The sequence below is a fragment of the Hetaerina americana genome, unplaced genomic scaffold (assembly GCF_022747635.1).
Source record: "Hetaerina americana unplaced genomic scaffold, ioHetAmer1.1.p SCAF_4, whole genome shotgun sequence".
Taxonomy (NCBI): domain Eukaryota; kingdom Metazoa; phylum Arthropoda; class Insecta; order Odonata; family Calopterygidae; genus Hetaerina; species Hetaerina americana.
Window position 1 is genome coordinate 92267408 of NW_027286985.1, and position 72089 is coordinate 92339496.

A 72089-nucleotide genomic window follows, 5' to 3' on the forward strand; every position below is an offset into this window, starting at 1 on the left:
ATAATACACTCCAATAATAATTCTATAAGTTAAACTACTTCAATATGCGTAATTATGGATATTTAATATTGTGTTCCAGCGAAAACAACTTTTTCTCACCAGGGTATCCTACACATTCTGATTGGGGCAGCTGAAATGACTTCACTTTCCTGCACATTTCCTGTGAACATTTTTCTTGAGTCGTTTTTGGAAAAATGAGATTAAACGGAACATTTTTTTTTATTTTTATCTCCATTTGACCACGTTTTGGAATCTTGAATATTAGCTCTCCTGCTACCAAATCTCTTTCGGGTGCATTTCTTGGGTCGAGAATTGGTTGTAAAAAATATGTGCACAGCCTAATAAGATTAAATACGTAAGTTCCGAGTTTCGGAAGGTTTCAACTTCGCTATAAATGTGTCAGCAAAACATTCCCGTTGACACGAAAGAATAATAAGTTGCTTTGCGGAGCCCATTAAAACGCGCTGTCCAACAAAATTTGCATGAATTTAGGAGCAGTATCCGAGTAAACTTTGAAAGTTCAAAACTTGGAGACATTACAAATGTATATTATGTCTGATCTTTACTTTTAAAACACGGGATTTTGTATTGTATTGTCAAGGTTTGACTGAGTTATTTCATTCCTTACACTCAAAAATTCAAAGTTTCACATAGACTGTCACATTATTTCGTCCCATCTAAAATGAACAAAATAAATGGCAATTTTACGAGTATACTTTACATTTTCACGTTCAACAAAAACCAGACTCTAAACTCGGGCCGTTAAAATTACCCTAGAATAATAGTGACTCACTAGTAGTCCCATTCCATACGACATCATTAAAACAAAGGAATAACTTCCTCAGAATTACTACTCAGACCAATGGAGATTTACCATTTTTCCTTGGATATTTGCAGGGTTTCGTTCGTTGACAATCAATCAAATTGCTAAAAATTGAAGAAAGACACCATCGCCATCAAAGTAACAACAATAATAGCCAAGAGGATTTATAAAAAAACTGATTCTTTTAGGTAGCCTTATGTCGCGCACATTTTCCGAAAACGTGTAAACACCGACGTGCCACACGCCAGATCTAGCAACGAGGTGCGCGGTCTATTTCGGAAGATTAAATTCAACCAATATGATAGTTGTAGAAAATAACAGGGTAAAAAAACCAATATAACATATTAGGGAAAAATATTTTGCGTGACTTTTAAAAACACAAGAAAGTAGCATGACACAGGACACCAAATTCGAGACAACTATCGCAACCAGTAACGAAGTGGCGGGAGATTCTAGACGCCGCTCATAAAAATCCTCCCGGGCAGAAAACACTGACTCAGCTGATATCCCAATTTTTTCACCAGATCAACTACCACATCCAATTAGCACTTCACTTGGATCATTCCATTCCCGGCATCCGAGGCGGGGAAAAAGGCGGTAACAAATGATGATCATAACACCGAGCGAAGTTGCAACTAACCTCTTTTCGATGTTGAAGCGGTCCCAGCCCACGCTCCAAAGAGAGACAGAACCAGTCCACAGTATATCCACAGCATTTTTTACGTGTTAACTGCATCTTTCACGGCCATAATGCTATTCAGGATACCAATTTTCAATCTGATCACACCGTTTCCCCACCGGCTTCAAGCCCCTTCACTATCGACCACTGCTGGCGAGGGTTCCCAAGGTTCAGACTTTATGTTCAATAAAATTTCTACAGTTCCACCATCTGGCGGTATTTTGAGGAAGTTCAGTAACTGTATGAGAACTTCTTGTTCCAAGTTATCAACGCCATTTTGTTTCCAATTTTGATTATACAAATGCTAATAACTAAAAATATTTGTAAATGTATTCGTTACACCCTCTCCTGACCTTTTGATACGGTGATAGGAGAATTTTGAATTGATTTTCATGACATTTTTTTCTTTATTATTTGATTTTGGCATTTAAACTCTGCATAAGAAATGTTTACTAAAAATATAATTGAAAATATTTTTATAACATCAATTATTGCCTTTGAGTACAATATAAACCACAGGGGCTGCAAATAAATGAAGTTTCATATTATCATTTGTCATTTGTCAATTTGCTACATTTATTTATCATACATCAAAACATGGCGGTAGAAACAATATACACATCATGTGCTTGTAATTGGTCACGACATTCCATAGATTGGGGAAGTAATAACTTGATTTGCTTCGGAGCGTGTAATTCTGTAGCTTTATGCAATCCAGAGGTTAGTACCAAAGTAACCTAAGCAACATATATTTCCTGAAAATGTTGTCTTGCCTTTCGAAATAACTTATGATTACTTTCTCTATTAGAACTGATATATTGTGTTAACTTACAGAAAAATACATCTGGGTCCATAACTCACACGTTATGCCATCATAGTAAACCTGTGAACTCTGTTAGATGGATAAAAACAGAAAACAATGTTGAAGAATTTGAATTTGTATCTACGTCTTGTGATTGTACGGCTAGTTTTTGGAGAAAAGAAAGTGATGATACATATAAACATGTATCTTCGTTGAATGGTTAGTAGTTTCCTTTCATAATAGACCTATGTTTAAAGATTTTATCCATGGGCAAAGATTAAGCGAAAGGAGTGGACTATGTCTTATTGCTCAATGGCTATGTTATTTTTAACTATTCAGTGTCAGGTTAAGTATATGTTAAATAATATTCAGAAGTTTACCTTTTAAAATTCAATGTTTAAAAAATTTACTTAATTTTTAGGTCATAAAAAGGATGTAATAATAGCCGATGGTCTAAGGTTGTCGAATTCATACGAAAATGTATCTGTCATTATCGCCTCTGCCTCAATTGATTCCACAATCAAAGTTTGGCATTTTAACGAAGGAGGTAGGCCGAAATATTCCGTAGCGGAACTTTTTTTTCTTGTGTGCCCATTAAAACTAACTGTCATTTCATTTCAGATGAGTTCACCTGCTTCCAAACTTTGGACCTGAAGGATGAATTGTGTTTTGAGATTCGCGTCTGCCGTTTGCCTAAAACATCCATCCCTCTTATTATTTGTGCAAATACTGACTGTAAAATATATCTCTTCGTGAAAAACCAAGATGAATATGCAAAGTTGAACACGCTACAAGGCCATGAGGAATTCGTTCGCACAATAGACACCACATACATTGGTATTATTTATTTTTCTTTCAAAATTCATGTTTTAAAATATCATTGTTAATCTAAAATGAAAAGAACCCTCCTCCATTCATATCTTCTTGGAAACACTAATCATGTGGGACATGTATTTCTCCATTATTTGACAGTAGTTATTTAAATTGTAAGTATGAGATAATCTAACCCTTACATTGCATATGTTATCACTATGTACGGCATTAAAATTATTTTAAATAATAATGTTATTAATAGGTATTGAAATAGTGTGCTCCTTTTAGCTAATTTTGTTGTGCTTCTAATTTATCATAGATTTCTTGTTTTAAGGTAATTGAATGAATGGAACTACAAGCTATATATATATATCTCTCTTTTTGCATCTCCATAGGTATATGAGGTGGGCAATTCAGTTTAACGTAGTAAATAATGATATGGCACATTGAAGCAGCCATTAATGTTTCATTGACATGCATTTGCCTTCAGCAGGTTTAGTTTTTAAGTGTAATTATTGTAGAATTAAGTTGTTCCTTAAGAGTCATCTCTTTTATGTTACGACTCTTTGATGAAGATTCCCATTTCACTCCTACAAAATTCATTTTTTATTAAACTTAGTTGTGTTCCTATTAGTTTATACCTTTTGATAGTTTCATTGAGAAACCATTGATGCCATCTCGTCATTCTTGGCATTGCTATAGTGCTTGCCTCTATTGTAGACCAACTGGAAAGTTGCCAGAAGCCAAAGCCATATATTCATAATGAAATTCTGTAATAATGTTTCAGATTCAAATGAATTGCTAATAGCCAGTGGGGACCAAGGTGGGCAGATAAGAATTTGGCGATTGAGCCCTCAAGGAAATAAAGCTGCAGGTAGTCGTGAACAGAGTGAGGACTACAAACCGGAAGAAATGACTTTCTGCGTGAATAGAGGTGACTCTGATCTCCATTTTGCAATTGCAATTGAATCTGTGATTCTTGCCCATGATGGTATGATCAATGGTTTGAAATGGCACCCTAAGTTGGCAACAGGTATGCACTTATTTTTCAATGTTTGCTTGTTTATTGTCTAGCCTTAAAATTGCACTTGAAGGTATACCATAATTAATTAGGTCAATTTTTAGTTTAAATGTGTTTATAGAAATTCATTATGTAAGTTTAACTTGTCAGTTAAGAAAAATATTATGCATGATGGTTAACTTACCCTTACCATTCCTATTAAACTTGGGTGTGCCTTGCATGACATTAATTTTCAAAATATTTTCAAGGATAATTAGCCATTGTATTTGCTACATTTAACTGACTGCAAATTCCATTGTTGAAAGAGGAAAGAAAAAGGTGATTATTATGAATAAATTAAGAATTTTTCATATGGAAATCATTCCACATTGTACCTGTTTTTGAGAGAGAGAGCGATATTTATTGAATTCAGAAGTTACAAAATACTTATCAGTTAGCAATGAAGAAACATAATAGTGTTTCTGTTTCTTCTTTGTTAATCTTTAGAAGACATTCCAAAATTTTAGGACAGAAAATGTACATATGTTCTGCATAATATTAGAGTAAGCATTTACTAAATGCTAGATATAATCATATTTATTGAAAAAATTAATTATGGTTCCCAAGTTATTGTGTCACAAAAGAATTTCTGTGATTATTGAGCTGAAACTGATACTGGCTGTTAATCTAGCTGAACAGAAATGTACAAATTTTAATTGGTACTATTAGAGTGGAGGAAGGGCTCAGAATATTGTGAAAATCACCTTTTGAAAATCGCACTTAAAAGATTTAGATTTTATAGTAAAGCCTTGGGATTTAAAATCAAATTAAACGAATTATTTTACAAACTCAAGAAAGAAACTGTACGAGGTGCCGTGGCTGTAACTTTTGAAGAAGTCATCTGATAATGTATATTATGATGCAACAATTTCAGAGTGTAAAAATCGTTGCACAATTAAAAAATATGGGAAATGTTAATAAGCACGCAGCATATTGATAAAAGAAAGGAATACCGTGTACAAATTGGTGTTAAGTAAATAGACCAATACATGTATGTATTGGTCAATTTAAACTTTTCATACTGTCCGTGTCCAGGGATTGAAAACTATTATATTTCCCTGTCCATAAGATGCATGAGACGCACTGAGATTTTGTAGGTTAGAATTTACAAAATACTTAGATCAGACAGAAAAGGATCAAAGTATTTCAGTGTTAATACTTAATATGAATGAAATGGCATTGCTTCATTAAAAAAATAGCTACTAAATGGTCTTAATTTGAGAGATAGTCAAGGCAGATGCTTACCGAAACTCCATTGTAATACACAAGAAAGAGTCAAAATACTTAGCATTTCCACAGGATAGAATTGATTGCTGTCAACTAGCTTTGCTACTGTAGCATTATCTGGGCTTCCCCAGGTATAGTCCATGATGCTACAGTGTAGCGAAACTAGTTGATGATAAAAATTCTATCATTTGGAAACACAAAGTATTTTTATTCTTCCTTGTGCATTACTATGTAAATGCATACTCATCGTAGAATCCCAAAAATTTGCTATCACTACTGCTATATAATTACTCAGTTATTTTACTGGGGCTATCAATTCCCTCTTATACTGTCATCTTACATAGAACACATCTAGTGCATTTCTAATATTTAAAAAAGGCATTATCATATTCTTACTTTTAACTTTTTGAAGACTTTTTCAATTAATCACAAACACGAGAAATTGACGGCCATTTCATTCTACTCATCAGTGTGACATCATAAGTTGATGCCGTATAACCTTTCTTTCGTATTCAAGTGCAATTTTTTGTGCTATTGTAGATCTGGTTCATGTGAATAGACCTTTCCTCTTAATGAATCCCTTACACTATGACATCCCAGAAAAATCAGCAATAGAAATAACTGTCACTCATTTTTTCACTCAAAATAAAATCATTTTTGTTGGAACTGTAATCCTGTTCATTCTGTTATTAATTGTCCTGTTCTTAATGTATGCTCCAATCTTTGGCCATTTATGAGTACATGAGCATAGTATTTTTTATTATCTACAGTTACTAAAGGTACCTTCTGCTTCCTCTGTTTTTGTATCATCTGCTCAGTCACGGGTGAGCCAAAAAAACCTTTCAGCTGCCATTTCCATGTTCTGAAGTATATTTCACAACTTTAAAGTTTAAATTCATTACTGCATGACAATCTTCTGGCTTCAGATGTCATGAGGTTATTCTAATACAATATTTGAGAAGAGGGGCAGCATCCTGGTAAGCCCAATAGATGTTTCGCAGCAGCACCTCATGTGAGTCGAAACTATATGTGTAACTTTGTATGCATTCATGATTTATTTGAGAATATTTTTAGGAAGCACTTTCAAGTAAAAATCAAAAATCTATTGCTTACTACTGGCTCAAAATAGTGATATTATCAACATTTGTAATAAGGTCAACTATTTTCTATGCCTGATTTGGGTCAAAAATGCTTAATAATAAGTATTTTTCTACTTGTGTTAAAGGTGGCAGTTATACCCATAATACCCTTGGCCCATGAGAAACAGACCAATTTTAGAGCTCATTTTGGAGTTAAAAAATTGCATTGTATGGGTTGGGAAATATGATTATTATTTTATTGCTAATAATTGCACAATTGTTTTTCTAATTAAAACAACTTCAAATTAATATCTAAAAAACTATATCCAAAGTAATATTTTCGTGAAATATGGCATTGTTCTTGAAATCCCTGCAGCACTTTTCAGTGGTACTGGTAAAATGTGGTGGCCTTCTGAGGGTTAATGCTTCCATCTATCCCACTCTCTCTTTCTTAAACAATCTGTTAAGGCCTTTGAAACTCAACTTTTGTATCATTTCACTTTTTAAACACACACCATTCAATAACATTGAAGGAATATGTCAACATAACTACACCTTTGCAATTAACATGATGACCATTAAGTCATTAATTGCTTATGATTTTCTTGAACAGATTTTGTCTATGTATCTTCAGTGCAAAAGAATTTATTTCTGTATAGGCATATTGAAATTAGGTATTGCATCCATTGCAAATTTAACCTTTTATCAATGACTTATTGTATTTACTCTTTATTTTTATGTCAGTCGTATGAAGCTTGTTAAAACTTGAGGGAAAGTGATAGAATTTAGTTTTTTCAGTATATTTTTTCACAATGCTAGAGCATTCTTAATAAAGTGTTTGCAATTTTCTTCTCTTAATTTTTGCCCTTCAAAAAACATGGTTGAAGTGATGAGTGTGCAGCTATTTGTTTTCACAGTTTAATCTTAAAATTGTTCATCTTTCTCTGCATGATTAAGACACTCCATTTTCCCACATGAGCCTCTCAATGATGGATGGTTAGCAGTAACTCAGCCCAATCCTAACCAATCATTTAATATGCCTTTTCTCCTGTAAAGTGCTACATTTTGATTTCTGTAGCATATACCCTCAGTTCTCTTGTTTTGATAATGCATGTTGGGCAACCAATATGCAGACCTTTAACAAACTGATTTGGCTCTTTTTCCTGAGAGTCTTATGTACTCATGACAAGCTTTAAATTTAGATTCACAATTGCCATATATTCTATCTAATACTCTCATACCCTCTGCAACCCCTTTAAGATTCCTCTTTTCATAATTTTTTTTATTAATTTTCTTTAGTATTTTGAATATTATTTGTGGCAAAAATCCTCCACAAAAGTTATTCCCATGTACAAATTCTCTTTTTATTAAGTCCCTGTTCAAACCACAAATATTAATATTTATTGATTGATTGAAAATTGAATCTCCTCTTATTTGTGTATCCTCATCATAAGTACAAATTTTGCGTAAAAACTATGGGTTACAAGTTTTTCCTGATATGTACGTGAAGTGCTGAATTCAGGCTTGGTTAATTGTGGGCATGATCGCATTGGCATTGATAAGATGACAGTGCATACCATATTCACTGAAAATTTGTTGATGCAAAAGATCTGTGCTAAACTCGTCTCAAAGGTCTTGATGGACGACTAAGAGCAGAGTGTCTGCTTGCGACGATGTGCTGCAACAATATCGTAATGATTCTCCAACCTCCTTACTGTCCCACCTGGGCTCCCGTGGACTATTCTCTATTCCCAAAAGTGAAATCCTCCCTTAAGGACACCAATATGCTAAGTGCTGTCAAAGATGCTTACATTCATATCCTTAAGGACCTTCCGGAATCTGCCTACCAGGGAGCCTTCGAGTCGTGGAAAAGTCACTGGCAAAAGTGTGTCAACACTTAAGGGATGTACTTTGAAGAATTTTGAGCCATTATAGCAATATCTGAAATAAATTTTTTTTTTCGAAAATGTTTCCAATACTTTTATAAAAACCATATGGTAAATTTCTTTTGTTAGAGAATGGCTTAAAATTATTCAAGGAGTTGTGCAATGATGGTTAGAACATGAATGTTATGGCCTGTTCAAAGAAAAATGTATATAGGAAATATTAGGATAAGTATTATTCATTCTTTGTCCCTGTATGATGTTTGTTGAGGATTCTGGCCCTGAGGGATCAAGTAGCCAGCCTCAGTGTGAGCAAAAAGTCTTGCAGATGGCTGGAAGCCCTGGTGGAAATTTGTAATGAAGGGCACCCATGAGATTTTACTCATAAGCATATTAAAGTAGAGATTGTCACTGTGATAATGTAAGTGCCCTAAGATATGTTGTTTTCCTATATTAGCTATTTGCTTGTTTTATCCAGATATGGGTGGCCTTCATCAACCACTGAAACTCCTCTCCTGTTCCATGGACAAATCAATGGTTTTATGGGAACCTGAGCCTCAATCAGGAGTCTGGCTGGAAAGTGTCAGGGTTGGAGAGATAGGTGGGAACAGCATGGGATTTTACGGATGCAAGTTTGGACCTAAGGGAACCAGTATATTGGCCTACAGTAAACAGGGCTCCTTTCACCTTTGGGGCTTAAACAAAGTAAGTCCAGAAAGAAATATATGATTATTCGCTCTGTGATATTATGTTCTAACATATGTAATCCCTAAGGATCGTGGGAAATTTTATGTAGACATGAATATAAATATGATAAGATGAATGATAAAAATGAGTTACTTCTAATGGAACTGATATGTTAATTCCATTGCAACTATTCCAGAGTGTCAATATCATTGGCCTTGGTCGGGAAAGTGAATGATTTTCGTACCCTGAAATTGTTGCATTGTAATGCACATTTAGTGGAAAATAAAAGTTACTGTCACGGCATCTCCCTCAGTTTCTTGGAATTTGATAATGTTAAAATGAAATTGATGTGACGCACCTCATTCAAAGCATTGTCTATAGCCAGCAGAACGAGGAAACCCATTTACATTGGGGTGTTTCACCCACTGTCAGTTTCCATAATTTATGCTGAATGCTTGCAAGTGAGTATGTGAAATGTCACAGTTTAATGTGTTGTGTTTCCTATATTTATTCTGGCTCATACAGTTTTCAATTTATATTTACTTTTTCATGCAGAATTTTGATCACAGAGAATGCAATAGTTATCATGAAAATATTTTCCTTTCATTATTTGAAAATTCCATTAACATTTGTTGGATAATACATGTATAAATTATTATATGTGGCTAGATTTCCTGATCTATAGTTTCTCAATGGCAGACTTTGTTAAAACCTATCATAACCCCCTCAATATTTTCCATTAACATTCCTGGAAGAATAAACTCATTTTTCACTTCTCCTGACCCATTTCCTCCTCATGGGCAGGGCAATTGGCAGTTATGTGATGCCCTCTTATATGCACTCCTGACCTTTTAGTTAGACACACCCCTGCGGAGAAGAGGCCTCTGAGATTTTCCTCTGCTGCAATAAACCAACTTTGGGTTCTACCTTTATTATTGGATGGTGGGCTTTCCCTCATTTCCCCTGGCACTCATGCATAAGTTATTTAAATGTCACTTGCTAATTTGATTCTGAACTTCAGAGCCAGTGGTGTGAATTGCAAAAGCATCTGCTAGTAGAGGCTTCTCTCTCAGGATCGTTTGTTGTTGTGAATTCGTGAAAAACATAGGGATCTATCCAAAATGGTTTTAGTGGTTCATAGTGGTCATGGTGAGGAATGTATTATTATTTAACTGTGTTGCTGCTGGCTCAAGGAATATTTCCCGTAACATGGCGTTGAGAGCTTGACTTCTCATTCAAGGTATTCAATCTATGCATTTAAAGGCAGGTTTTGGATTAGACCTGGCCACTCTTTGATTCTAAGTATCATGAGAGCTTCCTCTTTCCTTCCCCTTCATTATTTCCTTCTTCATAATTTTGGCCTGCCTTCATGCTCTAATCTGCAAAGCCTCCTCCTTTCCTCCCTCTTCCCTGCAAAGCCAACATTCTCCCTTTCATCATGGCCTATAACATACCACTACATCTCAATATTTCCTCCTTCCATTTCTTTACTCATTTTTATTGGATCCCTTGATACCTTCCTCTCTTTTCCCACCAAATTAAAAACCTTGGCTTTTGTCTTTGTCTCTGCAAAACTTATTTTCTCCACTCTATACCACACTTGTGGTTCAAAAGCTTCTAATCTGCACTCATCCTCTTGCCTCAGAGACAAGGTCATTATCCATATAGCATTTTAAAATCCATATTTAAGTATTTACTAGTGTTTTCTTCTCATCTTTACTCAGTATACCTGCCCTCAATCCCTTCTAATTGCAAATGCCTATTTCAGGAATGCAATTTTTCACCAAATTTCCCCATAACTAGGCTCATTTTCCTAATGAGCACTGCCCAAATTCATGGCTTTGCTGCACCTGCTTAGTCTACTCCGTCCTATACTAATGTTAAACTTAGTTTTCCTACTCCTCCAGACTCTCAATACATTTTTTTCCCGTTATTAATCCTCATCCCATACCTCTCGGTTCATTCCAGTATTCACTCAATTATTCATAAAATCTCTTGGCTACTTAAACCATGACTATTCCCACAGGAATAGAGATACATCCAATTATTGAGCTTGTGAATAAATATGTTATTGTACCAATGAACAATTTTATAAACTATCCAAAGGTATGGCCATGGGTTCCCTGCTCTTTTTAATCCAAGCAGGCGTTTTTATGGGCAATTTTTAATGAAATTGTGTTAATGTGATCACCCACTTATGAAAAATATTTTCTGTTGGCTTAAATATGTGAATGATATCTTTTTTTACCTGTTCAGTCTCTGGTGAACAACTCAACAGATTTGTGAACATAGGCGACAGTATTTACAAATCTATCCAATTCATGAAGGAGACCAAATACAGAGGAACACTGAACTTCCTCAAATTTCCAGCTCCAATACAAACTGAAAATTAGAATTTTCTATCTTGGGATGAACATACAGGGTTTGTCCGGAAAATAAGTGTACTGAGCTCAGGAAAAAAAATTTATTACACTTTTACATATCTTAAGCTAATATTCCTCAAAATAGGACCCTTGTGAGTCGATACACTTGTTCCAGCGGCGTTCCCATTCCTGGAACGCTCCCGCGAAGGCATCATCGGGAACCTCTCGAAGGCACGTCGTCACGGCCTCTTTGACGGCGTCCAAAGTCCCGTATCGCGTTCCTTTCAAACACCTCTTTATCTTCGGGAACAGAAAGAAGTCCGGTGGTGCCAAGTCCGGGCTGTAGGGCGGGTGCGGCAGCGTTGCCACGCCGTGCTTGGCCAAGAAGTCCGACACGACAAGCGCGGTGTGAGACGGCGCATTGTCGTGATGCAGCCGCCAGATGTTTTTGATCGCTGGCCGGACGCGGGCGACTCGTTTTCGAAGCCTGTCGAGCACTTGGACGTAAAATGCAGCATTTACAGTTTGTCGTTCAGGTACAAATTCGTAGTGGACGACTCCCCTTTTGTCAAAAAAGACAATGAGCATCGCCTTGATCCGAGATTTGCTCATGCGAGCTTTCTTTTGACGGGGTGATGATGGGGTGTGCCACTCCGCACTTTGTCTCTTCGACTCCGGGTCGTACTCAAAGATCCACGTCTCGTCACCCGAAACAACGTCCTCTAAAAAATGTGGATCATTTTTGCAGTGATCTGCAAGTTGTGTCGCGATTTCCAAACGATTGAGTCTTTGATCATCACTGAGCACTTTCGGCACCAACTTTGCACAAATTTTTCGCATCTGTAATTGCTCCCTAATAATCTCGTGCACTATTGTTTTTGGCACATTACACTGCTCTGCTATCATCCGAACACTAAGACGACGATCAGAGTTCAGTACATCGCGAACTTTTCGCACATTTTCGTCGGTGAGTGTCGTTGATGGGCGTCCAGGCCGTGGTTCGTCGTCGACCTCTTCTCTGCCCTCCACGAACATCTTGTGCCACCGAAAGATCATGTTTCTGGACATGGCTGACTCCCCGTAAGCCTGGTTAATCATACCGACAGTTTCGGTAGACGATTTCCCAAGCTTTACCGCAAATTTGATGGAATAACACTGCTCCAAAAACTTCGGCATCGCGTTCCGTGACGTGGGTCGAGCGTGGAGGTTCGCGTTAACAGAGCTCCTCACTACACCACAGCTCAGAGCCGACTGCCTTTTTCAGCGTCGCTTGCCAACATACCCCCCTCCAATCGCAGCCCGTCAGAGCGGTGCTGGGCGCGCCTGGAGCGGCGGGAAAAAATCAGTACACTTATTTTCCGGACGAACCCTGTATGCACTAACAGTACCAACCGCAGTAATTCAAGGCATCATCTGTCACAAAAAATGGCTGATTTTCACTTAATATTACACAGTTTGCTAATCATCCCCCTGTCACAATCCAAATCCAAAGTTGTTAGGCAATCATTTCAAATGGTGGCAATGAACATTAGGGAAAGTTCATCTAGGGAAGTCAGACCACGAACATGAGGACCACATAAAGAGGGATGTGATCAATGAAAACTGAGTAAGGATAGTTGTTGATAGTCTCTGAAAACTATTAAATCAGGTGGTGGTCTTCTAAAGCTTCTGCGTATGTAAATGCTTGTGTTTTATTCATTAACACTTCTTACTTCCTCATACTATTTAATGAGATTAAAAAAATGCCTATACTTTTTAACCCTGTTCTATGCTACACTGGCCTTGTTTCTTCTCTTCCTGTTGTCACCATCCTGTCTGCCTCTATATTTTTCTCCCATCCATTCTTTGTCTCTTCCTCAAAGTTCTCCTGAAATTTCATCTGTTGTCACCACCGTTATATTGTATGGGCAATAGGAGGATTGATTCTAGCAGCTCTTCAAACTGTCCGGTTCCAATCCATCCTCTCTGATACTTTCCCTCTACGTTTTCTTTAATTATGGTCTTTAGTAAACTATTGTGTGTCAGGATATGCCCATTAATTGCTATAAATTTTGCTGCCTATATAGCATGAATCATACACTTTTTCCACCGTATTTCAGTATTGTAAACTTACGATTGTACTTTTTATGCCTTTTCCATCATTCATTTTCATAGTTGAAGGTTTTCATTAGATCAGTGAATGCAATATGTGAGTTCAGTTGATCTTTCTGTATCCTCTTATCTATGATGAATCTGAGAATAAGCATAGCTTCTTTTCTTCCTCTACTACATTTACATCCAAATTGATCCTTTCTTAAATACACTCCTGTATTCCCCTCCATTCTTCAGTATATATATCTTGCCATAATCTTTTTTGTGTGGGTCTTCAGGATGATTGTTCTGAAGTTTTCACTATTTTATGGCTTCTTATATTCAATACTTTCATTTGTCTACCTACCTCTCTGTCGAGCTTAAATTATGCATCCTAATCCACATATAACTGTCCTTAAATCATTCATTATTTTTCTCAAAGACATGTTACAGAACTACACAACACTAATATCTTTAACAAAGTCTTAGCTAGTATTTTATTCTCATCTTAAATTACAATTATTAGTCATTAATTTATTTATTTCTGAAAGTACTCCTTTTTCTCAGCCATTTCTATTGTTTTCCTTGTTACATGTCTTACCCATTGTCATCCACTGAACTCCAAATACGTGGCATGTGTTATCTGCTCACAATTTTGTCATCCTTCTTGGATAGTTTAAATTAGCTTTCCTATTTCTCAAGGGTATCATGACATTCACTCCCGTGAATTTCTCTTCTTACGGCACCTCTCAAAATCATGTGATAATGCACCATCACATACTGCAGCCATGTTGTTAGCACAATGTCTAAATATAGCTTAATCATCAACAAAATCAACTTGATCAGCACCTGCCTATTTTAATTTTTCCCTTACCTCCAAGTACATATTATTGCGGATGGCATCATCAGTTGGCCCTTGTGTCTCTGGTATGCGAAAAGAAGTTGGCTTTGGCATTATTGCATTGGAGCACACTTCTATCAGTGGAAGAATGTAGCCTTGTATTTGGCCACCTTTACCTTTGGGTGGGTGATGTGACAGTATAGTGGCTTGAGTGCTTGCATAATGACTAGAGGATCCAGGTTTGATTCCTGGTGATGTCTATGATGTTCACTAACTCCATATGCTCAGTGGCCTCTTGGAATCATTCTCTTTCGCGAAGAGTCACCCCAAGGGTTTAGAAAACATGAGGCATCACCTAAAGAAAGCCCGCTGTGTTATAAAATCCCCTGCATAACATCAACAATATTGAAATGCCCCACGAGAGAGGGAGGCATATCATATAAGCCATATAGGGTATGACTTATAAAATGTGAATGCCATGCTGGAAACTGCATCAGTTATTTTAGTCTTATAATATTGGTAAAGAAGTGATTATACCTTTTAGTTATTAAAGTAGGATATTTGCCCTGTAGCAAATGATATCCTATGATGATTGTCTATCAGTAATATTCAGTATTGAACATGAGATATTTGGCCTATAGTGTGTCCTTTTCATCATCTTGTTCAGTTCAATATTCTCCTTTGTGTTTTCTTATTGCATTTTTACCAGGATACAGGCAGCTGGGAACCTAAAGTAGCTGTTGGTGGACATTTTAACAGTGTGGTGGATATCCAGTGGGAACCATTTGGTGAATTTCTTTTGTCAGTGAGTTGTGACCAGACAACAAGGCTGCATGCACAGTGGAGGAGGGAAGGAGGCAAGGTAAGCAATACACACCTATATGTATTCATTTGGTTTTGTGAAATATCCCAGCCGTTAAGAGTTTTCTTCATGGCTGCTATACACCATCAGGGTATTGATTTTGAATGCATGTACTATTTGTTTGCACAAAATTGTTGTACCATACACAAAACACTACGCAATTGAAATTTTTAATCCAACCCTATATTTCTAAATATATACATGTTCTAACCTTTACTTTATAATATCAGCCATCACCCAAGTGTGTGGTTTGTCTTCCATTGTACATCCCAATGTAGTATAGGTATTTGGCAGTATAAAATAAAATACAAGCAGCATTGCAAAATTCTGTTAGATAGCATCAAGAAAGCATAGATAATGCATAATAGTTCAGTGAGAGAAATCTGAAAGTCAAATCAAAGCTATGGAGAACTAAGTTAAATATGAATTAAACAACGGAGAATTAATGCCTAGCAACGTTCTGGAAGTTCTTCAGAATGGAGTCAAAATATCTAACCCAAATAAAATAACTAATGTTTTCAATGATAATGTCTGACATCAATTTATATCATCTGATTTATGGCAGTGAAATAATTCACTACCATAAATCAGATGGAAAATAACAGTAAGAATCCCACGTACTTAAATTTGTTTAATTCTAATATCAACTCTCAGTCGTTTTTCTTAAATCCAATTTATTGAAAAGAAATCCTCAGTATTATTCTGAGCTTAAAGAATGATTTTTTTATTTGGCTTTGATGGCATACCAGATCGTGTTAAAATACCCTGCCAAATCAATTTTAATTCCCCTTTGGGATATTTTTCGACCAATCTTTTGCCAATGGAAAATTCCCCAACCTATTCAAAACAGCTAGGGTTACATCGTTATTCAAAAAACGCGACTAAAATGACAGAGAGAAATACAAACCTTCATCCCTCTTACCTTCTTTTTCAAAGGCTCTAGAAAAGGCATTGCCTAATAGACCAGCCTTTTTCTTTCAAAAAATTGCTTTGCTATCTAAACATCAATTTGGTTTTAGGAAAAATAAATCTGTCATTGATGCTTTATTTATCTGTTCTAGTGGTATTTTAGAGACCGAGGATAGAAAGAATTTTGCCTTTGCTTATTTATCAGGCTAACCAGTGGTTTTACTCATATCTGAAAGACAGAAAACAAATGGTGGAAATGAGTGTGACTATATCTGATCCCCTTCCTTTAAATTGTGGTATATCCCAAAGCTCATTCTTGGACCTGTTCTGTTTTTACAATTTATAAGTGATCTACCTAAATATTCCCCAGAAACAGAACCTGTCATATTTGCAGATGATGAACAATAAAGTGAAAGATAACAGCTGTGAACTATTTCAGCATTGAGTTAATCAAACCCAAGATGATTTATTACAATTATTAAAATGAAAGAAATTAATTCTTATTGTTGATAAGACAATCTTCTTAGATTCAATCCTTATAAGAAAAAATTGCACCAACAAGTATAACGTTATATTAATTTCCAATAAGGGAAGAACATCATGCTAAAGTTTTTGGTTTTTGGATTGATACTAATTTATCATAACATATGTGTAACAAAAGTTGCAAGAAAATTAATCTCGCTATGCTATGTGTTTTTTAGCTAAGTCTGTCCCTGGATGTTCTTCAGGCTACCTGTTATGGGTATATCACTCAAGGATAACGTTTAGAATTTTTTACTAATTTATCATAACATATGTGTAACAAAAGTTGCAAGAAAATTAATCTCGCTATGCTATGTGTTTTTTAGCTAAGTCTGTCCCTGGATGTTCTTCAGGCTACCTGTTATGGGTATATCACTCAAGGATAACGTTTAGAATTTTTTTACTTTGGTGATCCTCGCATGATATGAAAAAATATTTCAGATACCGAAAAGAATTGGAAAAATAATAAAACAGGTTCTATTAAGAATTCACATTAAACTGATATGTGCCAAATTAGACATTTTGGCAGTGCTATGCATTTATATAATGGAAACTGTGACTTTCATCCCCAAAAATATATATGTAATTCCTTCGTAAAAAGTTCATATTTCAATAATTACAATCCAAGATCAAATTAACTCATTAATGTAAACAGCTAGAACACACAACATGTCAAAAAGTCTTGACTGCATGACTCATCAAGGATTCAAACTCTTCAACCATCTGAAAATAAATGTCTGCAATTTAGGAAATCCAAACTATGTGTAAAAGATATTGTACAGAAAGCTTGTTCTATAATATTATTGAATATATGAATATACTTTGTTTTTTCTTCGAATCAGTGTGTTGTATTGTATTTTATTAATTCTACATATTGTATTTCATGTGTACTAAAATGGTTCTATATTCTATTGTGTACCTTTTTTGTCTCTCCTGCTTGACCACTCCATACATATGTATTTTGCCTATGGATAAATAAATTTACTTCTGCTTTCCCTCTTTCCTTGTAAATATTGGATTTCTATTGACTCTGGATGATTGTCAATTTTGTGATCACCCTCCATTCATATGTATAAAAATAGTGTTAACTCTAATTTTTCTTCAAAATTTACTCTCCAATGGGTACAATGAGCAACGCTGTCTTTGGCATATTTGAGTTGAATATCCTAAATGGGAAGTATATATTATATTAGATATTAATCTATCTCATTTCTTTACAACAATTGCAGGTTAGCTGGCATGAAATAGCTCGGCCTCAAATTCACGGTCATGACATGTCCTGCATTGCTGTTTTATCACGTTACAAATTTGCCTCTGGCTCGGAAGAAAAAGTGGGAAGAGTATTTGAAGCACCTAAAAATTTCATTGAAAACTTTCACCGAATATGTAAAGTGAAAGAGGATAGCTATGAAGGTAGGTGAAGCATCATTTCAGTTAAAGGAAATTGACTTCTAATGGTGTTATTTACATGCATATAGATTGATAGTCGTCTTTATTTTTGGGCGAGATTGAGACTATGGAGTCTTTTCTACCACTTAACCCCTGAAACAAAATCTAATATAGAAACAAAGCCACCTTAGTTGATTGTAGTGAAAATGCAGGATTGAATTTTATGTCTATTGTTCACTGTGTTGAGCATATGAAATGGCTTTAACACAAAATAACCTCGCATAATGGACTTGATTTTTCTATTTTCCTACTAATCTTTTTTCTCTGTGTGATTTTTTTAGTTATTTATCTGGGGATCAAAAATGTTGTCAATGAGACCAAAATTTCTTATTTCTTTAATACTATGGGCATCTCTTTATAGTACTTCTAAAATTTTGTAGTTCCATTGTTTTATTCTGTTTCATTTTGCTCAACTTAGCCCTCTCAATCATCCTCTCTCATAGCCAAGAACCAATATTAAAATCACTGCAAGTGGTTACAAAGTTTTCACCTGTCATTTCAAAGTCAGTCACCCTGGATGCATTACTCTCCATAGTTGGAAAAGTGAGCTTATTAATGTCTGTATTAAACTGTCACTATTTTCTTTGCTAATTTATTCCCTTTGTAAAATAAAGCCATCTCTTTAGAAAAATTTTGTGACACTTTCACTTTTCATACTTTTTGTTGCTCTTAACAAAATTATGACGTTAGGAACTGTTAAAGATTAGCCATTTCCCTCATTTTGTCTGTGCAGCAGTTGAAAGAGACTGTATCAAAAACTTTCTGCAATGAATTGTCATGTAATTAATAACCCATGATAATAATCCATGGGTTCAAGAATCTGTTTGAATTGATTGATTCTGGAAGTGATACTAGTGGCATTCGCTAGGAACCACATAAGCTTCTATTTGATGACCTTTTTAATTTGTAAAATTTATCGTTAAAATTCATTCAGCCATCTTTAATTGACAACTCAAAAAATGTCATCCTTGCATACTTAATGCATTGATATAGACAATCAGGAAAATCAGTGCAAACACCATGTTAAAATAGACATGGAAAAGTGGGCAGGGAAATATAATCTTGTAAACTAAATAAAATTTGTAAAATCAAATCCCTGCTGTCATCAACGTGTCTTATATCATGTACACATCCCTCCGCCTGGTATTTTTGTGATCTTTGGTATATGATCTTTGGGCTAATATAATGTATTATTTTTATTGTAGCAGTGACCTCAATGACCATAATTATAGCATAAAGCTAATTTATAACTGGAAAAAGAAATTTTGAATCTGTTGTTGATAGTGACATAAAAATAATAATTTTGTCATTATGACTAGCTATTAAGGTGATGATAATAGCAGTAAGATGAAGTATATGGATTGTTCATTACACTCCTTCTTTCCTTTTTTCTTTTCCAATATCAGAAGTATAAACATTTATCTGCCAATTAAGAAATATTCCTCATTCTACTCCTACAAGAACATCAGTGGCCTTCTTAACCTACATCATTCACCTGTGCGATGGTTTGCCATATGGACATCCCCTGCAATTTTCTGTTATCATATTTTTCTCATTTTCTAGTCCCTTTCATTCTTCCCTCTTCTCTCAATGTCCACTTTTATCACATCTAACACTGGGAGTGTCTCTTAGTTGCCTGACTTGCAGTTCAACTCACTCATTCTCATAATAAAGAACGGATAGTAGGAATTTTCCACCAAATGTGTTTAATTCTACAACCTGGTTTCGATGTTTTACATCATCTTCATGTGACAAAATATATTCAAGTGCAGTCTTATATACATTTTTGCATCCCAGGAGGAGAGGTGGATGTGGTAGGAAAGAAGGGGCGGGGGGATAGGGGAGGATTGGACAACCAACCAATAGGGTGCGAAATGCAAAGTTTTAAACATGTTGGAAAAAGGCAAACCTGGTCGAACAATTAAACTTTTCAAGCAGAAAATTGCTACTATCCATTCCATATCATGTTCGAATTCCTTTACATCATGCCTGAAACTTCTCAATTTGACCTCTCATTCCCATAGGTAGTCTATTTTAATTCATTCTTTTAATCTGTGCCATATTTAATCATCTCTTATTGTCACATTTTGTCGTTGCATATCCTGTGATGGACAAATTTCATTTTCACCCGTTCATCACTTTCCCTATTTGTCCAATTTTATTTATTTATTTTTAATCTTGTTATTTTACAATGATAAAATGTAAGGTATGTCACACAAAAACAAAAAAATATATTCATGCATATTATGAGAAATGGTTATGATTAAATAACAGCTTGTCATACATTGACAAAAAATATTTATTTTCATCATTAAAAGAATTCATGATCAAAAAAGATTTTAACCTAGATTTAAACATCTGATACAACTTGGTGTCTTTTATGCCTGCTGGTAAGTGATTACAAATTTGAACACCAGCTTAAAGGGGTCCTTCTTGAAACAAAGAAGTGGAATGCTGTATTGCATTTACCTTCTGTCTTTGTCTTGCGGCATAATCATTAATACCCTAATTTTTGTTTTAAATGGCCACATGTTTTCCTGAGCATACACATACACACATGATGTATGTGCAAACATGTTACAGGTAAGATTTCAAGATTTATAATATGTGGTCGACATGATTCTCTCTATGGAATTTTGGCCATATCTAATTCTTTTTTGCATAATGAATACTTTCTCAACACCCGTAGCAGTGCCCCAAAAGTTAATTCCATAACACACATAGTTTCACTTCTTATTTGAGTTTCATTTCACTTATTTGAGTGAAGGAAGTCCGGTAGATGACTCTCTTGCATTTGATTGGCTTTCTGTAAGTCCTCTCAATCTTCTGGCACCTCACAAGCTGTTGGTAGCGCGTAACACTTTCATGTTGATATACTGGCCTATATTTAATCATAGTTACACCATTGTATTCTGACCAAATTCTTATATTACTTGAACTACTCATTCTCTCAATATATCGTTCATTATAAACCCTTTGCCGTTCCTAGTCCATATTCCTCCATAACAGTAGAGGTAGAATTTGTCTCCAATTCCTTTGAATCCTTGAAATATTCACTTGGTTTGACTCACTCTCATAATACCATTATAAAACATCCATGCTTTCTTCAGTTCTTTAAGTTTGGAACATAATATTATGAATTCCTAATAAAATATTAATGTTAAAAATTGGGAATTGGGGTTTGCTCGTTTTTAGTCCATATCTTTATCCAGCCTGAATTTTCAGTATGAAGCTGAAACTTTCTGCTAAGCAATCATTGTTGAATACATGCCAACATTGTTTTAATTCATTTGATAATAAAGCTGATGGTTTTTGGTTAATTGAAAATTTCAAGTTTATTTATATCTATTGCTTTAATTGTTAATTTGATAATATGAGAGCATATATATCAAGGAATCCTTTTGTGTATGTAAAACTTTATTACCATAAGGGGAGTAGTAGTCTAGTGGGTAGGGAATTGGTTTTCATGGATTCGATTCACGAGGACACTTGTGGCCACCCATGGCTTCACCCAAGTTATGTCCAGCCTGAATTTTCAGTATGAAGCTGAAACTTTCTGCTAAGCAATCATTGTTGAATACATGCCAACATTGTTTTAATTCATTTGATAATAAAGCTGATGGTTTTTGGTTAATTGAAAATTTCAAGTTTATTTATATCTATTGCTTTAATTGTTAATTTGATAATATGAGAGCATATATATCAAGGAATCCTTTTGTGTATGTAAAACTTTATTACCATAAGGGGAGTAGTAGTCTAGTGGGTAGGGAATTGGTTTTCATGGATTCGATTCACGAGGACACTTGTGGCCACCCATGGCTTCACCCAAGTTATGTGATTTTCCAGATATTCCCTCTGGGAAACCCAAGGCACAGGATCAGGGGACTGGCCCACCTTAATGCCATGATTCGTGAATTTCACTAGTCATTTGGCCTACTGTCAGGTGTGCTCTACCCTCCCTCATCTATCAGACCAATCTCTGGGCACTGTAGTAACATTCCATTTTCTGTTATGCTCGCACCAGTATAATTTCAAGAACAGCGTTATTGATAATGTTTATGTTGTTACAGTAAATATTTAGTCATTAACACACTGTAAAAAGTGGTTAATATGGACTGTATAAATCAATTTATGCATTTTGTGTTGACAGACTTTCATATGAATGAATTTTATATTAATATTGATCATTGCTTAGGTAGGAATTGTTGTCTCTCTTACATTTACACATATATCTAGTGCAAATATCAGTAATTTGTTAAACTAATGAACTAATCTAATTTTTAAACATAATTTGTTCAATTTAAAATATTTCCTAGAAACAATTTGTGCATGTGTATAATTGATATGTCATTGCCATTTGAAATTTTGACTTTTTAATGTGTAATTCTTCCTTTTGATTTTTTTCCCACCACAACATAAGGAATTTTTAAATGCGGTAGTCTTTTCTGTGGGGCTCCAAAAAAAATGAAAGCTGTTTCCTCTGCAAAAAGCATTCTTTAGGTGAAAAGCATTCCAGCAATTTAGACAAGTTATGCCATGATAGGCATGATTCCTTTGTTATCATATGTGAAGAGAAAATAAGGGCAGCATCGGAGGAACTTGAACTGTGAATAAAAGTGGATGGCAAGATGACTAAGTCAGCTAGGTCTGCAGATAATCAAGAAACAGTGATTCAAGCAGCCAAGGGATTTCCGGAACTATTTAATGAATTTAGGAATGATGCGGGTGGTATGGGATGAGGATTAATAACAGTAAAACAAAAGTATTGAGAGTTTTTTAGAGTAGGGAAACTAAGTTTAACATTGGCATCGGACAGAAGAGACTAAGCGGCAAAGCCATGAATTTGGGCAGTTCTCATTAGGAAAATGGGCATAGTAGTGAGGAAATTAGTTGAAGAATTGCATTAGCAAAATAGGCATTTGCTATGAGAAGGGATTGATGGTAGTTATGCTAAGTAAAGATGAAAAGAAGACAATAGTAGATACTAAAATATGGATTTTAAAACGCTATATGGACGAGGAACTTGTCTCTGAGGCAAGATGAGTACGGATTAGAAGCTTTTGAAACTCAAGTGTGGCATAGAATGGAGAAAATAAGTTTGGCAGAGACAGAGGCAAAAGTCAATGTTTTTGATTTGTTGGGTAAAGAGAGGAAGGTATCAAGGGAAACCATAAAAATACATAGAAAAATGGAAGGAGGAAATATTGAGATGTAGTGGTATGTTATAGGCCATGATGAAAGGGAGAATGTTGGCTTTGCAGGGAAGAGGGAGGAAAGGAGGAGGCTTTGCAGATTAGAGCATGAAGGCAGGCCAAAATTATGAAGAAATGAAGAAGGAAATAATGAAGGGCAGGAAAGAGGAAGCTCTCATGGTACTTAGAATGAAAGAGTGGCCAGGGCTCATCAAAACCTGCCTTTAAATGCATAAATGAAATACCTTGAATTAGAAGTTACGCTAGAGGGAATGAGGGAAATCCCACCATCCAATGATGAAAGTTGAATCCAGAGTTTGTTAATTGCAGGAGAAGAAAATCTCAGAGGCCTCTGCTCTGTAGTGATGTGTCTAACTAAAAGGTCAGGGTTGCATAAAGGAGGGCATCACATAACTGCTAATGGCCCTATCCATTGGGAGGGAATGGGTCTGGAGATGTGAAATAATGAGTTTATCCTTCAGGGTGTATTAATAGGTAGTATTGATAGGCGACTGAGGTAGGTTTTAGGAAAGTTTGCTATTTTGAAATAATAGATCATGAAATTGAGCCAAAAATAACATTTTATACATGTATTATCCAACGAAGGTTGATGGAATTTTTTACCACTGAGTGAAAAATATTCATGATAACCATTGCATTCACTGTGTTCAAAGTTATGCATTAAAAAATGAATATGAATTAAAAACTATTTTATCCTGAATGAACCTGGCTTGCTTTTTTAAAAAACCCATTCTTATTGTTATTCGTTTTGTGTTCTCAAGTTTTAACTGTATATTGTTGAGTACCTTTATGAGTAAGTAACTTTTCAGTTGTTCTTTGAGGAAATGGCTATAATTAATTTGAGTACTTAACCTTATATTGGAATACTACCTTGATCAAAAAGTTCCCGGAATAACCACCGTGTGGCGCTCCCATCGTTCCGATTTGAGTTCTGTTTTTTTTGTTAAATTGGTACATCTGTTGTTGATATTCCCTTTAAATCTTAGTGTCATAACTTGACATTTGCAAAAGTTACGTAGCCAAGAGTACACCTATCTCTGTGTGTGTTGGCGATTTTTTACAATTGCAGAAATGGATTTAAATTTGCAACAACGAACTTGTATTAAATTTTGCATAAAAAACGGATTTAGTGGCGCACGGACGTTGGAAATGTTGGAAAAGTGTTTCGGCAACGATTCTCTAAAAAAAACGGTCGTTTACCAGTGGCACGAGCGATTCAGAAGTGGTCGTGAGTCAATCGAAGATGATGAACGCAGTGGCAGACCATCGACATCGAAAGTCGGTGAAAAAATTGATAAAGTAAAAGAAATGTTGGTCAATAACCGCAAATTAACCATCAGAGAAATAGCGGAGGACTTGAACATTGCCTATGGATCCGCCCAAGACATTGTGGTTAATGATTTGGGTTTCCGTCGTGTAGCAGCAAAGTTGGTGCCAAAAGACCTCAATTTCATGCAAAAAAGAGACCGTGTTGACGTCGCAAAAGACATGATTTGCGAGGCTGAATCCGATCCCACATTCATCAAAAGGATCATTACTGGAGACGAGACGTGGGTTTATGAGTACGACACGCAATCCAGACATCAGGCAAGTGAATGGCGTTCACCAAATGAGCCGAGACCAAAAAAACCCACGTCGTTTTCAGTCAAAAAAGAAGGCAATGCTGACGGTTTTCATGGATTACAACGGTGTAGTGCATCATGAATTTTTGCCAGAAGGCCAGACAGTAAACAAAGAGTATTATTTGGGCGTTATGAGACGTTTGCGTGAAGCAATTCGCCGAAAGAGACCAGAAATGTGGGCAGAAAACTCGTGGATTTTGCACCATAATAACGCACCGTCGCACAGTGCTATCATTATTCGTAATTTTTTGACGAAAAATGCAACAAATACCATCCAACAGCCACCGAATTCACCTGATTTGGCTCCCTGTGACTTCTTTCTGTTCAATCGCGTTAAAAAACCATTACGGGGAACGCGTTTTAGCAGCCGAGAGGAAGTAATGGAAAAATCGCAGGAAGCACTGATGGACATACCGAAAACCGAATATAAAAAATGTTTCGAGGATTGGATCAAGCGCTGGCATAAGTGTGTTGCAGTCGATGGGGATTACTTTGAAGGGGACAATATAGATTTAGATGAATAAACTTGTATTTTTAATTTTCTGAATAAATTCCGGGAAATTTTTGATCAAGGTAGTATGTACTTAAAACTTAACTTATACTTTTCCTTTTCAACAATCATTGTGATCAATCTGAAATGTGTAAATTACATTCATACTGATTTTACAATTTGTATCTTCATATATGCGCAGTAAATCTCAAATACTGCAACAGGTGTAAGATGGATTTAACCCAAAGGTGTATCCATTCAATGATATTTATTCTGTAAATATTATTATGGAATTTGTAGTCCTAAATGTTTAAATTCTTTACTCCAGTAGGTAGTAATCTTGGAAGTGTCTTAAGAATGACCATGAATATAATGAACCCAAATTTACAAACATTCAACTAAAATCATTAAAATTAAGAGTTAAGAACATTCAACTTTGAAATGAAAGTTGATGAGGCATATTCTCAAGATGATTATATTAAAGTATAAATGATTTTATGTGGCCAATACCACAATAATCACTCTTGTGTGTTTGCTTGGTTGGTGATTAGAATGGCATTAAGACTCTTAGCAACTTGATGGCTTCAATGGTGGAAGGCATTGAATGATAAATACCAAAGTAAAATGCTGCAGCTTTTAGAAATGGCTTTAAACTGAAATGTGTATAGTTTTGAGTGAATTTTATTCTCTTGGTACCATAAATTTTGATTTTTAAGTTTTATTGTGTGCAAAAAATTTCTTGTCTTTGAAATAAGTTGCTCAATTGGTCCATTTCTTGTCATAATTGTTCAGGCCTACCTGTACCTCGTGGTGCTTCGATTCCATCCCTGGGACTCTCCAACAAAGCAGTTTATGAAGGCCATGAGGAAAAGACCACAGGAAAGAATGAATACCCTGAGCCTTACTTCACTCCTGTGGATCTCTATGGTATCTCATTGACGGAAATCAGAATTCCTCCTATGTTCTCTTGAAGTTTCAATTGCATAGGAATCAATACCCTTCTCTTGAGCCCTTCTTATGGGCTGTAAATGAATTTTACACTTTAACCATTCATTTTAACTATTGTTATGGAAATCAATGGAATATTGTTATTCCTTTGTGTTATAACCTACATATGATGGCCTCAATTCCAAAAATGGTAACTCATCCACAAATGAATGGCCATGCAAAAATCCTGTTTATAACATACACATTTTCTTTGCTTACTTTGCTCATAAATTTTACCTCTCAAAGCACTTCTTTCAGGATTTGCTTCTGTATTTCAAAGATGCCAACTGGCTTAGAATCAGTGGGAATGCACTAAATTTCATTGTATTTCCAATGTGATGATGTAACACAAAATTACTTGTTCTGCATTGCCATGTTTGATACAAGGCAGTCTGTCTGGTCAGTTATGTTCAGTCAAAGGTATTCTTTTTGACGTGAATGTAATTTACATATAAAGGGACTCAGGCATGTTTAGAGAGGAATCTTAGCCTCAGCTCACATTCGTGTATTTTCCTTGCCCCCTGGCATAATTACTTGAGAGCCTAGGGTTATTGGGGGAGCATTATATCAAGTTGAATGCCATTAAATCGGTGCTATTTGGAATTGAGTGACTTTTTGAAACAGTAAATAAAACTAATTTTTATATGAAACAAATATTAATGTTAGACATTAAATTGGGTGGAGTCTAAGACTTAATGACATCAGTTTTATTTGCTGATGGCTATTTTATTGTATAATTTTATGCACATCAATGCACAATATTTTTAATTCTACAATAAATGTCAATTATTTTCTATGGCCCATGGTAATTAGTTTGCAAAGGAAATTTGGCAATTCTGCAGTGAAACATTCATCTGAAGAAATGTGAAATTGCCCAACAGGAACTAAGAGAGTACAAATAGGTCATCGCATGTTTAGTCTATGGCAGGAGGCCTTATGATTTGACTCCACAAAATTCATATTTCTTCAAAAAATTAAATCTTCACCATGCTCACGAGGTTCAGTAACATGTTTAACCAGAGCATTGTTTTTTTAGTTTCTCCACTAGTTTTCCCATTTAAAAAATTATTAAAAAATGTAAACTTGGTGTTTATTTTATTTACCTCACTACATATGCTTGCATCCAGAGATGACTTTGTAGTAACATTTCCTAATTCTCTACATAATTTAGAGCCTCCCACTGAAGAGCATTTGATGCAGAACACGCTGTGGCCAGAGGTGCAGAAGCTCTATGGACATGGTTATGAAATATTCTGCATGGCAGCATCCCATGACGGCTCCACTCTTGCTTCAGCTTGCAAATCCACATCTCTTCAGCATGCTTCAATAATTCTGTGGTAGGATAAATTGCTTTTAAATAAGTGGAATCCACAAATCATTTTATCCATACTTCTAACAAATTCATATTTTTTCTAAACCATTTTTCTTAGTTGGGAGTCAGTGTGTATTCTGTTTGCTACCTTTTAATTCTAATTACCAATCAGAACTACAAATATTTATTGTGATGCACAATAAGAGACTCTCCCAATCTAGGTTTGCCACCACTTAGGGAGGAACTATTGAATTTATGGTGAAAAATTAAAGGAAAACTTTACAGCTTAAAATTTAAGATGGAAAATATTGTGGTCCCAGCTAATCTGCATATGGGTAATTTATGTATTATATAAGGTGCTTCAGTGTCTAAATGTAGGGATAGTCTCAAATATATACTACCTTGATCAAAAATTTCCCGGAATTTATTCAGAAAATTAAAAATACAAGTTTATTCATCTAAATCTATATTGTCCCCTTCAAAGTAATCCCCATCGACTGCAACACACTTATGCCAGCGCTTGATCCAATCCTCGAAACATTTTTTATATTCGGTTTTCGGTATGTCCATCAGTGCTTCCTGCGATTTTTCCATTACTTCCTCTCGGCTGCTAAAACGCGTTCCCCGTAATGGTTTTTTAACGCGATTGAACAGAAAGAAGTCACAGGGAGCCAAATCAGGTGAATTCGGTGGCTGTTGGATGGTATTTGTTGCATTTTTCGTCAAAAAATTACGAATAATGATAGCACTGTGCGACGGTGCGTTATCATGGTGCAAAATCCACGAGTTTTCTGCCCACATTTCTGGTCTCTTTCGGCGAATTGCTTCACGCAAACGTCTCATAACGCCCAAATAATACTCTTTGTTTACTGTCTGGCCTTCTGGCAAAAATTCATGATGCACTACACCGTTGTAATCCATGAAAACCGTCAGCATTGCCTTCTTTTTTGACTGAAAACGACGTGGTTTTTTTGGTCTCGGCTCATTTGGTGAACGCCATTCACTTGCCTGATGTCTGGATTGCGTGTCGTACTCATAAACCCACGTTTCGTCTCCAGTAATGATCCTTTTGATGAATGTGGGATCGGATTCAGCCTCGCAAATCATGTCTTTTGCGACGTCAACACGGTCTCTTTTTTGCATGAAATTGAGGTCTTTTGGCACCAACTTTGCTGCTACACGACGGAAACCCAAATCATTAACCACAATGTCTTGGGCGGATCCATAGGCAATGTTCAAGTCCTCCGCTATTTCTCTGATGGTTAATTTGCGGTTATTGACCAACATTTCTTTTACTTTATCAATTTTTTCACCGACTTTCGATGTCGATGGTCTGCCACTGCGTTCATCATCTTCGATTGACTCACGACCACTTCTGAACCGCTCGTGCCACTGGTAAACGACCGTTTTTTTTAGAGAATCGTTGCCGAAACACTTTTCCAACATTTCCAACGTCCGTGCGCCACTAAATCCGTTTTTTACGCAAAATTTAATACAAGTTCGTTGTTGCAAATTTAAATCCATTTCTGCAATTGTAAAAAATCGCCAACACACACAGAGATAGATGTACTCTTGGCTACGTAACTTTTGCAAATGTCAAGTTATGACACTAAGATTTAAAGGGAATATCAACAACAGATGTACCAATTTAACAAAAAAAACAGAACTCAAATCGGAACGATGGGAGCGCCACACGGTGGTTATTCCGGGAACTTTTTGATCAAGGTAGTATTTCCTCTGCTTTAATCATTATGAGATATCGTATGCCAGCGGAAAATAAGGTCTTACAGATCCTGTGATATCAGATATTGATGAAACAGTTAAGACATTAGTTAACCATCATATTTCCTTGCCACTGAATAAATTATTTTCCTTATCAGTTTTTAAAAATACATACTTGTCATATTTAACCTAACAGTTTTTCCAATTGTTCTCTAGATGTTAAATTCTTATGATTAAGACAGGGAAAAAAATGTGGATAATTTCTCAAGTGTTGATGCCATCCTGGTGTGTTTGCCAAGGGTAAGTTAAAATGAATCTTTTTTGCATAATATCATGGAAGTGCCATGATGATAAAATTTTAAAACACATCTTGTTCTGCTTACCTATTTGTTATTTATTTACAATGAATTGCCCGACTTGAGTATCATCATCATTTACATCTAATAAATGTTCAGTAAATGGAGTTAATATATGTATATACATGTATGTGCACTGGTGAGGATGGGAGGGTTAAGGAACTCGAGTGGACACACTGAGATATACATAGTTATCTCTCCTAGGGAGTTTCTTGGAAAAAGTTGGGAAGGGAAGAGAAATCTAAGGTACGGTGCTAGGATAGGGGATATCTATTGACAGGGAAAGAATGGTGAATGTCATTCAAAATCAACATAGTTAAATAAGTACATATACTATTTTCTTTCATTATATTACCTCCTATTTTTCTAGTGCATCCAGGCAGTGGCCTATGTCATTGACATGGAATGTTTTTGCTTAGAATATCAATTGTCTCTCTTGTATCAGATGCTTAGTTTTTAGCTCGATTTTTTTATTGTTGTTATGGAAACATTTCATGGTCATTAACAATAATATTTGAGGGTTCTAAAATATATTATTAAAATTTTTGTTTAAAGAGCACCCTTGATTTTATTTTGTCTTGTTGTATGAAACAATTTTGGCCACAGAAGTTAAACTTCTTTTGTTCATATATTGTTAAACTTATTTTAGTGCATTTTGAGATAAAATTTATTTAAATATATGTATTTTTTTATATTCTACTGCTATGTTAGTAGTCTGATATTACAGCTAGTTGTTTCATTTTTGTATTCTACCTTTTAAAGGTACATTTTGGATGTCCCTAACGACTTTTTACTTTTCTTCATACCTTCAACCTGTGTTCATGTTGTGTTAAAAGCTGATTCTTCCTTTATCTTCCCTGTTTGTCTAACATTCTCTCTTTGACCACAATCGTCAATATCCCTATGCCTTCATAATTTTAAATAATTTCAGGGATGCAAAATCTTGGAAATTAGTGCAAAAGCTTGAATCACACTCTTTGACTGTGACACAGATGGCCTTTTCCCCCGACGACAAATATCTGCTTTCTGTCTCCCGTGATCGAAGGTGGAGCATTTTTCAAAAAAATGGCAATGGAGCTGGAGATTCCAGTAAGTACTTTCAGATTTTATATGTATTAGTGAACTTTTTTAAAATTATAATACTAATTTCATAATGGTATGATAATCTCAATATGCTGTTACTAAAAAAACTGGTATTGTTGTTTCTAGTAAAATAAGTAAATAAAAGTGTCTATACCCTTTGACAAATTTGAATAATAGGGAAGAAATAGGGTATTTTCATGGACAGAGCCATTGACAGGATTCAGAAAATTTGCTCCATTTATAAGCAAGTTATGTGATGTGAGCATATGGTAAAAATATTTGTTAATATTGAATATATATATTGTTTTTAACCAAGTATTGAAATCTCAATCCTAAAAATTATGATTTTTGAAATATCCAAAAGGTATGATTATGAAAAATAGGGACATTTCCTTCCTTTCAGTGCTTTCAAATATGTTTGTCTTGCGATTGACTCATGAGGTGTCTACTATGAGTCTTGACGTGCTTTAGCTGATGGAAAGTTGACATGAAACTCGTGGTGTTGCTGAAGTGGGATTAAAAGGACTCACTGTACTTTTGACACTCAAAAGAGCTCCTTATTCCTACATGCTTAAAATTGAGATAAAGTTTACTTTAGATAATCTCTTGTTGAAGTTTTCCTTATAGTCAGAGGCATGATCACTCTGCAAACTAATGTTTAAGATAGGCAGCTCACAGGCAGTGACCAAAGAGAGATTTGCACACCTTCTGCTGTGGCGCTCAGTTTGGCATCTCTAAATGCATATGCAAGTGGGAGGATAGGTTTTAAGAAACTAGACTCATTACTGTCAGCCTCCAACATATATACAGTCAAACTTCAGCAAAACAGGGTGCTTCAAATGAGAAAAATTCTCCTTGTTAATTTTTAATTTGTGTGGCACTTAAAAGGGTAAACATCAAATTAAAACTTTGGTATTGGAATAAAAATAAGGTGAAGTGGATGGTCACTTTTAGTGTTGAGCTATTCTATATGACATGCCGTTAAATCAATGAATAGGTCTTTGCTGCATGACTTGTTATTATGTACAACAGTAATCAACCCTATGATCGGTTTGGTAGGTGATGGTAAAATTCACCTGGCACTAAGCCCAACGTCATGTGGAATTCACTCATCAGGGAAGGGGACCAATTCCTTTCCCTGTGCTGGCTATGGTTTCCCAGGAAGATCTGGTACCCGAAAAATTACAAAGCTTGTGTGGAGCTGAGGGTGTCCAGAGAGGCTAGCCTGGAAATCAAACCCAGGTCCTCTGGTCAGTGTTCTAACACTCTACCCGTGGACTACTGTGCCCCACATTGTTATTATATATATATATTTTTTAAGGTAATCTACCGGTTAAGATAGGTTTTTGGATGGACACAACTACCAAACAAATATTTTATTACTCCTAACTAAACACAAAATCCATCATCCTACTCTATATCAGGTCCCTCTTCATCTCTGAGTACTTTCTTCCTCCCTTCATCCCGTCCAACATCCGCGTGGTAATAGCCACCACGTAAGCGACACACAACGAAGACTGCGGTCCTCATTTCAACCACGAACAAATTACTAACTTGTAGATGTAGTAGCTGTATGCTATCGCTCAAACTCAGGTTAGACTGAGAAATGACCAATACACGCATTAATATTTCAACAAAATTTGAAAAAAAACAAATATAAATTGTTATGACTTATTTAAATACATATTTAAGTACCTTGCAAACCCGTCAGTACCCGCCAGGGAGTGTGGCAGGGGCCTAATACACACCAGACTAATTTTGACCTGAATATGACACTACCGCTGTCGGATAATGCTATTCTTATCCCTTATCGTTCGTGGAAAAAAGGACATCTTAAATCTATCTGTTCTAAGCCTAATCTCTCTACCTTTATTGAGATAAAATCTCCTACCGTAGTACGATATAATTATAATACCTTAAATATAATTATAATACATTTTATATATATATATATATTTTTTTTTTAAGGTAATCTACCGGTTAAGGTAGGTTTTTGGATGGACACAACCACCGAACCAACATTTTATTAATCCTAACAAAACACAAAATCCATCATCCTACTCTATATCAGGTCCCTCTTCATCTCTGAGTACCTTCTTCCTCCTTTCATCCCGTCCAACATCCCTATTCTGTTCCTTCCCTTTCCTCTTTTGCCCAAAATTCTACCCTCTATCACAGCCTTCAACATCCCACTGCCGATCAACACCCCCTTCATCCACTTTTCCTGCCTCCATAGGATTGCTCCCAACAAACCCCTCTCTTCACCCACCATACCAAGTACTTCCTCATTTGTTTTCTTCTCTGTCCATTTCACCTTCTCCATTCTTTTCCACACCCACATTTCAAAAGCCTCCAATCTACGTCTATCCTCCTGCTTCAATGACCACATTTCCGCACCGTACATAGCCACGCTCCATATCAAAGTTTTTACGAGTCTTTTCTTAACATCCTTACTCAGAGTCCCCGTCATCAACTCCCTCCTCCTTGTGAAAGCCTCTTTGCCTAGCGCAATTCTTCTCCTCACGTCCCTACTACTTTGACCGTGTTGGTCCAAAACACTACCGAGATACGTAAACTGCTCTACCTGCTCTAGTTTTTGCCCTCCTATTTTAATGTTAAGCTTGGCCTTTTTCTTTCTAGAAAATCGCATAACCTTTGTTTTATTAATATTGATTCTCTTCCCATACCTTTCGCACTGAATTTCCAATTCACTCAGCAATGCTTGCAGCCCCTTGGCTGACTGACAAACTAAAGCTTGGTCATCAGCAAACCTAACTGATTTTACGAATTCCCCGCCCACCTTCATTCCTACCTCCATGTCTTCCCATGCCTCTTTAATCATTTCCTCTGCATACAGGTTGAACAGCAACGGTGATAATGGGCAACCCTGCCTTACACCCCTTCCTAACACTGCCCATCCGGACTCCCCGTTTCCCACCCGCACCTGAGCAGTCTGAGATATGTACAGGTTGCGGATTAGCCTCCTTTCCCTCCAATCTATTCCTATTTTCTGCAATATACTCATTAGTTTTTCCCAACTCACTCTATCAAGCGCTTTTTCGAAATCTACGAAACAGGCAAATACCTCCTCGTTGTGTTCTATATTCCTCTCGATTAATAATCTCATTACTGCAATGGCATCATGCGTACCTCTCCCCTTCCTAAACCCAAACTGATCATCCCCTAAGTAATCATTTGCCCTACTCTCTATCCTTTTGTTTATAATCCTGAGAACAACTTTAGCTGCGTGGGATATCAAACCAATTGTCCTATAGTCCTCACATGACGTGGCCTTTACCTTTTTCGGAATAGGAACTAACACTGATTTCACGAAATCTTCCGGCCAGATTCCTTCCTCATAGATACTACGAATCAGCCCATATAGCCTCTTCCTCCCACATTTTCCTAAACCTTTCAGTAGTTCCGCAGGAATGTTATCCACCCACATGGCCTTCTTTAGTTTCATCTCCCTTAATGCCCTTTCTATCTCATCATAAAGTATGCCTGGACCTAAGCTATCTTCCTCTGCGTCATGTTCCGTTTCTATGTCTAACTTTGTTGGTCTATGCTCTTCATCATACAGTTCTTCTATATACTCCTTCCATCTATCTTGGATCTTTCCTGTGCCAACTATTATCTTACCCGGCTTATCTCTAACTGTTGGCATAGATGTTCCCTTCTTTCTTCCCGATAAAGATTTAACCTTGCTGTATAGCGCAACAATTTCACCCTTCCTCTGCAGACTTCCCATATCCTCGCACTGCGTCTTCCACCATGCTTCTTTTGCTTTATTTGTTTCCCGCCTCAATTTATTGTTCAATTCTTTGTACTTCATTTTGCCTTATTCTGTATTCATATTCTTCCATTTTCTCCGCTCATCCATCTTTGTAATCATCTCATCCGTGATCCATGGTTTCCTAGTCCTTTTAGCGTTAACGGTTCCAATAGTGTCTTTTGTGGCTTTAGACAACCCCTTCTTGATCATTTCCCATTTTTCTTCAATAGTACTAAGCCCTTTACCATCCTCCATGATTTTCTCTACCGCCTGTTTGTATTCCTTCCTTTTCAACCCATTTAATGCTTCTACATTCCATTTTCTAACTCGCCGCCCCTGCCTTATCTTTTTGAAACGTACGCTACATTTCATAACAACTAAATTGTGGTCTGAGTCCGCATCCGCTCCCGGGAAGCTGTGGGAATTTATCACAGTATTCCTAAACCTGTGTCTAACCAGGATATAATCTAGCTGATATCTTCCTGAGTCACCTGGCATTTTCCATGTATACCTGCGTCTTTTGTGGTGTCTAAACCAAGTGTTGGTGATGACTAACCCCTGTCTTCTGCAGAACTCAACTGCTTTCTCCCCGCGGTCATTCCTCATGCCTAAACCGTAGTCCCCCACCTCATCACCATCTCTTCCTTCGCCTACCGTCGCATTCCAATCCCCCATCACTATCAAATGTTTCCCTGCAGGAACACACGCGATCATGTCCTCTAACTGATCGTATATCCTATCGACCTCTTCTTCCTTATGGTTGCTCGGTGGCATGTATACCTGAATAATAAATAAGTTCGTCGGTTCTGCTTTTGTCTCCACTAGTAGTATTCTATCCGTTACCTGCTCTATGTTGACTACGCTTCTCCCTACCTCTTCATTTAATAAAATGGCAACCCCTCGTTGGCTCTCGTCCCCACCGCTGTATATTATTCTATACTTATCACTCCAGTAATCCCCGCTATCTTTCCATCTCACCTCGCATAGACCTAAAATACGAGGGTCATCCGGAAAGTAGTACCCGTTCGTGCCGCATTAAGTGCTGACGACGCGAGTAGCCGCTGGACGAGGTCAGATAGCTTCAGTGGCTTGTCTGCCTTCTCTGAGCCAAGTTGCGTGACGCTAGCATTGCCTGTGTTGTTTCTGTGATTGTTTACAATGTTTAAAAAAATTGAGAACGCCGCCAGTTGTGAAGTGAGGGCAGTGATTAAATTCCTCAATGCAAGAAACGTTCGCCCATGTGATATTCATCGCCAATTAAAGGAGGTGTATGGAGACAATGTAATGGACGAGTCGTCTGTTCGGCGGTGGTGTCGCAACTTCAACATGGGGAGGGGGAACACACACGACGATGAGCGTTCGGAGAGACCGTCTGTCATTACAGACCAACTGGTGAGCTCAGTTGACGAATTCGTGAGGAACGATCGGCGCGTCACAATTGATGACATCTGTGAGCATTTTCCCAATGTTTCTCGAACAATTGTTCATGAAATTGTTAAACACCATCTGCATTATGCAAAAATTTGTGCAAGATGGGTCCCTCGCGTATCTCAATGAGCTGGCGGCGAAGGACTATGCAGCAGGAATACACAAACTTGTCACACGTTATGACAAATGCCTTAATTTGCTTGGAGATTATGTTGAGAAGTAGTTTAAAGTATCCTCTTTCAAATAAAATTTTTTATGTTTGTTAATATTTACTTTTGTGTCTTTATTTCACGAACGGGTACTACTTTCCGGATGACCCTCGTATCTATATTTCCCCTTTCCATCTCTCGCTTAACATTCTCCAATTTCCCTGTCCTCATCATTGTCCTAATATTCCATGATCCTATTCTAACTAATTTGGTCTTCTTCTCCTGCGTCTTCTGTCCTGCTGCTGCTGGTTTTCCCTTGCAAGGGTTTCGTGGGATGACGACCGCGGAAGCCTTGCCTCCCCCGCTGCCGGGCACGACACACGGCCGATTGGGCCGAGCCCCGTGGTTGCCAGGACTCAAATTATCTCTATTGTCCATCATATTTTTCTAGGGAATGATAATTGAGGTGGTTTCCCGTTGCCTTCCTCAATAGTGTTTTTAACGTGACACCATCACTTACTGGCCGCCCCACTGGGGTCAGACGCCATTGCAGTCGCCTCACTGAGGAACAGACGCTGCGTGGACTACCTTTCGTCTGGCTCCTAACCTTTGACCTATCTGGCATGGGTGACCCTACCAGGAGCAATAATTATTACTCCCGCCAGCACAGCTCTAGGGGTCATCGGAACGCACAAGCCCTTCCACCACGTCAAGGTTGTAGTCCGGGGAGGGTGTTATTATATATGGAATATAAATAGCTAGCCAAGAATGTGCCCTTAACGGAAAAAATTGTGTCCCATTTGATTTCTTATTTGTCAAATAAGGATCATTTGGTATCTCAAATAAAGTATTATTGATCCATAGGAAATAAATCCTTTGCTCACCCCTCACAATTAGAATTAATGGTAAAAGACCTAAATTGCTTATAATAAATTATTGGAAAAACAAGTATCTCCATTGACTCCCAAATATTTATATTAACTAAATTTTAAAAAAAACCTGACAAGGTAATGCATGTACTTTAAGAGGCAGCAACTAAAAGCATGAAAAAAGAAGTTTAATTTGCAGTAAATTTGTTCCTTTGAGGTTAGTTTTTATTGATGTTATCAATTTGCTAGGTTTTTAGTACATTATGGTTATGTTGTTTCACAAGCATCAGATCGTTTTTGCATACTTTTATGCTTAATAAAGGTATTCAACCACATAGCCACTTCTGGACACTCGTATGCAGGCTGGCAGAGTATTTGGTAACATTACGAACTCATAGGGTCATCTCAAATGGCGGTCTTGTCTTTTTCAAATCTACAAGCAGCTGTGTCAGAATGCCCAAGTATGGCAACAAGAGTCCCGCGAATTTTTAAGTGGGTTTCACATGAAAGATCTACCATCATGATGTTTTCCAGTGGGATTTTGGGGCAATGTTCATTCACCAAATTCTATTATCAGTTTTTTGGTATTTTCTGAAGAGTATTCTGATGTGAAAGAACATGGTGCTTGGGCAGAGGTCTGACAAGTGAGAATTCTGAGAAATTTGCTATGGAAAATAAATAAAACCAACTGACTAAGCACAGTCTATTTCCAAAGATCTGTAAAAAAATATCCTTCCTAAAAGTATGTCACCCTTGCATACATGTTTGTGCTGCTAAGTTCATGATCTGTTTGTAAAATCTCATTGAGTTAGAGTTGATACTTACTCATTCAGAAAGAAATATTGCGTAAGCTAGTAAAAAGTTCACAATGATTAGTTTTGAGTTACACCACTAATTTAGTGTTTCAATTGTAAAGGGCACCAACAGAATTAAATTTTTGAGTTACTGGAAATTCAGCTCATAATAGGAGATGTTAGCAGTATTGGAAGTTCAGCTGTATAGCCTATACATTTATTGTACATTGTTATTTAAACTATGAGGTGCCAATACTTGTACTAGATAAATTATTATGGTGAAATCCTAATTTTAGAATTTCCTTGAAGAGGCATTTGAATCTGAAATCAAGTGAATCACCCTAGGGGAGATTATATTTTATTATTATTTATTTGGTCCTGCAAAAACTTTCTGAAATCCCTGAATGAGAATATGGGCACCCAGAATACCAATTACATTGAATTAGTTACAAAGAAACTGTTGCTATTTCATAATCCACTATTAAAAATAGATATTGAAATCCACTCGCCCCAAGACAATAATTCGATTTATTCAAAGTGGCTGTATGAATTAATTTTACCCTAAGTCCTTCATATCTAATTTACAATTATCTTAATTTTCCCAAAAAATAATACATTTCTTATGTCCATGAATTGAATTGAGTTCTATGTGCATAGTTATCAATAATCTAGACAATAAGCATTCATTTGTCTGCTAAGGAATGTTATATTCCATGTACATACGATAACTCCTTTTGAATGGTGAGTTCTGATTTCATACACAGAAAAGTCCAGATCTCGAACACCATAGATGCTGGTGGAATTACCCATTATCACTTCGTAACTATTTCTGATGATAACCTTCTATTGAGCTATGCAGTTATGAGAAATTAATCATTATATTTGCAAATATGTAATGTTTACCCGGAAAGTTAGGCATTGGCCGCATTAAATTGCCCTTTTGTTTTCATATTTCTTTAGATGGTCACACATTGCATTTTTTTGACTGACAGATTTCTTGGCATAAATAGAATGATCATCATGGTTTTCTCAGACTCTTTAAGTTCAAGCATTTTTAATGACTGTCCTGTACATATGAGAGTTATTATGTTACTAGTTTTTCAGCTAGCATTTCTTTTTGCCTATCTTAATCTCAGTTACTGTATACTTGGTATATGTATCCCTTCACTATAAAGGATGATGAGTGTACCTGGCTTAATCCTTCAGTGTAGCTGCTTTTTTACTTTTCTTTTTGTCAAAAAGGCTTATCATGGCCTATCTTTTTGCTTCAGGATCAGTACAAATAGTCTTATTCTCATTTATTTCATATTATTTTCTTATTTCAGTGGATTAAATTGTCTTTTTAACAATTTCCCTATTTAAGTTCCTTATTTATTATGCTAATTTCATCTTTTCTTTCTATTATTTCTGTCACAGCCAAAAATTTATCTTAGATGCCTTTTTTCAGTTTCTCCTCACTTACAGTTGCCTTTGTGGCTTTCAGTATACCTCGCTTAACTCACTGTTGGTCACACACAGTATGAGATTTCCTCTCTCTTATTTTTATTGTGTGCATACTTGGTAAGCAAGACGGTGAGGGAGGTGGGGAGAGAGGCACTCTTAACTTCATCCAGCTGGCTTTTAAACTGCGCATTAGTTCACTAACATCTTATGATGGAGAAGATTTAGTTTATTAGAATTAGTGTAGAATAATTGTTCCAGACTATTACATTCCAAGGGTTAGGCTTCTTCTCTTCACATGATCTGTAATGTTAGTTTTTTAATAACAATCATTGGGAAGATTTTCTTTTCATTAAAAGGGTATCTTCTTTGCATTGCAAACTATGACTTTGGTTAGAACAGCGAGTCACTGGAAGAAGCTTATTGAATTACCTGTACTAAAAATTTTAGGTTAACTATATTTAATCAAATACATAGTTTTCCGTTAATGTTGGTACAATATAGTGATTTCTGAAAAAGACGTACTTGTCTGGAGAGTCGCGCATAAAATAGTTTTAAATAAACATTCTCCAATCACTTTTCTTGTTATTCCTAAAAACACGCTTTGGAGCTGCAGTAGTCCAATACCATGAAGTCTCTAAAGATAATAACGGCCAAAATCGAGGCTGTGAAAAATGTGGAAGTGACAGTAAGAATGGAAAGAGTATGGCTGGGATTGATTCTTCCCGTACTATAGGGATGGCATCATGTGAACAGAAGTCTGATTCCAGTAATTTAAAAGCTGACATGGTTGAAAATATTGGTGGCCATGGAGTGATGACTCATGTTGGAAGACACAAACATAATTCATGGACCACTTATCAGCAGCCCCTTCATACCACTGTATATACTAGGAAACACAACATTGTAGCTCATCTTTCAGGAGTAAAACCAGTGGCAAGGAATACAAAATCAGTGTCAGTTACTTGGAAGTTCTTTTTTCCAAAATCCTATGATACAAGATATTTTATAATACATAAATATTTAATTAGCAAAAATGTATCGAAACTATAAATGTTCCGAGGGATTGTAATAACAAACTTCAATGAGTTTAGTGCAGTGTACTTTGCCTGGGTAGAGTAATCTTAGTGTGTAAGCATAGAAGAGTTATGACAAGATGATGATGGAACTACTCCAAAATATCTGTCTGGGGCTCCAATGTCTATGATAATTTCCTTATTGTTACAGGCACTTGAGGTTTGATGACAGTGAGAAGGAAACACAAATCATGGTGAATCTGACATGAATAAAGACATTTGTTTGATGACTTTGCTGCCTAGTGCACAGCTAACTATCATAATGGTTAACATGCCACATTTTATGAAATGTCCGAAGCTTCTCAAAGTCAAGTTTAAGTTTTTATGAATGTGTTACAATAAAACCTGCAAAGTACAGAATAAAAGTATGCCTTTGTAGATGACCACATGCTTTTTACCCAATTAACCTATAAACACATGCATACTTGCTGGCCAGCTGGTTGATGGTCCCCACTGTGTTGACAACAGCATTGTAGTACAGTGAAATGTATTGTAAGCCTCATCCTGGAGTTATCAAACAGGGCGAAGGTTAAATTGCAGATTGAAGCTCTTACATTATTGGGAGTCTTTTTAACAGTGATTTTGAAAATGTATTATTACCCCCATCATACGGTGGTAGGAGAAATCATGTCAGTAAAATTAGAGAGATTAAATGTAGAACAGATAGATTTAAGATATCATTTTTTTCTACGATCGATAGGGGATCATATTATCATTTTCCGACAGCAGTAGGGTCATGTTCAGGTACAAATTAGTCTGGTGTGTTTCGTCCCCTGCCACACACCCTAGCAGCGGCTTGCAGGCTACATAAATAAATAAAACAAAGGAATCCATTTTAGGCAGTTACTTGACCAATTTCATTAGCAAAAATCTCATGGAGACTGAAATCACTGAAGAAGTATTGTGGTAAAATAAGGCAGTTACTTTACCACAGTTTCATTAGCAAAATATGTCATGGAGATTGAAACCACTGAAGAAGTATTGCATTAAAATAAGAAAGATCCATCTGAATGTCTCTTATGTAGAAGAATACTGTGTAGTGACATATTTGCATTTGCACCCACTGATGAAATAGCTTCCTATGTCCCAAAAGAATGTGTTACTTCTGCTGTCTGTATGTAATATGTTTAATCTTAAGTATTGATGTTTTTCAGGTGAAATTTACAGACTGGTAGCATTGAGCCCTAAGACAGCTCACTCCAGGATCATCTGGTCTTGCTCATGGTCGTATGACTCCAAGCACTTTGTTACTTGCTCCCGTGAGGGAAAGGCTATTGTCTGGGGAATGTGCCCTGAGAAAGAGTGGAACAATCCAAAAATGTGGCCTTTAAAATTATCTGACTCTGTGACAGCTGCTGCATTTGCAACTCATTCAGCTTATGGAGATGATAGCAGAGGGTATTTGATTGCTCTTGGAACAGAAGGGGGTTTGATTTACATCTACACTTGGCAGCCTACAGAGGAAAACGAGATTGAGAAGAGCTGGAAGCACCTAAGTACTTTAAACAATGAGTATCCTTTGAAACCAAGTTGATAATGAAAATTTTTCCACCCAATATACACAATTTGTGAAAAAGTTCCTAACTATTTCAAAAACTCAAAAAAATATCGGAGCCAAAGAAGTTGTCGGAAAGTTTTACTGATATATTTGCATGAATATGACATTAGAATTATATGCCATGTATATAAATATACATCAGGGTACATGCACCAAGAAGAAATGGTTATTTTTCATTTAAATAATGTTAAATTATTTTGTTTGGGGAAAGGCTTATTTGGCAGTGGAATAAGTAGTGTGTATCTTACTATTTACTAAATACGTTTTGTTTAGTTGTAGTCAAAAGCCTGCTTTCATTAAGTAGAAACACTTTAAGGGAAAATATATTCAGAATTGTCAATTATTTCAATTTAAAGGTTTGGCACACAAAAATTCAAACTAGACATTTTTTGGCATTGTTTAATGTGCAGTTTTAAATCAACCACCAAACATTTTTTTTTCAATCATGATAAACTTGAGGTGTACTATGTTCTTCCACCATTCCTTAGAACCAATAATATTCCTGAATAAAATAGAAATATTATAATCCACGTTTTTTGTCCTCCAATGGTCAGCCTTCAACAATTGCTTAAAAAATTGTGATAGTAAGGAAATCACTAATTTGGGTACAAAATCATGTGTTGCCGTTTCATATGGTGTGGAAGTTTTCGTTTCGATGTATGAATGTAGTAATTAGTTACTTTTTAACATTCAATCTTAAAAAAATGTCTATGCTAAGTAAGGAATAAGTAAGGTATATTTCAAAATCTTGTATGAGATTTCAGTGAGCATGCAAATACATTATTTGTTATCATAATATTACACATTGATTTCAATTTGGCCGAAAGATTAAAATTTTAGATTCAGTAGCCACGCATTTCTCAAAAGTTTTCAATATAATATCCTTAACTAGCATACAGAACTTCCCATCATAAAACTGTAAGAAGACTCGCTTTCCGTCCAATCAACAAAACTTGTCACGATATACGGAATTTCCAGTTTGCCAGCTGTGGTGATGATCACATTGTTAAGATTTATAATGTCACCTTATAACTGTAAAACCTTTTCTGGTGAATAAATTCATTCTCTGTTGTCACTATTTATTTTGATTCGCCCTACTAATATGTACATCTATAATTTACATGACTTCACACATGCACACAAATCGATGATGCACATTCGAGTCCTTTATATCCCTGAAAAAACTAAGCTTCTGATGCATCTACGCGTCGGCAGTTGATTTTGGCTTCGCCTAGTGGAATACACAAAAAAAGTATAAACATTGGTCTACTTTCTAAGAAATACACACACACACAAAGGTAATACTTACTGGTTTGGGTGCTAAACTTTTAAAAGTGGCATTAATATCCTGTTGGCAGTTTTCATACGCCATACCCACTCCAAATCCTGTACCAAATATAATGGGCCATTTTCTTCCTGAAATAATGAGACTTACAGTAACAGCTACCACAAGGCAAACACAAACTTCATTAGTACCTAATTCCACTTACGTTTAAACAATACTAATGAAAAGGCAGTTCCAACAACTATTCCACCAGCTGTAAGGGAAGAATAAACCAAAATCATTCAATATACTCATCATATAATAGTGTCATTATAAAATGTGAATATGCCGGTTTTTGTTAAGCGGCCATAAAAAAGCTGTAACCTATTAATTTCTAATTCGTAATCGAAACTTCTGAAAACAAGAGGAAAATTATTCCAAGTAATACACAAACCAAATTTTATGAGGGCATCGGTTATACACCTATCCCACTTTTTTCCTAATTCATCCTCGCTTCTGCTAGCCATTTTCGGAGAAGTCGATTGTTGAGATGTAGAAAAGTTCTACATTACAAATGCAGAGGGCAATACAATCGCTATATTCGTGATTCATTTGTATTTAGCGCTTAACTCGAACACCGTTTTTGGCGGAACTTGTTTTCATTGAATATTATGGTAACATTTATAGCCTTTCGTGATTTCTAGTGTTATTAATTTTCAAAATAAAAGAAAATCAGTTGTGCCAGGGTTGTTTTTCAGTTCTTTTACTATCTATGTTCTCGGTGCAATTCTTTGATGAAACACAGTTTCCTTTTATTGGATAGATTAAGGCTCAACTTTATTTAGGAAGACAATAATTTCACTATCCAGCGGGAAAATGTAAGTAATACAGGTAATTTTCGTATTTGACAAATATTTGAGCTTTTATCTTTTGAAGCGTTTCAGTTTTTGAAAGCTGTTTACTTAATCATGTGTGCAGCATTTTACCTACTGTTGCACATTTCTAATTATAATGACATATATTTTTGGAAATTGTTTTTAAAAATATCTGGTTTATAATTTTTAGCACATGTAATGGATAACTAACATATATCTATAAGTAAATAGTGATAGTCGTTATAAGTGAATGGCATTTTGAAATCGAGCTCCTAGCTGTAGTGAAAGTAAAACTCGAAGATAAACATTTCTTTTAATATGTGTTCTACACCATAATAGACCAATCTTTGTCGTTTCCCTGTAACATATGATCCATGAAAATCTTTAACATTTTATGGCTTTCATTGAATTTGGACCACACTTGTAACTATTTTTATTCTTGAATAATTAATTTATAAAATTCCAAAAGTGTCATTTTTGAGCAATTTACAGATGTAGACCAGTTAATTATAAAAATGTCATAGTGATAATTATTATTTTAGCTTCTAAGATATGAATGGAGAAAATAGCTCTCATTTAGTTACATATTTTTACTGCCTCTTGGCTTCAATCACTCACAATATTGGATTAATTTTCTTCCAAATTCTCTTTCTCTCTCAATCCTTTCTCTTCCCTTTCTACAATATAATTGCTTTTAATTTGAAATTTTAATTGGGTCTTAAAAATTATATCATGTGTAACTTATTTGTATTTTATTGGTCTGGGCTAATCTCTTCCAATGTTTGAAATAGAATTTAAAAAGTGCTTACTTTGCTTTTTTAATTCTCAAAAAGCCTGTTTATATCATTGGGTGATAGTTTATCTCAAGCTATGCTGAACATCCTGTTTCCTCACTCCTTCACATTCTTTGTCTCTTTTGCTTATATCTAAGTCATCACCCATTCTCTGAGCACTCATTGCAAAGGACCAGTGTCCCAAAGATTCACGGGCAAGAGTAACTTATGATGCTGCAACAACTGATGTGCTATACATTTGTACTTGTAAATTTATATGTTAGTGTTTTATTAATATGCCTAACAATATTGATTTAAAGTTTTTAAGTGTTGGCATATTTTTATTATTAATTATTTTTACAATATATTTCCAATAATGGGGAATGATTGGTCATCCCTATATTATGAAGGTCTTCCCAAAAATGTTATTTTGTGTGTATTAATTTTGAGCCTACATTTAGGGAGATGCAACATGGCATATTCTTACACTGCTAATTTTGCTCATTGGTAATTAGTAATCCCTGAAACACTTTGTGTGTCAAAATATGTCGGTTAATACAGTATTGAAACAGAAAAATTGAATATTAATATGATAGGTAACCTACCAATTAAGGTAGGTTTTGGCATGGAAACATACAGCAAAACAGTATAGCAACAATAATTCCCTTACGATTATGGTTATGTCCTCTAACTGATTGTGTATCCCATCGACTTCTTCTTCCCTATGTTTGCTTGGTGGCATGTATACCTAAACAATGACCAAGTTCATTGGTTCTGCTTTTACCTCTACTAGTAATATTCTACCTGGTGCTTGCTCTAAGTTGACTATTCTTCATCCTACCTTTTATTTAACATTATGGCAACCCCTTGCTGGCTCTCATCTCCTGCACTGTATGTTACTCTATAGCTATTACTCCAGTACTACACCTTGCCATTCTTCCATATCGCATCACACATACCGAAAACAGTTATATTTCCCCTCTCCATCTCTTGTGTTGTATTCTCTAGTGTTCCTGTCTTCAACATTATGCTAACATTCCATGTCCCTATTCTAACTAATTGGGTACTTTTCTGCATCTTCTGTGCTACTGCTGTTTATTTTTTGCTGTGCAAGGATTATGTGAGGTGACAACAAAGGAAGCCTTAGCCTCCCCACTGCTGAACATGACTCATGGCCAATTGTGCTGAGTCCCCTAGATACCATGACATATTTTCTCTGTATTGCCCATCATGGCATTTTTGTGATGAATAATTGAGGTGGTTTCCCACTGCCCTCCTCAGTAGTATTTTTAACATGACATCATAAATCAATGGGATCAGATGCCTTTGCAGTTGCTTCACTGAGGAACAGATGCTGTGTAGTAACTAACTTTCCTCTTGTTTGTACACTTTGTCCCTACCTGAAGCAAATATCTTGGCTCCCTTTAGCACAACTCTAGGGGTCATCAGCCCTTTGACCTTGTCTATGTTTTTTTCCATGGTGAGAAGAAGACTATAAATGACACTGAGAAATGTATAATATGAGAAATATTCGGAGCTAGAGGAACAGTCAGTCAGTTTCTATGACTCCTCAAAACATGGAATATATATGCAGCCATGAATGATAAAGATGCTCAAAGCATATGTTGAATTTTGAGAGTGGCCAGATGTGATCCAGACTTTACTTCTAAGCCTCCTTAGTTTCACTAGTTGTAGTGGGATTGTGTGATAAATACACACACAATTTGGGCATAAGAATGGTGAGGTGCATCTCTCTATCATCTGCCTAATAGATTTGTACGAAATGATTAGAAAGGAAGGTGGAGCTGCTGTATGGTAGTGATGGGGGACTGGAGCACAGTGGTGGGAGGGGTAGTAGATAAATATACATTGTACGTCAGGAAAATGGGGAAGAGAGGTGAAAGAGAAGTAAGCTTCACGGAGTTTTGTAAGGATGAGAAGGTTATGATAGTGTAATCGTGGTTCAATAATCGCAAGAGAAGAATATGTGCATGGAAATTTCCTGCATGTGGATAGGGAAGGCAGAGTGGCTACATTTCAGTAGAATACAGGCACAGAAATGTGGAGGTAAAATCATGTGACCTATCAGGAACAAATAGAAATCGCTCATGTTTTGATAATGGCGGAGTTGAACATGAAACTGAAGAGAATAAATGTGGCAATAATTAATATGAATTACCTTATTATGAGTGAGCCAGCCCTGGTAATAGAAATTTATGGGTTGTGTTAGCATTGGGTCATTTGGAACTGTTGAAACTCAAACTTCCTCTCTTTAGACACTGGGATATATTTGCGAAACATCTAAACTATTTATGTCAGCTGAGGATCCCATTCCCCTTCCTCTTTTAGGCATGTTTGAGAGAGTAGTTCTGCTGTATATTTCCTTCCTGGTATATCATACACATTTAGTGTATGCTGTAAAAGTATAAGTCAACCACTGAAGGTATGCACATGGATCTGTCTGCACATCTACTGGGAGTCAATAAGTATAGCTAAGAAATTTCATACCTGTAAAACTTAAGTTAAAGTCTTGACACACTCTCTTTGGTTCTAGTTTCATCTCTTCTTTGAAAAATACTTCTTCCGCATACTTTACCACCTTTACCTTATATTGCACTTTATTTGAGTTAAATTGAACCCCCATGGGCCTTGCTCTTTCCATGAGTTTGATTGCAACTTGGTAATGCTCCTCCTTTGTTTCATTCTTACATAAGAAGCGATTGCAGTAAATTAGAGGCCCCAGAGTTTTACTGAAGTGTGGCTCTGGCATATTTTGGAAAATTTCTTAGACTCAAGAAATACCACATGGCATTCATAGATGTAATCCTTGCAAAGCAAAAGCAAAATGAGCAGCAGCAGTGGAGAGAACACAGAAGAGGAATGAACCAGCTAAATAGGGACTTGGTGTATTAGAAAAATGTTTAGAACAAGGAAATTAGAAAATTCAAAGCAGGAGATGGAGAGGAAATATAGGCATTTTAGGCCTGTGCAAAGTGAAATGGAAAGATAGTGGGTGTTACTGGAGCAATGGTTGTAGAGTTAGGGGTAATGTGGAGGGGAAGAGAGATTGTGAGGGGCAGGAAATGAGGAGAAATTGTAAAGGTATACCATCAATCAGAGGTATTACTTGTAGGTGTTTCGGGAAAGAAAAATTTGATTGTGATGGGGAATTGGAAGGTAAGGGTAGGTGAAGGAAGAGATAGAATTGAGGTAGAGGACTGTGGTTTAGCATTTAGGAATGGCCCAAAAAGCATTTGAGTTCTGCAGCAGACAGGGCTTAATCATAACAAACATTTGGTTTAAACACTGCCATATGGATAGGTACACATGTTAAATTCCCAGATATTCAGAAAGATATCAATTAGATTAGGTTATGGTTAGGCACAGATGTAGGAACAGTGAAATAAATTTGCACAGTTAACCAGGAGCAGATTTAGATTCAGATAATGACGTACTTCTAACATGTATGGAATGTAACATCTGTATCAAGAGAATAAAACAAGGAAGAAGGTTGAAGAAATAGGATGTAGACGTACTGAATGGATTAAAAAGAAAGAAGTACCTGTAGACAGTAGAGAAAATTATGATTGAAAAAGGGATACGGGTAAAGTAGAAGAAAACTTTTAACATATCAATGAAGGATATCAAAAGTGGCAAACAAAGCTATAGGAACAATTATGAAAATGACAAGGAAAACAATGATAATGGATGAGATGATTAGGAATATAGATAGAGAAGGAACTGAAAGAATTTAACTTCAGATTTAGGTAGAATAAAACACAAAGAATTGAATAACAAACTGAGGTGGGAAAATAATGGGGTGAAAGATACTGGGTGGAAGATGCAGTGTGAGGATATGTAAAGTTTACAAATGAAGGGTGAGATTAGTGTGCTGTTTATTTATTTATGATACAATCATAATACATTTGTCTCTTTCAAAGATTTTGAAGTGTGCCATGGAATAAATTGGGTTGAATTATTGAATGTATTGCTGAAAATAGGTATGAATAGATATTGGAGAGAAAGGAGAATTACTTATCTGCAACTTGTGCATGCCTCAGATTGCTGAGGTGTGAGTGGTGAATGGAGAGTCCAGATGGGCACAGTTGAAAAGAGGAGTAAAACCATTGTCACCAGTGCTTTTCAAATGAAAAGAACTGGAGATATAGAGGAAATTTGGTGGGGATTCCATGAATCCCATATGGGATGTGGATGGTCAAACTTTAGTTTGTCAAGTTAGCCAAGGAGTTGCAAGTGTGCTGAGCATATTGAGAAACCAGCTTCATAGTTATTGGATGAGGATCAGAGTAGCAAAGCATCATTGTATTAATATGTTGGTGACTTCATTATATCCCCAAACTCTGAAGAGGATGATAGAAAATATTAACCAGAGGTGCAAAGCATAAGTATGTTGAAAATTCATGAGCAGTCAACTGATCCTGATATTCATATCTGAATTTCTCCAAAAAACCCAATCCCTTCCCCCACCATGAATCACACTTCTTCAGTCACCTCCCTTTCTGTCCGTTTTGTTTTCTCCATTCTTTTCCAACAATCACATTTCAAAAGTATCCTATTTATGATCATCCTCTTGCCTCAATTTCCAAGTTTCAGGACTATAACAGACACTGCACCTCATCAATTTTTTCAATAATATGGCATTCAGGTGCCATACACAAATTGCTGTACTTGAAATTACACTAAAATGTTTATTTGGGACAAAACTCACCTGAATAGTATGATACACTTATGAGAGAATACAATTAATTCTGGATAAAGATTGTTGCCTTGGGGTTGGAATGTTCCAGGTCATCAAACTATTCTTGTCTATGATGGAACTTCAGAAATGTTGAATGGAAATAATAACCCCCAGGAAAAATTAGTTCAGTACCAAAAGTATGTGGAAAAATTGATCGCCTTTCTATCTAATTTTGTGTATGCTCTTGAATTGCTACCTTTAATTTGAAAATTAAAAATTCATCCTTGTGGGTCAGTACACTACATATACCTCCTTGTAATGGGGTTGTGGGAAAAGTTATAGTATCAAGATAGTCCCTTCTGAAGGGATAATAGGTTGCCTAGAGCAGTGACAGTCAGCTAGAGGTTTTATTGGGCTTAGGCTTTGCTTTTGGCATACTGGTAAGATGGTGCCAAAGTGCTGTAGCCATTTGTTAGGAATTGTATGGGTGATACTGTTGTCATCACACCCAGTAATCTTGCATACCATATCTCACCAAGCAAAATTATCATAGTGATAATGCCTCAGACAACAGAATCCATTATAAAATACAGAGCATATAGGATTGGCTTATCAAGAACAGGACAGGGCTATGTTCCATGCAGTATTGGTGTATGTAGTGTGAGAGTTTTTCACAGGAAAGGAACAAGGTTTGGCGAAAGAAATAATTATGTAAGCCGCTACAAATCTCACTGGGAGTATCAACTTTAAATGAAGTTGGTAGCTACTCATACTCAGAAAAGCAGAAACCAGCATTAACACCCTAAACAGTCACTCAGGATAGTTATCACAAGACCCAGTGCTGCTCTGATATACAATAACCATCCAAGCTAACACAGTCTCCACACATACCCTTCACTCATGCATCAACTCATTCATACAGACTTACAAACCTTGTGTCCTAACACTCAAAGTGATAATTTCCTAAAATGATGATTTGGTCAAAAATAGTTTAGAGGGCACGAGAGAAAGGGTTCTTGGACTTAGCCACTTCAAATTGTTATATTTTGTAAGTGTCATATAGGCTTTGAAACAATAATGAATATTTTAAACAGCAGTATGTTCCACTAGCTCATGCCTAGCATAATGACACACTGTTGGAGTGTTTTAAATGAATCTGGGAATGGACAGGTAGTGAGAGTTTGCATAAATAATACAACATAATAGAATCACAATAATAGGCCTTGTACACTGTATAGCACATGAATAACATTCATTTAAGGTATGTACAGAGAAATAGTCAAAATCCTTCATCACCAAATTCATTTAAGGTCCCATTTGTTGATGTCTAATATGCTGAGAAGTATTGGTTGCACAAGCCTCATTACTCTAGTAGTCTGTACTTTCCTGTCAGATCAGCATTTTAATGTCAAGTAATTGATGCCAACATTACCCAATACTCCAGTGCACTTGGGGTAGCAGCCCTGTGCTCAGTGGTCTTCTGTGATATGGCCCTATAATCCTTCATAGAAAATAGTGTGTGTAAGACTTATTCAGCTGACATTGCATAAGCATACTTCTCAAATGCTCCATCACTCCTCCACTTAATTTTCCATCCTTAAGTATGTCACCAGTCACATCAAAGCAAATGAAGTAAAAGTACCTACTTCTTTTCAATGAAATGAAACTTTTAGGTAAAATGAAGAAACTCAAGTGAAATAGCAGGACATAGTATCTCTTCAGTCTTAATACATGGGTCATTCAATAACTCTTTTAATGCAAGATATGGCACTCATAGTATTAGAAAATGTTTGCTTTCAGTGAGGCTCATCTCTCTCTAGACTGCTGTCAAATGTTCAGCTATATCCATCATGTGGTTTCATTTCCACAGTCAATTGAAGCAACAGACTTTTGTTTAGTTAGAATAATGGAGAAAAATGAGTTGTATGTGGTGATTAAAACTTATATAAAATGATTAGCTTAAAAAGAGATCAAAGTTGAATGAAGTTCATGGCACATCTGCTCATTTGTTTGTGACTGTTTAAAATTAGGTAAATGACTTTTAAACATTGCCACACATCCACAGTTAATGAGTATTCTTTGGGATATCCTGTGGAAGTGACTCCCTCCAAAGTGATTGTCATAATGGTTTATCTATGAGTTAAAATAGTGCCTAAAGTTGTATGAAAGCAATTAAAAACCTTCATTTACTTTCTTACAGTTCCATGCATTGTCCCATTGGCACCGAAGTAGGAGACAAAGATGATGCATATTTTCATATGGAAATGACCGCACGTTGTAAGTTTTACCATTAAGATTATCCATTGGTAGTTTAAAGTTAAAACTTATTTTAGCCAGGCATGGTGTGATAATTCTATGTCACAAGCAGTTGATATGATTAAGCTTGGTCAAAGTTGATCACAACAGAGTCAATTAGGGTGATAGATGAGAGAGTGTCTCTGGTAGGATTATTATTCAGACATTTCATAGCATAGGTGTTGAACACAAATTCAGTTGCTCAGATCTGTGAGAACAAGGAGCAAATGAGTTGGCCCAGTTTTTTAATAAATACATGAACATTATCGCTTAGTTGGTTAGTGATAAAGGGAAATGAGTTCCCTTTGGTGTTTCATGGAAACACTGTGAGGTCAAAGGCTTTTCCTTCCTTTGCTGGCACATCAGAAGATATAAAAGTTCCCTTTACTCCACTGTTTGCATTTTGGCCACATCACCATTTTTATACATTGCATGGCAGAATGAGGAAACTAAAGAGAAATTTCTCTTAGCTCCTAAGTTTTCATCCAATGTTCACAAAAACACAAAATATCTAATTCACATTCTTTGATAGCCACTTCCAGCCGGTTTTTTTGTTCCTGAAGCACTGAATACTGACTTGAACAATTGTAAACGGCTGACAATTTTTGTTTAACAATCCAAGAGGCCTGATTAGACCTCCAAACAAAATGCCTAATATAACACTATCACAATTAGGATGTATTTGCTGTTTTCATAGATTTCAAAAACACATTTGATAGAATGTATTGGGAAAAACGAATGAATACAGGTACATATTTATATGTCTGTATTGTATTTTGCAGAAAATATACATAAACATGGTCATTGAAGCAGGATGATAAGCATAGATTCGAGGGACAGGGGACTAATCGGCAACATGTTCATATCTCAGACTTCTCAGATGTGAGGGAGGACGAAGAGTCAAGATGTGCAGTGTTAGGTAGAGGTTTAAGGCAGGGTTGTTCATTATCACCTGTTATGTGGAGGAAATGATTAAAGAGGCATGGGAAGAACTGGATATATGAATCAAAGTTGGCGGAGAATCCATAAAATCAGTTAGGTTTGTTGATGCTCTAGTTTTTCAGTCAGCCAAGGGGTTGCAAGCATTGCTGAGTGAATTGGAAATTCAGTGAGATAGAAATGGAATGAGAATCAATAAAAATAAAGCAAAGGTTATGCGGCTTTCTAGAAAGAAAAAGGCTAAGCTTAGCATTAAAAGAGAAGGGCAAAAACTAGAGCAGGTGGAAAAGTTTATGTTTTCTCTGTGTTTTGGACCAAAATGGTCAAAGTAGTAGGGACAGAAAGAGGGGAATTGTGTTAGGCAAAGAAGCTTTCACAATGAACAGGGAATTATTAAGTAAGGATGTTGGGTAAGGATGTTGAGTAAGGATTTTTAGTAAAAGCTCATTGAAACTTTGATATGGACCGTAGTTATGTACGTAAGCACGTAGTTAGACACATAAACATGGTCATTTAAGCAGGATGATAGGCGTATTGGAGGCTTTTGAAATATGGGTGTGGGGAAGGATGGAGACGGTGAATTGGCAAAAAGGAGAACAAATGAGGAAGTGCTAGGTATGGTAGGGGAGAAGAGGGCTTGTCAGGAGGAATAAAAAGAGGGTAGGAAAGACAGATTCAGAGCATTTTGAAGACAGCTATGGAGAGGAGAATGTTAAGCAAATAAGGAAAGAGCAGGAATAGCATAGGGATTTTTGACAGAATGAAGGGAGGAAGACAGTACGCGAAGATGAAGATAGACTTAGCTTAAAGAAGGTTATTTAGCTGTGTTTTATTCGGAGAGACAAGATATTTATTTGGTAGTTGGGTCCATCCAAAATCTAACTTAACCAGTAGATTACTTATAATAATAGTATTGCTATTGGCCAATAGTTTTTAGAATGATTTTGGCTTCCTTTAGTTTTGGCTTTTGAGCACTTAAGAGGAGAGGGATAGATACCACAGTAAAGTGATGGGTCGCTCAGATGAAGCAGAGGATCTTCAATCAATTCATAGCTGTATTTAATCAGAGCAATTAGATTATATCTTCCACTGGCCTACAATAATTACATAGCTCATGCACTATTGTAGACAATTATTTCTACAAATTGGGGTATAAGAAGAAAAATTTGTAGTTATTTCTATAATCATTGCTGTTGTGGTGGCACTTTCACGAAATTCATGCCCTGCAGGAGCAATTGTTTTGGCAGTGATCTCCTTAAACGGTGTTTCTTGGTGCCGGTGACGACTTCCGTGTGCAGGGATGTCCTTTACTCCCCGCCATCGAGGAATGAATGGCTGGAGCCTCCGCCAGCCCCACTTGGCCCAGGGAAGGGGGAAGGGGGATGGGTGGATTGCAGGTAGGGGCACTTTCCTTGGGAGCCACGCCTCGGAGCGCCCCTCGCCCGGATTTGTGACTGTCGCGGACGACGGCGTCCCGTGGGGGAGTGAAAGTCGTTGCCATCCATCCAGAGGGACGGCCGACACGGATCCGAGGCAAAGACCCAAGTTGAGCTGCAATCGTAGCGGGAAGCTGGAACGCTTAATTCGCATTTAGCCACGTGAGCATTGAAATCGCTCTGTGCGGTTGGTAATGCTCAAATTATCCGAAGTTAACGCCGTTGAGAACACTTTTGAGAAAACTTTTTGTGATTAACAGTATATAGATAATCATCGTACCCACACAATGCTATTTTCGTATGATGCAGGAAATATGGCCGTCGTAATGAAAAAAATAATTCAACGATATAAAAAGTGAGGATCATAACGTAGTATGGGAAGAACAAAATAGTAAAAGAGGGTAAGGGGTGTAACACGGGGGGAGGGTAGGAGAGACAGCTGCCCCTCTCCCCCTCCCAACCCCCAAGGTCCTCCGCCACGTATATCGCCGAGAATCTTCGACTTTCTATGCAAATTTGTGGAAGGGTAAATTTTGATGTCATAGACAAGCCAGAATGTTTGCGTGATATTGTTACGAAAAAAGCACCAGCGAGGAAGGCAACGGGGTAGAATTCTCAATTTGAGTCCTGGCAGCTATGGGATTCGGCCCGATTGGCCACGTGTTGTGCCACAGAGGAGGCAAGGCTTCCGCGGTCGTCATTTTACGAAATCCTTGCGAAGCGAATTCGACAGCAGCAGCACAGAATGCACAGAGGACCAAACCATAAAGAATAGGGACTTGGGACGATATTGAAGATAGGGGAATTAGAAAATTTATAGTAGGAACTGAAAAGTAGAAATACAGATGTCCTAGGGCTGTGCGAAATAAGATGGAAGGTAGCGAGGGTTACTGGAGCGACAGTTGTAGAACGGAGGCGAAGAAAGCCGGCGAAGGGTAGCTACGATACTGAAAAAAAGGTTGGAGAAATCGAGTAATATATCATTAGTAGTACAAACATTAGCTGAACAAAAATAACTTTGTCATTATTTAAGCCTGTGTTTGCCAACTAGTAATCATGGAGAGAAAGAAGTTGACAGGGTAGGTGAAGGAGGAGATGGGAGTGAGGTAGGGGACAGTGGTTTAGCAATTAGGAATTAACCAAAAAGCATTAGAATTATGAAGCAAACATGGCTTAATCATAACAAACACTTGGTTCAAACACTGCCATAGGGATAATTATGCGTGAAACATTCCCAGAGATTCAGAAAGATATCCGTTAGATTATGTTATGGCTAGGCACAGATGTAGAAACAGCGAGGTAAATTTGCACAGTTACCTAAGAGTTAACACAAATTCAGGTCATGATGTATTTCCTACATGAATGAAATATAACATCTGATTCAGGAGGATAAAATAGGGAAGAAGGTGGGAGGAATTGAATGCAAAGCACTAAACGGATCAAAAAGAAAGAAGTGCCAGCAGGCAGTAGAGTAAATTATGATTGAAGAAGTGGTATGAGTAGAATAGAAGAAAACTTGTAACATATCAATAAAGGCTAGCGAAAGCTGTAAACAAAGCTATATCAACATTGATATGAAAGGGGGGAGGTACACGTGATGCCATAGCAGTAATAAGATCTCTAGGACTAAAAGAGGGGAACAAATAACACAATCATATATATACTTGTTTTTTCTTAAATATAGAGATGTCTTACAATGGATTGAATGGGGTAGAATTAATAATGCAATGTAGAAAAAGGGGTGTATTGGAGGGATGGGCGACTTATCCGCACCCGGCACGCCTCAGACTGTTCAGGTGCAAGTGGCGGATAGAGAGTCAGAAAGAACAATGTTAAAAAGAGGGGTTAAACAGGAGTGTCCATTATCATTGGGGTTTTTTGAGGTGTATAAGAAAGAAATATTTAATGAGGCATGGGAAATCTGGAGATAGGAATGAAAGTCGGGGGAAAATTCATACAATCATTTAGGTTTGCGGATGATCTAGCTTTGATTATCCAGCAATCGGTATGTGATGAAGATATTGCAAACAAAAAAGTAGTTATGCGGTTTTTGGCAGCAATGAAAGAAAAGTTTATTAAAATAAAAGTTCATAAACTGGAGCAGATGAAGCAGTTTACTTATCCCGGAAGAGTTTTTGACCAAAATTGTCAAGTAGTGGGGACATAAGAAGAAGAATTGCGTTAGGCAAAGAAGCTTTTGCACGGAGGGGATTTTTGGCAGGGACGTTGAGTAACAATGTTAAGAAAAGACTCTTCAAAACTTTGATATGGATCGTGTTTTCTTACGGCGAGGAAACATGGTCATTGAAGCAAGACGATAGACCTAGACTGGAGACTTCTGAAAAATGTGTGGTGAAGGATGGAAAATACGAAGTGGATAGAAAGGAAAACAAACGAGGAAGTGCTAAGTTTTCATTCATTTAACAACTTTATTAGGGCGAGATTGAGACTTTACAGTCCCTTATTTCACCTAACTCCGAATACAGAAACATAGATTGAAGACGATTAATCATACCCATATCATAAGTGGGGGAAAACCCTCGTAAGCGGGAATCGAACCCACGAATTCTGGTTCGGCAGGCAAGAAAGTTTCCCCGCCGCTTCCGAGGCGATGTGGTCGAGGGAATGGGGTAGGATAGGTGATTTTTGGGAGAAATCAAAACGAGGCAAGAAAGATGAATGCAGAGCAAATTGATTGGCAGTGGGATGTTGAAGATTGTAATAGTGGGGATAATGTTCGGCAAACCAGGAAGGGGCAGGAATAGCATATTGAAGTTGGGCGGAATGAAGGGAGGAAGTAAGTACACAGAGATGAAGAGGGGCCTGTTGTAGAGAATGATGTTGAGTTGCGTTTCGTTGGGAGAGGCAAGGAAAATCATTGAACCGTTGCATTGCCAGTGTTTTTATTTCTTTGTTTGCTTATTTGCCCAGGGACTGTCTATTTGCCCAGCCGCTTCCACTTGCTCTAGTCTTGGCTTCTGCCGGGATGACGAATTCTGCCGCACCCTTGTTCTGCATTCCTATTTTATTCCTGGAATCCAAACGATGCTCAATGATAATTCCACGTTGAACTGGTTCGACCGGAAACTCACGGTTGATGTACGAGGTCACTGCAACACTCGAGCGCTCGGGGCTCCTGAGAAATATATGTTGATGGCCAATCGGTTCCTGGTGCACCTCTTTGAGGTTTCCAGGGTCAGAGAATTAATTGTCAGATGAATAATTCCGGCATCAGTGACCCACCATACTAAACTAAAACAGTAAGTTTTGCTAGTCCATTCAATTACATTATTTGAGGGTGGGATACTTTTATTTGAAATGCTGTGGAATTTTTCTTTCTCTATCGGATCACCAACGGTTACTTTGTCTTCTTCTCATGTATTTTTATTGATGATAACAGTCTGATGTATTGGTAGACATCGTGAGTGATTATAATTGTCTTTAGCTAACTTGACCAAAATCTTTTTGCTCTCGAGTCTTAAAATTAGTAAACTATCAAAATTTACAAGCGAGCTATCGTAGGATAGGTAGAAAACCCTCTGCTATCCCAAAGTCTCTTTCCTTCTTCAGACTCTTTTGCTGGCAGCTCTGTATGCACTTTAGATAAAATACTCTATTGATGAATCTTGATAAAGAAAAGAGAAAGAGGCTTTAATTTTACATTCGTTAAAAACAGCAATTCACTTTAAATCTCAATGAAAATATCGCCGCGCTCTCAATTAAAACATGTATTGCGGTTTTTCCACGTAAAATATGTCATTAGCTCACCATTTTTAAATACATCTCCTTAAACATGTACTCGAACACGAGCAATACGCATTTGAATGTATGCACGTGAGTCCCTCAAAAACAGCTGGGGAATTTGCATGTTACTTCGTACTTGAAGTTTTTGGGCATGAGATATTCATTGCCCTAGGTCTCATTTTTGACTTAATTTATCGCGGGGTCGAACTGCATATAAAATTCATCGAACATATACTAAACCTGAGCCTCAGCTTTGTTCGGTTCACTTCTCGTAACATAGGTTTATCCCGTCCTGTGTTTTTACACACACTTTTTTGTCTTTATTTTGAATTGTTTAACTTGGAAAAATGTTGCTATGAAATAAGCGTGGGAAATACGTTGTGAGTTATTATGATTTAGAGTTAGTGTTCTGTTCAAAACGTTTAAAATTAGGTTTGTTAAGATTTTAAACTACATTAAAAATGTTCAAGTTTTTGAAAAACCGCTGTGAATTAAATAGAATCAAAATTATAGATTAATTATCAAAAATAAACTATCCTAGCCTATAAGATGAGTCATTACCGTATTTTTTCTCATGTGAACGGACCTAAGGGTTTTTGATGAAATGGAGTGAAACTCAAGTTTTTGGATGCTAGATCTCCACTAGTGAAAAATTCGTTGAATGGCGGATCTAGCATTCAGTTTGGGAGTTGTTACGCCTCGGTTTTATGAAATAGATAAATAGAGGAATATCATAGGAGTTGCTGGACTGAAAAGTGCCGCGAATAATAATGATAAGCCCATTCTCTGCGGTCCCGAAGGATTTTGATGATTTGATCATTTTTGTTGCTATAAAGCGATTTAGCATGGTCTCGACTTTTGGAAAAAAATAAAAGATGGTTGTTATAAAACTACTCATAGAATCATTACATTTTTTTCTTATTTAAGCTGTGGTTCTCTAAATTTCTGTATCCGTTTCAGTCCTTCGTCATTGATGATTATATCTCAAAAGACCGAGAAAACTCCGATATGTAACTAAAATGTCACGAATAAATTCCATATACACCATTTTGCGTTGAGTTGATGGCATTTTATTTACCAAGTGCTTAACGAACCAAGAATAATTAGGAACTTGAGTGGCAAAAATGGCTTGGCAAACTAATGTTCTCAAAATTTCAAGTTGAATTCCCTCCTACGATTTTCATGAGACCGTTAGGCAACTCGGGGCGGCTGGTGTGAGACGCAAACTTACACATCCTCTGCTAATGCATTCTTAACGCAATCCATCCTGAACTGTTCAAATCCGTCAGGGAATGCACTCTAATGGGGAGGTTAATATTTTATGTGGGTAAGAGTGATTTACAGCTTTCTGCGGCTGACCTGCGAAGGCGACCAAATCATTAATAGCGTGAGTGAGAAGATCATCTATTAGATCTTCACATTACATCGTCATCTAGAATGATTATTGTCCCGATAGTTTTAGATATTCATGAGCCGAGGAGTATTTTCAGGAGTAGTGTTGGCGCTCGAAAGGTGACCATACAAGCCTCCTTGACTCAGCTTGTATGAGCTTCAGATGTCCTTCCATTTTATGAATATATAAAAACTGTACCAAAGCAGCCTGCACATATGGTTCTCAAGGGACGTCATCTGAATAATTAATGAAATTTCTCATGTAGTATTCATGCTTACATATAAAGTTATCGAATATTTATCGCATCGTCAATTTTGACTGTTCCTGCGTGTTTCTGGTTAATAGGCATGTCCCAAAGGTCATAACAAATTCATCGCACTCTCGTGGAAATAAAGAAGTATTATCTTATAGCCTATCGTGTAATATTTCCCCCCAATCAATCGTCATCGGCAAGTGAAAGTATATGTCTCGTATTAAATCCTGTGAAAAGAAACATGAAAAGAGCACTTACTACCACCGTGAAACTCCTTAATTTTTCAACTCATTTTATTTGAGTTTTCACTATAAAATCTTTTTCAGTTTGGCACTGGTTAAATTTCTATTTAGCGTATCCTTGGACTTCAATATATTCGATGTTTTCAGGCTTAACTTTATGGAATTCCATTAACACTGGATTAAGAAAAAAACAATGCTTTTTTTACTTCTTGGACTTCAAGTTGCTTGCTCTATATGAAGCTTCAAAAAATATTTCTAAGGGATTAAAACAGAAAAATTAACTACATACGATGGTTTTCGACCTCTGCTTCTCTTATTGGGTACGTAGCTTACACCGTCAATATATAGTTCATGATTAGCAAGTGGTTCAATTACGATAAGGTTTTTATAAGATATACATATTTTAGCACATTTATTGGGTTTTAATTACCATAATATAGGCAGATGAAAATATATGGATATACGCATATATTTGCATGATTGGTTTATCATGACAAACTCATGAATTTTGATTGACCACACCCTGCAGCTACATCATTTCTGCATCAATTCACTCGGTGTGCTGTACTTACTACTTCCCAATGTTTTTCAGGCATCTCAATTATTTTCTATTCCATTCCCAGTTGCTATTTTCCACTACTTGCTATTCCACTCCGTTGCATGTCAAACACAAGTCGATCTCTTGCTTCCCTTTTTCTGGTCGACACACCCTCATCCCTAATGATTCAACTCCACTTAGTTACATTTTTACTCTTGAAGTGCTCGATTATCGTAACATTTACAGATCTGTCTGTGAATGAGTCTTAAATATTACGGGTGAAGTGTGAATGATAAAAAACCTCGTATACAGGCCTGTAAATCTTAAATTTAAAACTGGAGCTAAATTATTTGATGTCCATTTATATTTAAATTTAATCCACGTTTAGATATTGCTATCTTTCGATTCGGAATAAAATATAGAGTAATAATTCAAAACTAAAAAAAAATATGAACCGTGTAGTTTCAGGGTTAACTTTGTGGGTACTTTCAATATTGGAGAGAAATGATAATCAGCAATTCTGCTTTCCATTATACTATTTTTATTCATACGACCCGGGTTCCAACACTTCGTATCATCTACAGGTGAAAATTACATGCATGTATCGGGTCGTATAAATTAAAATTATTATTAGGTAATCTACCGGTTAAGGTAGGTTTTTGGATGGACACAACCACCAAAAAATATTTTGTGACTTCTAACAATACACAATCCAGCAACCTAGTCTAAATCAGGTCCGTCATCATCAAAAGCCTCCAATCTACGTCGATCCTCCTGCTTCAATGACCACGTTTCCGCGCCTTACATAGCTACACTCCATATCAAAGTTTATACGAGTATTTTCTTAATATCCTACTCGACGTCCCTGTCATCAACTCGCTCCTCCTCGTGAGGGCCTCTTTGCCTAGCGCAATTCTCCTCCTTACGTCCTTATTACTTTGACCGTATTAGTCCAAAACACTACCGAGATACGTAAACTGTTCTGCCTGCTCTAGTTGCCCTCCTATCTTAATGTTAAGCTTTGCCTTTTTCTTTCTAGAAAATCGCATAACCTTTGTTTTATTAATTTTGATTGTCATCCCACATCAGTCGCACTGAATTTCCAATTCACTCAGCAATGCTTGCAGCCCCTTGGCTGACTGACAAACTAAAGCTTGGTCATAAGTGAACCTAATTGATTTTAAGAATTCCCCACCGGATATCATTTCTACCTCTAGTTCTTCCCATGCCTATTAATATACTCATTAGTTTTTCCCAATTCACTCTATCAAACGCTTTTTCGAAATCTACGAAACAGGCAAATACCTCCCGGTTATATAGTATTCTATATTCCTCTCGATTAATAATCTCATTACTGCAATGGCATCACACGCGTACCTCTCCCCTTCCTAAACCCAAACTGATCATCCCCTAAGTAATCATTTGCCCTACTCTCTATCCTTTTGTTTATGATCCTGAGAACAAATTTAGCTGCGTTGGATATCAAACTTATTGTCCTGTAGTCCTCACATGATGTAGCCTTTACCTTTTTCGGAATAGGAACTAACACTGATTTCACGAAATCTTCCGGCCAGATTCCTTCCTCATAGATACTACGAATCAGCCCATATAGCCTCTTCCTCCCACATTTTCCTAAACCTTTCAGTAGTTCCGCAGGAATGTTATCCACCCACATGGCCTTCTTTAGTTTCATCTCCCTTAATGCCCTTTCTATCTCATCATGGAGTATGCCTGGACCTAAGCTATCTTCCTCTGCGTCATGTTCCGTTTCTATGTCTAACTTTGTTGGTCTATGCTCTTCATCATACAGTTCTTCTATATACTCCTTCCATCTATCTTGGATCTTTCCTGTGCCAACTATTATCTTACCCGGCTTATCTCTAACTGTTGGCATAGATGTTCCCTTCTTTCTTCCCGATAAAGATTTAACCTTGCTGTATAGCGCAACAATTTCACCCGTCCTCTGCAAACTTTCCATATCCTCGCACCGCGTCTTCTACCATGCTTCTTTAGCTTTATTTGTTGCCCGCCCCAATTTATTATTTAACTCTTTGTACTTCATTTTGCCTAACTCTGTGTTTAAATTCTTCCATTTTTTGTAAATTAAAATAGTAAAGTTGAAATCATAATTTGTTAATTATCATTTCTCTCCAATAAAGAAGAATGAATTTGTTCGCCCGAATGTATTCCCCAAAATGGAGTTTTAATATTGTTTCGTTAAGTTGAAATTGAGTGAATGAACATTATGTCTGTGGAAAGTGTTAAATGGTTCTTGAATTATTAATTTTAGGTAATTTGGAATGTTCTAAAGCTACATATTCGTACCTATAGATACCCTACGCAATTCCATGATAATTTTCTGCCCTTTTTTCAGGATTTTAAATAAATCATCTGTTTCTTATAGTTTCGCGTTTTGACGCTTACTTAAGCACGATGTCTCTCTAACTGAGCTGTTGCTTGAGTAGGGATGACTATATCTTAGGTGGGATGACCTAACCAGTTTATTGCTTCGCTCGATTGCTCTTTAACACCGACGGCGGACGGGAAGCTTTGTGTATAGTGAATTACACTGCGTACTTTAGTACGCACGTAATATGTTTATCCCTCAATTAAGCAGTAACAAAAAATCAGCTGGGACACGTGCAGGAATTCACTTCAAAACAAAAATAAACCGGCCGTTAGAAATGAAAACGAATTCCAAATATTGGGGCATCTAAAAAAGAAAAAATGAAAGCGAATCGCTGCAGTTTGAAGGTGATATCCAAAAGTCAGGATAGACTGCAAAAATATAGAGCACATGGAAATGTACCTTTGTTAGTTGGATACATCTGTTAGAATAAGTAAGGAGAAGATACTCGCCTAAATTCTAAATTAGAATTTAGGCGAGTATCTTCTCCTTTCTTTAGTTTTAATTAGTCTCTTATTCATTGAGAAGCGCTGTAATGCATAACTTGATGCCGCACGTGTAAGCCCGGCCCTAAGTCTGCCGTTTCCTGGTATTGCTCGATCAATGCCTTGCTTCCAAAGAGTGGGATAAGTATTAGGTGAAAGTCACTTTGAGAACGGAGAGTAAGGTCCTGAGAAGTAATTCCACGCACGGACGAGCCTCACCGTGTAGTTCGTGCCAAACTGTTAGCAAATCCTTTTCGGTCGGCTCTATATTTTGGCTCAAAAATCGATCTACACGGCCTGGGCGTGGCTGATGTCGACGGACTTTGGGTCTTTTCCTCGGGGAAAGACATTTCTCCGCGGGTTAATTTCAACGAGGAACGACGGTGGATCTAGAATTCCTTTGGACTGCTGACCAGTGGGACAACTTTATCTTCCTCTCAGCGTCGATGGGCACCAGTGAGGGGCATGTTTCGCGAGGCATTACATTAAGTGCCATGTCGACCTATATCCAAGGACGGTCGTTCTTATGCTTCGAAGGCAACGCAACATCCCTGCGCCCAAATTACTTGCAAAGCATCCTTATAATCCAAGATTATTACTACATTTGTGAATATAGAGAAATAGGTTAAAGTCCATAGCCTCAACTGTAGGCTTAATTTTTCCTGAAAGTCCCGTTTCTTGAAGCCAAACAGTGCCATCGTCTGTATGGTTTCCTAAGCATGGGAAGGAGAAGACCTACTTGTATTAGTACCTTAAGTGTTGCATTTCCTTCAAACTACTTCATCAGCTTTTTCTCATGGTTGATCAGTTTGCATTGTTTCCCGAAAATTCCTACAGCTTGGATGGAGATGAGGGTGCCATAGAGACTTGCCCGAAAATCGACCCCGGACCCTCCTTAGTAGCCCAACGCTCTCCTCCTTGACTATCGCGACCCACGCATATACAAAAACTTTCATTAAAACATTTATGCATAGAAAAACAGAGAAAGGATACTCAAATATCTAATTTTGACGACACGGCCGTCATCTTCTGATTTTTCTTACGATTAAGTACAGTGACCCTCATAGCATCCTTAGTGTATAACAAACCAATCAACAAGGCAATGATCCGAACGTGCGTCAGCCTTCCGAATTACCACGAGAAGATGCTCCGCATGTCTCTTTCCTAAACCAACCCTTCTACTGCAATGGACATCGAAATTAGAACATTATATAGGGCCGAGATCATCGTGTTGTGAACATTAAAGAGCAATTTAAAAGGTGGTTGATCTATGGAAAATTTTTTATCAACCCTCGCGTGAGTTTACTTCTTTGTGAGCCTTATTATGTGAATGATCCAAGCGTTGAATATCGCTTCGCGAATATACCCACAATAACACCCAAATACTTGTGTGTGTGCGTATAATACTCACACAGACCATCACTCGCGCGAGTGCGCGCATGCACGCATATATTTTATCTCTAGATATTTTAGTACCCTACAAGCCACCGCTAGGGTGTGTGGCAGAGATGAATACACACCAGACTAATTGTGACTGGAATTTGACCCCTACCGCGGTCGGAAAAATATATTCCCATCCCTTATCGTTGGTGATAAAAATGACATCTTAAATCTATTTGTTCTACACTTTATCTCCCTAATTTTATTGACATAATCTCTCCTATTGTATTTCGATGGGGGTAATAATGCATAGAGTAGGCTTTCTGGAGGGAATTGCACTTTTCCCCAAAATTCATAAACACGCACTTTTTTAAGTGTTATTCTAATTGCCAAGTGTCGCGCCAGAGTTGCATAGCATTAAGGTCATCTGATAAAACTGTTGTGTCCCCAGGATTACGGAAATCACCTTAACCTGAGTCGTAGGTAAATAAAAACTGAGTCGCCGGCAAATAAACGTATCTTACTGGTGACTACGGAGTCAATGTCGTTAACATAAAGCAGGACTAAAAAAGAATCCGATAAAACTTGCCTGCAGTAACTTCTATTGCATTTGAGCTATACCGGTTGTGGTTTCCCTTGAAATCAAAAAATCACAAAGCTTTGGTGGAACTGAGGGTACCCAGAGAGGCTTGCCCTGGAATTGAACCCGGAACTTCCAGTCAGTAGTCCAACGTTCTACCCCTTGACGACTGCTACCCCCCCCCACACACGTACATTTACACATGCATGTATGTGTGTATATATATATATAGTATATAACGATTGTACGGAAAAACTCACACGAGCGGCACAATAATGGGCTGACACAAATTGTCCTTTTAAATGTTGCTATTCTATTCTATTTGTGTTATATTGTGTCAGCCCATTATATATATGTGTGTGTGTGTATATATATGGTTTAATATGAACTCTTATGGTAGCAATGCGTTTATCGTATTAATGCTCAATATTCTTATATTGTTGCTGAGAACATTCCTTGCTTGTGCTCATGCAGTCTTGGCAGGAGAAATAATTACCCCTGCAACATTAATGGCAAGTTTGTAAGCCTGTTGATACTTCTACGCGTGTTAGATAATAAAACCATGGTATAACTCTAGGTAGAATATTTGTCTTAACGCATCGAATAATGTTCTATAGCTTTTTGAAAGAAAATATTGGAATTTTTATATACGCTGTGAAATGGTTTCCAAATTTAAAGTGCGAATAATAAAAACTGAATTCCCTTTATTTCCAGTACCTTTTTCCCTTCGGCATTTTGAATGATCGCCCTTAGTCTTGTACCTGGCTGCACGCTACAGGGTTTCACAAGTCGACACAAGCCGTCCGTGGACGTATTCACTTTCGTTTCCGAAGAAATGATAGAAACCGTGTGGAGGATTTCGAAAATCAAATTTCACTGGATCACGTGACGACTCCAGTTTTCCTCCACGGCGACAAAAGCGCGCAGGGTGAGCAACACGTAGACCTTCCCGCACAACGAGCGAAAGGGTGGCGCTTCTTTTATGGAGGGGGGAGCCCTTATGAAAAGGCATTCACTTTCCCCCATCGGCGTCGAAAGGCAAAAATCGAAAGCGGAAATTTTATTTCGGCCCTTTGCTCTCTCTCCCCACTCTTACGGGTCGTCCCCTTACCCTCCGGGGAGGTGGATACGAGGCCTCCCCCCCCCTACCCAGTGGCACGGAACCCTATATCCTCGATGCTGCCGTGCAAACATAATGATGACGAGATGAACCGCCTTCCGCGGGAAGACGCCACCGGGCGGGAAATTGAATAAGCGCTTTTAGACGAGGGCGGGGCGCGGGCTTATTCGATATGGAACGGATGAGAGTTGCGCGGATATCCCAGGAGGCGGGATGAAGGTGGGCTGGGGAGGATGGGCTGCGGCGAGGGGCGCCTTGTTACCTCGACGCCGAGAAAGGAGGGGGAGGCAGTTTCTTCGTGATCGTAAGGCTCTTCCACCGGCAATGGTCTCTCCTACCATCCATGGGTTTTGTCAAAGAATGTGGAATCAATCGTGTTCTTTTCTTTTTTGCTCCAATGTTGTGCCAATTTTATTTTACCTACAAGTAATAGTTTGACATCACAAAGCAGAAGCAATGTAAAAATACATATTTAATTTTTTCACAAAATCTATATTTATAATTTTTCAATCTCAATCCTCAACCAAATATATGTTATATTGTAGATACATTATTTAAAACTTTTTATCGGTTACAAAATGAGCAGTTTCAGGCGTGATGTGGTGGAAATCGAACATAATGATAACTGATAATAGCAATTTTCCTCTGGATAATACTAGATAAGTAGCTCTCATCCAGTGGAAAAGTGCTACTATCAGTTATTCATTTTTTATCGGTTAATGTCAGTATTGTAACGTTTGTATCATTAACACATCGTGCATTCTGGTTCTAGCCCGGCCCACCTGCTGCGAAGTCCAGTATTTGACTTTGCAGCAGGTGCTGGGTGTATTCGGTATTTTATTTAGAATGATTTCTTGAGTACACCGTCAGGAGCTAATAATTTCAGTATAAAATATGAGTATCTGATATAAATTATTTCCATTAGTTTAAAAGTGTTCTTACGAACTCTAATATTATTATCTTTCATTATAAATAGATCATTAATTTTGTAGTTTTTGTGTGCTCACCTATGAATTATTTTAATATTTCTCCTGATTTTGTTTTATTATTCCCACTTGCATGTATCCAAAGGAACGTGGTATTACAGAGGTAGAGATTTGGACTATTAACCGGAGGGCCTGGGTTCGATTCCCTGGAAATTCTCTGCTCCACTCAAGCTGTCTTAATTTTCGGGTACTAGAACTTCCTGGGAAATCAAAGCTGGCACAGGTAAAGGATCTACCCCCCCCCAACCGCTTGCTTAACCTACCAAACCAACCTTCGGGTTGATTACTGTATTTATGGTTTTTGTGTACATACAAGTGTCTGCCCACGTGATTTCATACCTAAATAGAACTTCAATTAAACTGAAGTAACGAAGTAATAATGCAATGTTAATGTTGATTAGGTTATACCTGTATATATATATATATAAATAATATATATATATATATATATATATATATATATATATATATATATATATATATATATATATATATAAAGAATAATATCTCGTTTAAGTATTACCTTTCTAAAATTTCCATTTAATTTTTTAATTCACCTAAGGTTTTGAGAAGGATTTATTTTTTTACCGATATAGTTATAGTTCTGAACAAAAACATTCACTGTCGGTTTTAGAATTATGTCTGAATTTACGAGTATGTGCTATAAAGACTATATCGTTAGATAAGTTTTTGTGCAACTGTATGTATTACAATGTATTCATTATAATTTATCAAAAGTTCTATATTATGAGAAATTTTTTAACATCGCCTCAAAATAATTTAACAAGATTTGATTTGCTTCAGTGGGACTAAAAACACGTCAGGGTAGCATCCCCTACATGAAGAATTCATGTAAAGTGTTTGATAACAGGGAATAAATCATTTCCAGATACTATGGACAAAAATGACCCTTTGTGGTACCCGAATATTAACAAGCTACCTAAATAACTAATTGCCAATATGCCAATTCGGAAACCAGATTTGATGACTGTTTGTAAATTTCACGCTTAAATCATTGACGAACTGATTCTTCTGACGGGAACATACGTGTAATAATCATAGTAAGGCTTTGGATAGCTCAGATAATCTGGCGACTGAGTTACAAGCTACACGCCACTCGAGGAAATTCTGATGCCACGTTTAAGGCGCTGTAAGCAGGGTTCTAGCATGAGGTCGTGGAATTGGCCAGCGAAGTTTGTTTTTACGTATTATCCAATCTTTCCTCTGTTATTGTATTTATGGCGTTCTTTCACTATCCCATTGCTTTTATTTTTTTTGTTTTGTGATATTTTTTTGGTGCAGTCTTGAACAACCGTTTTTTCTACTCTACGAAATTATTCATCGGTACCGTACTCAACTCTTTAAATTCATCACTATCGTGCTACTCCACCCTTCTATTACATCTAGGCGTCTCACTTTTGGCTATGCCATACTTCCAAGCAGACCGATTTCCTCGATACCAAATATTTCGGAGGATTTGCTCCGGAGGAAATTATATTGAAATTTTTCGGAGTGGTATAGAGATTCCTCAAAAGATGTCCCCATGCTCATGTTTTTCCACGTTTAAATTAAGCGAAGTAAATCGTGAATCGTCAAAGAAAGTTAAATGCTGGCAATACCTGTATAATAGAATTATCATTAAGACTCGTTTTATTTAGATGAATATGCAGTTCATGTGGTAATTTCCGATCCCCATGAAGGAAAACGTACGCCTCTGATTTTTCGTAATCTTCTGAAATATTGAAGGAATACTGTATTTAAAATGTTGAAAAAATACGATGATGGGAAAAACGATCCGTTGTGTACACACTTTTTTCGTGGAGTTGACAGCAGTAATTATCAAATAAAGTATGACGTTTTGTTTTTTATCATGTGATATGAGCGTAATTAATTTCGATTTTATTTTCTATTGCAACTGCATAATGCATACACTCATAATTCATTTTGTCTGAAAGTTATTTGTTACACTTAGCATGAATTGATTTGTACTGAATGCTATAACGACCCAGTTGTCTGGAGGTAATGATGCAGTGTTCATTCCCTACGATATTGACGTCGACCGTCATGCTTGGTTTCCACGTGGAGCCTTGCGTGGGACGTGGTTTCGGAGGGAGAGGGGTGCGCCGCGAGGGCACTGCGGTGTGAATCCGTTTCCTTAATGATAGGTCGCATCACATGACACTCGCACATGCGTTCGAAACCCCCGATCGAATCAATCGATCGAGATTGCCCCGCAGATCAGCAGAACCAGTATGGCCGGAAATGTAGAAAAAAAGACGAGCGAATTCAGAAGGAAACAATTACTTGGCTGTAATCCTTTGGAGTTAAGTACGTTGGGTGAAGGGGATCATCTGAGGGAAGGCAAGCTAATGCGTAGAAGGGAAGGCAACGCCCGCCTGGGGGAAACGCGTGTGTAGAAGTCATCGGTGGGACATGAAGCGGCTACGATAAGTTGGATGAGCGGCGACCAACTCCCTCAAGAATCTACAAAGCAATAGAATCAACAATCAACTGGTGGTCGTTTCCGAACCGTAAGAAATCCTCCACGAAGAGGGTTACTTGATATGTTCTGAGCCTAGCATTTCTCTCTTTCACGGAGGAAAAAATATCCTACTTATTAATTATTGAACCAATCATATTGAAATCCAAATGCAGTTAAATATATCTCACGATAGAAAAATAGATCGAGATTTACATTCAGTTACTTCATCATCATGGAAATTAAGGTGTTGACATACTGCCTTTTAAGCAACTCTTTTATAGGTTAAGAAATTATAAATAAGTTAATCCAAATATTAGTTCAAATAATTCTTGTAGATACGTACATCGAAATAATTGCGTAGGAGTAAGGATGTGTTCTTATTTGTAATTAGGACTTAACCAGCTACCTCTATGTATCAATACAAGTACATGCACCTTGTATTTTGGCTTATCTGAAGTCTAAGATGAGTATTGTTCATTGATTTCGACCGACACCTTGTGAAACAAAATTTCGTTCTGATTTAAATGAAAATATTTTAGGCAAAATATAAATGATGAGGAGACGACTTTTGATATAAGGCATCTTTAGGGGAATTATTAATCATCCAAAACCATTCTCAACCTGAGATTCGCCTTCAAATGCATGAGTAGACTTCTCAGCGTATAATGCAATCAAGGTCAGAGGGGAATAATTATGCGTTTATTTTAAAGTATTAATGTACCTGTAAGAAGAAATACTACCTGTATTCCTTTCGACAAGGTTACTCTTTATTTTAAGTCCGAAACTCCTAAAGTAATTTTGAACTGAATCTGAAATATGTTATGCGAACTATGCGCGGGAGGCTCAACAAAGAGTGATCATAACTGTTCTACTCGCATCATTTCTTGGATGCATATTTTATTTCATATATTACTAGCGGCTATACCCGGCATCGCTGGACCATTTTAACAGTAGAGCTAGCTGTAACTGGATTAGTTTCGTACTACGCCTTCTTATATGCATACGTGTAAAGGTGGTCGGATTGCGTACGTAAATATATAAATAACTCTTGATAAAATAATTGCTTTTGTTGATATGCAGCGTAATTTTAAAATAATGCTATGTTAATAAACATTAATCTATGCATTGCGATCATTATCGTGATACAGTTTTACATAAAAAATCATTTGATAATAATTTCAGCATAGTTTTATGCACATCCGTCGCTTTGTCGTTTTTATTTAAAGGTCGATTCTTAAAGAAATCACTCAATAGCATCGAATGCTTCGGTAAGTGTTTACATAAAAATATGAAGTACTTTCAAAGTTAACTTTTAAAGAAACAGTCCGAGACTGTCGAATTTCGCGGCAGCTGTTCACAATGTAAGAAACGCATCTGATCAGCTGTCGGCATAAATCGTAATGTTTGTTTGTAAAAGATACAATGCATAGGGAAAAAATAGTTTAATCGTCCCACCCAGTGGAAATTAAGCAATTAAAATCTTAATTCTGAGTTAAACATGTCCTACTATCTGTGTAAAAATAGTAAATTAAAAAAAAATGTTTTTTTTATCATTTCTTCCAACTTTTATTTTATTTTTGTATTTATATACTTTGTTATTCTTTTTTCCAATTTTTTTGAAGATTAATTTTTCTTTAAATGCAATAGATTTTCCATGTGATTATTCTTGAAGTTACGTTAAATGTAATGTATAATGAATGTAACATTTTACATTATATAAATCACCCTTTCACTGTTATTATCTGCACATTAGTCATATCTTAGTATGCTTGCCAGGTATTTCACACCCCTTCTTGTGTGTGGGTGTTTTCTTCCAGTGGATTTTTTCCCGTTAAGGATAACAGTCCACAACCCCTACGCTTTTCCAACTAATGTATATCTTTTCACGCTATATTCAAATTTTCCTTAATGCAGAAATTATTTTATTTAGTATTTTCTATTTTATTTTATGTCGTATTTTCCTCTAATAACTATACAAAATGTCTACACTCTTTGTAACCGACGAAGGATTTGGTGGAAGAAGGGACGATCTAGTCTCAATCTCGCCCCAGTAAAGACATATTATTATAATTATAAAACTCATAAATAGAGAAAATTGCATATTCATAGCCATAGGCTGTTTCGCCTGATGTCACTTAACCTTGCGCTCAAAGAAAATGCGGTACAGTTTTGGACGAATGCTCGATAGTTCCCTTCTCCAGTCGTTGCTTGGGGCGAATGCCACCCTTGAGTATTCAAATACGACCGAGAATCAC

At 36.8% G+C, this 72089-nt stretch overlaps 2 protein-coding genes across 2 annotated transcripts; one reads left to right on the forward strand and one right to left on the reverse strand.

Annotated features, from left to right (window-relative positions):
- Window positions 1–2099: 2099 nt before the first annotated feature.
- Window positions 2100–43005, forward strand: Elp2 (elongator complex protein 2). The gene is made up of 13 exons (XM_071590727.1): window positions 2100–2222; window positions 2337–2523; window positions 2726–2851; window positions 2926–3141; window positions 3905–4150; window positions 8845–9071; window positions 15037–15189; window positions 17850–18033; window positions 26187–26321; window positions 27553–27718; window positions 30703–30860; window positions 41540–41897; window positions 42843–43005. The coding sequence occupies exons 1-13, from the start codon at window positions 2100–2102 to the stop codon at window positions 42973–42975; spliced, it is 2412 nt and encodes an 803-aa protein (XP_071446828.1). The 3' UTR covers window positions 42976–43005.
- Window positions 43006–43766, reverse strand: LOC139692146 (MICOS complex subunit Mic10-like). The gene is made up of 4 exons (XM_071590203.1): window positions 43662–43766; window positions 43434–43481; window positions 43253–43359; window positions 43006–43174 (listed from the first exon to the last, which is right to left on the reverse strand). The coding sequence occupies exons 1-4, from the start codon at window positions 43732–43734 to the stop codon at window positions 43145–43147; spliced, it is 258 nt and encodes an 85-aa protein (XP_071446304.1). The 5' UTR covers window positions 43735–43766; the 3' UTR covers window positions 43006–43144.
- Between the last annotated feature and the right edge of the window lie 28323 nt (window positions 43767–72089).

Coding starts and splice junctions, on each gene's coding strand:
- Elp2 (XM_071590727.1), top strand. CDS start 2,100: ATGGCGGTAGAAACAATATACACATCATGTGCTTGTAATTGGTCACGA. Junction 27,719..30,702: donor CATGCTTCAATAATTCTGTG/GTAGGATAAATT, acceptor AAATAATTTCAG/GGATGCAAAATCTTGGAAAT. Junction 41,898..42,842: donor CTAAGTACTTTAAACAATGA/GTATCCTTTGAA, acceptor ACTAGCATACAG/AACTTCCCATCATAAAACTG.
- LOC139692146 (XM_071590203.1), bottom strand. CDS start 43,734: ATGGCTAGCAGAAGCGAGGATGAATTAGGAAAAAAGTGGGATAGGTGT. Junction 43,482..43,661: donor CGATGCCCTCATAAAATTTG/GTTTGTGTATTA, acceptor CTTCCCTTACAG/CTGGTGGAATAGTTGTTGGA. Junction 43,360..43,433: donor TTCATTAGTATTGTTTAAAC/GTAAGTGGAATT, acceptor TCATTATTTCAG/GAAGAAAATGGCCCATTATA.